Source organism: Gracilinanus agilis, chromosome 4, assembly GCF_016433145.1.
Source record: "Gracilinanus agilis isolate LMUSP501 chromosome 4, AgileGrace, whole genome shotgun sequence".
Taxonomy (NCBI): domain Eukaryota; kingdom Metazoa; phylum Chordata; class Mammalia; order Didelphimorphia; family Didelphidae; genus Gracilinanus; species Gracilinanus agilis.
The window spans coordinates 325,161,001-325,233,089 of record NC_058133.1 but is presented as its reverse complement, the minus strand read 5'-3'; positions in this window follow the sequence as shown (position 1 = coordinate 325,233,089).

The window sequence follows — 72,089 nt, the reverse complement described above, 5'->3', positions numbered from 1 at the left end:
GAGTTTGAATTACAGCTCTGCAATTTATTGCCTCTGTGATCTTACGAAAACCTGAGATCAAGAACAGGTCATGCCACACTAACCTTATTTCTTTCTTCATTAGGATTACTAAACTTGCGTGTAATTCAGGATAATATTGTAAATATAGTCCACCTAAATTTTAGTGAAATATTTGACAAAGGCTGTCATGCTATTCTTATTGAAAAGATGGGAGTATGGGCCAGACAGTATAATAGGTGGATTCAGAGCTTGTTTAATGGATGGATCCAAACAATCAACATTAGCAGTCTGATAGCATTTTGGAAGGATGTGCCCTATGGCACGTTGCAGAGATCCATGCTGTTCCATACTCTTATTAATAATAACTTACCTAAAGGTACATGTAGCTAGAGGAGAGGGATTGGTGAACAACTGAGGCAAACAGAGGTTAAGTGACTTGCCCAGGGTCACACATCCAATAAATATTTAAGTCAATATTTGAACTTGAGTCTCTGACTTCAAATTAAGTGCTCTATTCAATCTGCCAACTAATTGCCTCATTAAATCCCAGTGGTTCCTGTTACCTCCAAGATCAAATATCAAATAACAATCCTTTGTTTGGTGTTTAAAGGACTTGAAATATTGGCCCCTTAATACTCTAATTTTTCTTAATATTTTATTCTTCTTACACAATATATAATTTAGCCATACCTACTTAGTATTCCTTAAAGAAAATACTCTGTCTGCAATCTCTGTGTCTTTGCCCTGGATGTGACCTATACTAGCAATATTCTTCTCCCTCCAAACCTTTGACTGATGATATCTGACTTTCTCAAAGACTCAGACTTTACTTGGTCCTTCTATCTGTTTTGCCATTCTCTCCAATGGGATGCCTTCCATCTACTCTGTATGCATCATATATTTTTATTTATATGCATTGTCCATAATAATAAAAACTATTTGAAGGCAAGGATCATTTCTGCCTTTTCTTCATATTTTGAGATCCTAATTTAGTACCTGATACTCCAAAAGTGCTTAATAAATCCTTGATTCATTAATTACAGTTATAGAATATTGGATGTTGTCTCCAGAGTTACTAGCATGAGCTCATTCCAAGAATCCTGGAAGGGATCTTGGAATGTACAGGGAGCTGGAGGAAGATGGTTGAGTGAGTAACTGAGCTGGGAGAGGAAGGCTGCTTCTCTCTTCTGAGTGTTTCCTACCCCAACCTTTTGTGGAAGAAGGGAAATCTTTAAACTGCATTTGGAGGTTTCTTTTTCACTGGAGAGAACATCTTACTGAAGATCTATTTATACTTGCTATTTTATCACCACTGCCTGAGAGAAGGTTTACCTGGAGATCCTGTTTGTAGGGTTCTGAGGTTTCCACCTTAGAGCCATACTCAGCTCTGAGTGAACTCAGTCTTCTTGGGTTCATTCTTAGTAAATTTGGAGACAATTCCTGAGTTAAATAACTAAACCAACAACAGGATTGTAGTCAGGTAGATTAGAAAGGTTTTGGGGGGGAAATAGGTAGAACCAAAGAGAAAATAGAGTAGCTGGAAGATCTGAAGAGTCCATCTCGTGATGGGCATAGTTTTGGGGTTGGAGTATTTGGACTTAGAGCTAGGACATCCTTGTGTTTTAATCCTCATATTTTATCTGTGATTTTGCAATAAACATAGATACATTTTTATACAAATCAGTCTCCAAGGCTTGTGTGTGTTGGCCCAGTGAAGGAAGATTTACTTTGCCTTCCCTTCACAATAGGGAACTGAGATACTTACAGACAGCTAATTAAATATTTAACTCAGTTTCCTATAGTGGATATCACCAGTTATCCACATTATTTCTTCATAGTTAAGGGGCAAACAGATTTGAATCCACATTCTGTGAGTCCAAAGTTCAGAATCTTTGTACAATAGTTGGTCACCTCATTTTAGGGTTGAAAAATCAGCTTTGCAAATATAATATTGGGGAGGGAGAAGAGTTAGCAATTTACTTGAAGGAAAAAAAAGAATGGACTCAAGCTTAATATATCAGTGATGCTAAATGGTAGTCAAGAAAGCAAATACAAATGTAGGCGAAGCACTATGTCCAGGAATAAAGAGGAAGATAACTACACTGTTCTCTCTCCTACTTGGACTATATTTAGAGTATGGTACATCTTTCTGACCTTCACATTTTAGGAAGGATATTGAGAAGCAAGAGAGTATCTAGAGGAGGGGGGCCAGGATAGAAAAGGCCCTTGAAATTATGCTATAAGAAGATTAGTTTAAGGAACTTGGAAGGTTTAGCCTGGAGAAGAAAACAGTTATTGAGGATATGAGAGTTGGCTTTAAGTTCTTAAAGGACAGAGATATGTGACAATTAAAAATGTCAAGAAACTGTTTTCTGGGTAAGAATATCAATGTATTGATTAGTTTAGCATTAACCAATAAATTATTAATCTATGATCTTCTTGGTAATCAAAGACCAGAAAATCTCTTCATTCGGTTTTGTAAAGATAATTCGAGAGCTCATTATTCAGCACCTGGACATACCAAGATTTCTTTAATTGGTGAATATGAATAGTCAATGAGGAAGTGGTCCATCTAGACTCTCAACCCCTCTCAGCTCCCTGGGTGATGATGCTCAGTCATATAGACTGAGCAAGATGAGTTTCATTAAATACCCTTCCTTTTTACAAGACTCTAGGTGTGGGGAGGACATTCTTTGGAGTTTCTAAGAACAAAGGAATGTGTACAAAAGTTAAAGAACTCATTGGAGCCTCTAAATCAAAACCCAGATATAGAAATAATTCAGTATATTTTAAAACATACATACTCTCAGAGATTATACTTAATCTGTCCGGCCCCAGAGGGTAAAGAGATCTCATAAGAAATCAGATTAAAGTATGATATAAATAATAGATTCCTAAAATTTAGACAATTTGTAGTGGAAATGGGTTGTCTGAGGAGGGAGTAGATTCCCCTCATAAGGTAACTTCAAGCAAAGACTCGATGACCTTTGAGACTATGGATTCTTTTTTCAGGAGTGTGTTGGACTAGTTGACTTCTGAGCTCAGTCCTAATTCTGAGACTATAATTCCCTCATACTAAAAAGACTAAGAGAGAAGCAAATTTGGGTAACGTTTTAAAATATTATCAATGAGCTCCCCTTTCTCCTATATATCATGTGATATAATATAATGTAAACCTAAGGTCAGGCCATATTGGAATGAGTTTTTTCTTGTAAGCACCTGTAATAATAATATCTGGAAGCACAGTCAAGATATCTGTAGTATAGAGGCTGGTTTTAGGGATATTTGAAAGTTTTGGAAAAATTAAAAAAAATTTTCCATTCTATCTACTATTGACTTGAAATTCTTGGCATGTTAATTAGTCTAAAATAAGCAGGAAAGATATTATAAAGGCCACTTACAGAAAGCCAAGGCTCTTAGCCTGAAGGAATACAGTGAAGGATGGACCTCACACAAAATCTTCACAGTGTACCTCAGGAAGTGACAAAAGGTGATTAATTACACGTATGGAAACTAATTTGCAGTAGATGGTATTAACATTCTGCAGCGAGCCATTTCCTTCAATTTGCTGCTCTTCTAGTTATGAACTTATCTACTAGCTTTGTTCATTTTTTAAAGAGACAAGCCTTCATTTTTTTCTTCTTTTTAAAAAAAATGGCATTTTAAAACCTAAGACTATATAGAGATCCAAGTGTTCATGCACTTATTTGGCTAAGACTTACTCCATGAAAGAGCTTATTATGGAATTCAGGAAGAAAATTCAAATTAAACCTTTTAATTGAAGGCTCAATCAATTTTTTAAAATGTAAGGGAGGATTTATATCTCATCAATTTCTTTGATATGGAAAGTAGGCAACCTCTTTTGAATTATATTAATTTACTACTATTTGAATTCAATTTATTTTATATGTTTTCTCTCCCACTTAGAATATGAACTCCTTGAGAGCAGGGGCTGTTTTTCCTTTTTTAAAACATTATTGATACAATTTGAAAAATTGCTTTTCTTACATTTTGTGATCTAAGTTCTCTTTCTTCCTCCTATTCTGTGGGAAGCCAATAAGAGAATAGATAAAAATCTGAGACTCCTCTTTTGACCCCTTTTGTGATCCTTGTGATTTCTTGTTGAAAAGTATTGTGGCCTTATTGAAAAGCTTTAAGTTCCTAGCAAACCTGAATTTAAAGGGTTAACACTGTTCCCCTTTGCCCAGGAATGCAGCGAGAGCCAAGGCCAAAACTTTAGCAGGGGCAATTCAACTCTGAGAAAAATATTCCCTGACTTGGCTTTCTGTTAAGAACCTAGTCAAAATTCAGCCTTGGTCTTGGTCTATTCTGAAGCCAATGTTTTGTGTTTTGATGTGACATAATTTGTAACTTCTGCACATCTGCAAAGTTTCAGGGGGGTTCTTTTGTGTGAAATGAGTCTTGAAATATATATAATAAACTCCATGCTCCTAGGGCCAGAGCCGGAAGCATGAGGTAAAAGACAACTCCCTTGTCCAGTCCTTATTTCCTTATCAACTAAACTGTCCTTATCAGATCATCAGAGATGATAAAGAGATCATGACACTATTCCTCCTCTCCCCCAAAAGACATGTAGTATGACATATGTTTTACATGTGTCATCATACATTACATATTTCTGTGTTCATTCTATTGTGAAGAAAAACACATATTGCTTACACCAGAGAAAAATTCATGGAGGGAATAAAGTGAAGAATGATAACCTTCAATTTGCAGTCAGATTTAGTTCCTTCTATGTGGGGTTGATAGCTCTATTTGTCATTATTTCCTTAGAGTAGCTGGATTTTTGCATTGATGATAATAGTTAAATCATTCACAATTGATGATCATACTTTATTGCTGTTGCTGTGTACAACATTTTCCTGGTTCTGAGCAGGAGCTGTTTTGCTTTATCTTTTTTACATCCCCAACCTCTTACAGAATGCTTGGCACATAGTAAGTACTTAAGAAATATTTTTCCATCCATTCATTTGTTCTATAGCATGAATATCTATTTATTTGAAAACCATTAGTCCTGTACAACACAATACAATGGTTAATTGAAATTTCACAGCAATGCAAAACCACTTTTTGTTTCGTTTCTAAAAGCATTTCAAAAGCATAGGAATATCTGCTTATAATGGATGATAACCACATACTGGTTATCAGAAAATGTTCTATTCCTAGGGAAATTACATATTATACTGTTTACAAATGGTAGACGATCAAAATTTTGAAATCCTAATGCCTTTTGGAAAGTTCCTGTTCTGTGCTATAGTTGTCCATAATTTATTCACAAAGAAAATAAATTTAAAGATTAGAGAGATGTGGATAGAAGGTTGAACTTCAAGTCAAGAAGATCCAAGTATAATAATTTCCATCTCATATGCACACTAACTGTGTGGCCATGTACAACTGGCAACTCTCCAAGACCATAAGTTACAGGAGAGAAGAGAATTCCCGCATTCATATTTCCCTGTATCAAGGATATCTATCAAAGGATCAAAAAAAGAGAGGAGGTGCTAAATAGACTTGCCCATACTTTTGAAAAATCAAATAGTCCGGTAACATTTTTGAATCTAAATAAGCATTTTTAATCATCAGGGAGTCTAGCTGCCACTAGGCTAATTACATTGACAATAGAATCCAGGTATTGGGAGATACCACCACCTAGCATGGTAGGGTGTATGTGAAATATCTAGCCAGGGAGCTAGCTAGGTCTCTGTGTTGCCCAGGGAACCAGAAATATCTATTCTCCACCTGTGCTCCTTTTTGGGTAGCAGCTGCTTACCTTATTAGTCTAGGGATCATGGTCTAGTTCAAACCCTTACCCACTAGGGAAATTCTTTCCTTTTCCCTAGATTTCCTGTATTTCAACAGACATGAAAAGGTAGAATCAGACACATGCTAGCAGGCTTATTCTATTCAAATCCTTTACTTACAATCAAAGAAGTAAAAAAGGAACATAATCACAATATATTATTAAACTGCCAACTAGTTATGGGCACAGCTTCTCTCAGATAGAACAGTCCAATAAATGAAGGAATTAGTGGAAAACATTTATTAAGAAAGTTGCAGTCCATAACCATTCTGAAGGATAACTCTTAGGTTAAGAAATATACAACTTAGGTGCTTAGGCAACCTCCCTCCCAGGTTCCCAAATGCTCTTTCATATGGACTACAAGAGAGATAGGTCTCTCTCTCTCTCTCTCTCTCTCTCTCTCTCTCTCTCTCTCTCTCTCTCTCTCTCTCTCTCTCTCTCTCTCCCAGTTAGGTGAAGGGACTAATGATATCTCAGGCTCCTCTAGCCTCCATTAAGACACAGATTTTTCCTCTTCATCATCTTTTTTTTTCCATTGCAGGCTGATTGGCTCAGGCCATGCCTGCAGCCTCTTTCCATTTATTGTCTTATGGGAAATTAACTTCTGGACTAGAGCAGTCTCTCTCCATTCTAACTATTTTATTACCATCTTTTTTTCATTATTTTTCTCTTTTTTTGTGTCCCTGAAATTTCCTCCAGTCTTGCTCCTCTGTTCTTTCCCTTTTTTGAAGTGGTGATATAATCTGTGACTTTTCCTTTTATATTTTTTCATCTTCTCAGTCTTTGAAAGAATACATACTATAGTATATCTAGAGAGAACCAGCCTCAGAACCAGGAACAACTAGGTTCAAGGATTGCCATGGATGCATACTGTCTGTGTGACTGGGCAAGTGAGAAAACCATTCAGTGCTCCCAGACAACTCTCTAAGACTATAAGTTGCAGAAAAAGTATTGATCTATACTGGTAGAATGAGTTTCATTGTTCATAAATTCTCTGGGCTGATGAAATCTGTGTTAGATCTAGCCTGACAACACAAAATAAATGTTTTGGAAAGTAGAATCTTCTGGCATTCAAAATGTATATTTGTACAAGATAATATGGAAAAGTGTCACTTGTTGGGCCTTCTTTCACTTTCTACGAATATGTTTTTCTTCATTCCATGTCTACTTTTTGTTTTGGCTGTGTTTGATACATTATTAACATATCCTAAAACTGGATAGATTGAAAATCCCACTTTGGCTTCACACCAAGCTTGCTATAGTCCACCAAACTCCTAGGTCTGTGATGCACATTATTTTGTTGAGAACACTTACTTCTTTAGTGTTCTTTCATATAACAATCTTGGGCCATTATCTTTCCCAGGTTGACTCAGTGACTTTATTTTATTACCAAGACAATCTCTAAAGCTCTTTTCTTTTGAGCCCTGTAGTCTGGTAGCTAGTAACTTGGGGTTTAGGGTTTTGATTAGAATTAAAACCCTAAATAATGTGGCCAGACTAAGGATGGTGATATTGGAATCATGGCAATGAGTTGTGGTTCTTAAGGCACTACCCTAACCAATCCTGAATGGAATAAGAGTACTTAAGGAATCCTGACATACTGTTGTAATTTTGCTGCTCTAATTAAAGGAGGCTGTTTAAGGATGTGGGTGGTACAACATAATTTGACCATATGGTCTAAAATTAAATATCTCAATATATTTTAAATTCATTGATATAAATCAGTTTACATTAACAGATCAAACATCTGTGCATCTAATTCTGGGGGGGGGGTTATATGCTAATATGGTAGTATGGGAACTAGTGAACTGATGAAAGCAGTACCAACCATGTAAATGTGTCTTGAGTTGCCCTATAAAACTGGAATGCAAATTTTGTTCTTCTATAAAATATGCTTCCTTTGGGAAATTTTAGTCCTAAATATTGTTTGGTTACTTAAAAGGTTTCTTTTTAAATTATGCTATTTTGCTTAATAATAATAGCTGACATTTCTAAAGCATTTTAAGTTTATAAAGCACTTTCTAAGTATTGCCTCATTTTAGGCTCACAGTTATCCTGCAGTGTAGGTGCTAGAAGTAACATTGCTCCTTTTGCAAATGAAAGCTTATGTGATTTTCCCAAGATCACACAGTCAGCAAATGATAGAGATAGGATTAGAATCCAAATCTCCCTAATTCAATAGTTTCAATCTGTTATCTGCTATTTCAAACTCCTTTTCTATTTCACATTGCTGTACAAATGAGGCTTTATCCTCTGAGACTATTGAAGCTTAGAGTGAAGGATATTTTGGGAAGCAAATTTAAAAATGAGAACAGAAGTTTGATGCATACTGATATTAGCACATTAAAAGTGATTTGAATGCAGAGCAACCTTAATGTCTGGCCAGAGTCAAATTAATCTCTGGATTTTCTGAAAAATGCTAATGGGAACATATTATAAACAAGTTTCTCAAATCATCAATGCTGAGGCAACCAAGGTAATGATTATGCTTATTGAAAAGTCCTGGTGGGTCCTGAGTGGTTGTTTATTTTATTTTAACTTTTTGGTGGATGGAGGAGGAGAGAGCATTGACAGTCTTCTCTGCCTGAGTCCTGTTTATTAGTTTACAGCAGGGGTTGGCAACCTTTTTTGGCTGTGAGAGCCATAAATGTCACATTTTTTAAAATGTAATTTCCTGAGAGCCGTACAGTGCTCATAGTGCGCGCTCCTATAACAGTGCATGCTCCTGTAACAGCGCCTGAAAAAAATTGACTTAATGACTCCTGCAGAAAGAGTCATATCTGGCCCTCAGATATGGCTCGAGACCTATACGTTGCTGACCCCTGGTTTACAGTATCCTGGCAGGAGAATTGGGAAGCGATTCCAACTGCAGGAGAAGTTAAAGAATATTAGCAAATTGTACCATAAGGGCACTTTTGTAAAATAAAAAAAAGTTTGGAAGAGCAATGGGAAAGAAGAGGAATGATTACTATAATATATATTAAGTCTAAAATCTAGTGGTCTGATGACATAATATCTGAGGATGTGATGGCAACATATCTAAGAATTTCAGAGTTGGAAGAGGCCTCAGAAGCCACTGACTCTAACTAATACCATTAACCTCTCTCCTATACATTTGAAAGTAAGTAGCAGTCTTTGTTTAAAGACTTCTCATGAAGGAGTTTCCATTGACTACCAAGGCAAATCATTCCACTTTTGATTATCTCCAGTAGAAAAGTTAAAAAAAATTTTCATGTCAAATTAGCCTTGTTGTAACTTCTACTCTGTTGCTCCAAATTCTGACTTTTGGGGTCAAATAGAATGAATTTAATCCCTTAATTGTAATAATAATAAACAACTCTAATCCCTTAGTAATCACCTAACCATGACAGACCTTCAAATACTGGAAGGCAGCTATCATGCATTCCCTCTTATCCCTTCCCCCTCCACCAGTCTCTTTCTGAGGCCAAGTATCTCCAGCTCCTTCAATTTATCTTGATATGGCATAATCTCATATCCCTTCTCCATTCCAGAAGTACTTCAGACACATAGCATTGATAGAGCCAATAGAACTACAATTAGAATCAGGGATGCCCCAATATCTAGAAGACAATCATGTAATGGATTTTCTACTTTCAGCTTCACATGTCATTCATTGTTATTCAGGGGAGAATGGACTGGTGTAATTATATTGTTGTCTGAAAAATCAAATGTTTCAATCTTTGATTCCAGAGTCCCTTCTCCCCTCTTAAACCTTCATAAAGGTCCGTGTGCACCTTTCTGAGGTTCTTCTCATTGAAGAGGATTTACATTTTGGTTATTACATGGACGTACCCCATTTTGGATATATTGTAACGTATCATTTGTTTCATTTTGATTATTGGTTCTATCATTCCCATAATTTCCATAATCATTATTTCTAAAATTGTTTATGTTATTATTATTTCTAAAATAGTTATTGTTGCTAGAATAGTTATTCCTAAAGTTTCCACCATTATGTCTAAAATTTTTAAGTATTTGAGTCCAGCATCTGCAATTTAACATTAGGTGTCCCCTATTTCTGCATAAGTAACACATTGGTCTTTGTTTTGTAGATTCTTGCAAAGGAGCCATAGCTACCCCATAATTTGTATCTCTTTTTTAAAGTTTTCCCTTTAATACTTTTATCTCCTTTCTTAATGCCTCCACTAAATCACTATCATCTTCATCTTTACTTTCATGCCCATTCTACAATATACTGCCAGTCTTCTTAATTCATGAAGGTCTATATTTGTCCAGTTAGGACAACTGGTTTCGATATAGTCCTTTACCACCCTGCCATAATTTTTCACAAACTGCCTTCTCAGTTGTTTAACATCCCTTTCTGTGATCAAATCTAGGTCTATACATCTTCCTCTACATGTCTGTCCATGAACTATGAAGGATTTTCTCAGATCTCTTGTTTTAGTTTTTCAAATTTTGTCCAGGTACCCAGTCTGTCAGAACATGCTCTCATTGATTTGAGTATTGCCTCCCTAGCATGACACAATCTTGTGTAGTTGGATTTATCATTAAAATCCCATCTGGGGTCTGTCACTGGCCAGCAAACTGCTCGTCTTCCCTAAGCTTCATTAGTAAGCATGATAACCTTATCCTTTTCCCTTTTCATTAACAATTTGTCTAGCAACTGCTCAAAATCAGTCCAGGTTGGATCAAGTTGTTGACATATGTTTTCTAGCCTTTTGATAAAAGCTATGGGATCCTCCTCAAAAGAAGGAGTGCTCTGCTTAAATCCCTTGATATCCTGAGGGGTAAATGGTCTTCGATGTCTTGAATTATCTAGCTCTTTTTTGGAGGATTAAAGGTTGATACTTCTCTTAAGGGGAGTAGGCTTGTACCTTCTTTCTTTTGTGGTTTTTGCTTGAGCTGCCCTGGTATTGGTGGAAGAAGTAGGAACAATAGGAGAGACGGGTTGGTTAAAGTGAGAGATAGTTTCATTTAGCTGAGAAATAATTTTGGCAATTTGAGAGATACAATCTTCAAGGTATGCAACTCTAGTCTCCATTAAACTATCTTTCAGCTATTTCTTTTTCTTAGAGAGAATTAGACAAAATATTTGATAAAGTTGGTATCCTTGAAGTAATCCTGACAAAATGAATAATCCCAGAAATGATAATAACTGGAGACAATTTAAAATTTTGAAATATAATAGGTCAGTAAAGCTCCCCAGTATCAGGAGTTGTTTGAGATGGATTGGAACCCTCTCCTTCACTACATGTACCATGATATCTAGCACCATGATTTATTGCCTAAAAATTTCCTGCACTTCTATCTTTTTTGCCTATTGAAAAGTAGAGATAGTGAGAAATTAAGAACAGAAGATTAACAGTTTAATCAAACTCCTACCTGGCTCACTACACTTGTAAGGGTTAAATGATAGGTGTTTGACAAAAGTGAGGAGAGCAGTTTGATAAAACACTTAGTTTAATTTGAGAAGTACAGATAGAAAATAGAAAGGAGGAAAGAGAGATTATTAATCTAATACCCTATGGCTATACCTAGATTCCTAATACTATCTAAAATTTCTAAAAAAACCTACTCTGTCTTCAAGGACAGGTACTTCTTGCCCAGCTAGGCCAAGCCTATCTAACCTATGCTAACTAAAATTGATTCACTAACTACCTATCTTCCTACTTAAACAGACATTCATCACCCATGAACTCCTTAAATGTTTCTCTATCCCAGCTGTCAGTAGTCAAAACTGTCAGTAGTAGAGACAGAGAGACCAACCTCCTGCTCTTCTAGAGATCCAGAGGTAAAAGACTAACTGCCAACTGTACCTTTCTTAACTTCCTTGTCTTCTAGGTAACAGAATCTCTAGCCCTGGCCCAGAGACTCTGGTTCCTGTTCTGCTCTTACTTAGAAATCCTGCTCTTCCTGCCTCTTAAAGAGGCAAAAGGAGAGATTAAGAAAATCCCTTTAACACCAGTTGTCTTCATTTTTCCCACTGGTAATTGATCACAGTTCTCCATCTTGGCATGATTGGGGCAGAATACAAAAGGTTGATCACATCTCTAGTTACATATACTATGCCTCTTTTAATGTAGACTGAACAAGCCTTGTTACTTTATAGTCAGGGTTCATATATTATCTTGGACATGAAATGCACAAACATTCAATTGAAACCAATTCAGTTATTCCCATGTAGATTATTTACACTGGGACATTTTCCATGGCATTGCTTTACAGTTTATTTATGAGAGGCCACCATAATATCTTTGAATTCCTTGCTTTGTAGACACTTGATACTGTTGGCAGCATTTTTTCCAGTTAATAACTTGAATATACCATTGCTATCATACACTACTGTTATTCATTAATCTGTGGCTCAGAGTCACATCTCTTACAAATGTAAGAGGAATATTATCATCCCTCTTTCTTGAAGTTAGGGTTCAGTCTTTGAGAGCACCTCAATAATAGCTCTCAAAATTTGTCAGCCTCTAGCCAGGTCTCAGGATCTGATAACATTTGAATTTGCTTTATTCCTACCTTTCCATTAAGCATATTCAATTCTCTTGCAATCACAATCCAACAAGGCACAGAATATAGAACAGATTTATTAAGATACATGCCAAGAACAGAGGAAGGACTAATATCCCAGATCCCTTGGTAAAGCAGGAGTTATATAATACATTCAAGTGAGTATTGTTTTATTCCTCTCTTATCCCAGAAAGCCAGTCTCAATTCCTGGGGAAAAAATGGACAATACCAATAAGGGAAGTCAGAGTAATATTACTTGAATTAAGTATAATGAATTAAGGCCTCACTAAAAGACAAAATCTGCCTCTCTCTTTCGTCTTCTCTGTATGGAAATTGGTCTACTACTGGCTTTGGTGTTGGAATGGCCTCATTCCTGTGCCGATCTCTCAGTTGTAATCACCCAGCATACCCTACCATACTTTTATCAGAGCACTTGGTTTGGTATCACTCATCATTCAGGTTCCTACACCACATAGATGTACCTAAAGTCTCCTGTTCACATTGTCCACCTATCTCTCCCAATTCCTTTTGACCATCTTAATGTAGAATATTTCATGTCTGTGCTCCCTTGTGCTCTCTTCTGGTTGAGATAGCTGGGAATGGAAGAATATCAAATTCTTAAAAAAAACACATATTATTTTGGTACAAACCCATTTGAGGAAAAGATTGCTTTGATTCTCACTGCTCAGGCATTTGAGTGAACACTGGACTGGATGCCCTGAACACTGTATCTGATTTTATACTTGGCTATTAAATGGTTTTGTGACTTTGGTAAAACATTCTTAACTTGAATTTTCTCACCTTTAAAATGAGGACCTTGACCTTCAAAGTTCCTTCCTATTTTAGTGTTTGTAAAACCCCAAATTTTTTTTTTGATTTGAGAAAAAAGTAGCTCTACTTAGGATGGTTCTTTGGTATTTGCTTAAGAGAATCATCTATTTCCAGCATGACATGAATTAAGTAGAGAAGTTGAACAAGGGTCATGATGAGAAAAAGAGACAGTTTATTTTGTTGAAGTGAATTCTTTGAACCTCAAACATGCTCATATGTAATTTTCAGATTCTGTGCCAAAGTCAAACATAAATGATTTATGGATTATACAACCTCTGCTCCTCTCTGATGGTGAGGATAATCAAAAGTTGGCTGAATATGTAAAACGTTCACACTTACGTCCCTGTGAATGCAATGCATAGGCCTAGCAACTGTGGCTTGTTATTAGACTCACAAATACCAACTTGGGAAATCAATTTGAAAGTTAGATGTACTAATAGGGTCTTCAGGAGATTTTAATCAGGACCTAAAATTAATCATTTAAGACACATGGTCCATCTTTGTTCAAAGAGTATTTTTTTAGTTAGTCACATGCCAGGAGTTTGTCATCAGTGGGTGATTCCAAAAATAGAATTCAACCACTTATCCTTAGGACAGAATTCTCAGCCTTTCATGTCAAACTGTAGGCCACATGCCAAGAGAATGGTATTCTGAATGAACTTGTTATTACCAATTGAGGTTACTTTTTCAGGAAAAAGTATTCAATTAAAAAAAAGATTTTGGGGCTGGAGAAATTTATTCATTTAATTAAAAAAATAAACTTTTACTTAGAATTGATATTATTGGTTCTAAAGTAGAAGAGTGCAAAGGGCTAGGTAATTGGGGTTCAGTAACTTGCTTGGGGGGGTGACAAAGCTAGGAAGTATCTGAGGCCACATTGAACACAGACCTGTCCTCTCTAGTGTCAGGTTCTGAGCTAGGGCTACAAAAACAGAACAGTTCCTGTTTTCAAGTAGTTGACATTTTTGGGGGGAGATCCAAGTTCATAGAGGAGTAAATAAAATGGACACATACACACACAATAAGAGACGGTGTATTATAGTGGATAGAGAGAGGTAGTTTGGAAAATGATATCTCCATCCAAATCTTACCTCTCATACTGGCTATGTGACCCTAGGCAAGTCGTTTTAACCTCCTAATTCTCTAAGCATCTAAAATAGTAAATTGCAGAGAAGGTATAGAACAAACTGCTAGAGGGAGATCCTTATATCAATGAAATTACAGATTCAGTTTCTATCCCTATTATACAATAAATACAAAGTGATGAAGGTGGAAGAGTTAGGAAAGTTACCCTGAGATGCCACTTGGGCTGAACCTTGAAGGGGTTTGTCAGCCTCCATCACTAACATAGCCTGGTCTGCATTGAAGGAAAATGGCAGAATTAAGAATCTTCTCAGCTGTTGGTGAAGGGGTAAAGAATTTGGAAAGAGATCTATAACTACCTATAGAGTTCTGGTGTATCTAAAAATATTTTTTAAACAGATGATTTTGGCTTAATAGAAAAGGCAAATTTTTCAGTTTAGTTTTATTTTTATGCATCCAAGAATGTATTAGCAATGGAGAGAAAAAAGTCCTCATTATCACCTTTAGCAGATTCCCCTACTCTGGTCAGACTCATGGAAAGAGATAACCTAATCCTCATGTTGCTACTACCTGTCATTCTCTAAGCTATTCAGTAGTTTGGAAGTAATTAAACTGAAGTCATACTGACAGACAGGCAGCTAGGCGACACAGTAGATAGAATGCTGGGCAGACCTGAGTTCAAATCTGACCTCAGAACTATGACCCTGGATAAGTCACTTAATACTCTTTTTCTGAATATCTCATCTATAGAATGATCTGGAGGAGGAAATGGAAAACCATTTGAGTATCTTTGCTGAGAAAACCCCAAATAGGATCACGAAGAATCGGACACTAATGAAATGACTGGACAACAACAAAATGTTGGCAAATAGTGTGAAATACTTCTTCAATTTGAAACAAGAAGATCTACATTCAAATCCTGACTCTCAGCCTAGGCTGAGACCTTGGGGAAATTACTCTTTTTTTTTTAAAGAAATTATCTTTATTTTATTCCAGTAATAAATTTGCACATAAGTTTTTCATGATTACATGATTCATTTTGTCTCTGTCCCTTCTTCCCTCCTCCATCAGTTTCCCTGGGTAATACTTGTATTATCACTCAAAGCCTATTTCCATATTATTCATTTTTGTAAATCATTTTTGTAAGTGAATAATCTATAAAACCGAACTCCCAAATCATATGCCCAAATAAACATGTGAGAAAACATATTTTTCATCTTCGGTAAATTACTCTTTATCTCAGTTTTCCCCTTCCTATAGTATCATCATATGAGAAGTATCTATCTTACTGAGTTGTGAGAATCAGATAAATCTATGACAAGTGCTTTATAGACTTAAAACTTTGAATAAAGTCAGTTATTATTATTATTATTATTATTATTATTGTCATTAAATCTGAATACTTTTCTCAGAGTTGCTTCAAGGACTTCTCTTCAATTTTTCCCCTAGTATGAACCAATAGGCAGTCAAGTAATATCTCCAAGATGTTATTGGTCTTCTTTGAAAATGAAGGATGAACAACAACCAGTAGCCTCTCTTTTCCATGTTCCCCAACTGGGCTTAAATTTGAGGCTGGCGCCTTCATATAGTGGCATTGTGACAAAATAAGAATATCTCCACAATGGTCACATAGCTCAAGGACAAGATCTAAAATGGTTTACTTTGAAGAAGTCCATTCGTGGAGGACCTTATTAGTCTCATGGATGGATAAAAGTGAAAAAGAGACTAAAAGATGAGCTTCAAATGCACAAAACAAGTGTCCTAATAAAGGAGAAAATCCTCTCACCATATTATTGCTTTTGTTTTATTTTTAATTACAGCGAGTTACAAGGTTAGCTTTGCTCTTAGGGTGTACTCTCATTACCCTCTCAATGTTGACTTTCAGTGTTATGAGCTCTTTAACATACGGGAAGAAATAGACATTTAATTAACCAGATGTCACTCAATAAATCTTAAGTGTTATTTTCAGTATCAGGAAAGCAAATGCCAACCAGTATAAGAGGACCTGAGCTTTTCAATGATTAATCTGCCCTGGTTTGGGGTTTTAGATGATAATAGCATCTCTATTTCTAAAGGAAAAGGGAAGTATATTCTTTTAACCTTAGGGAAAGAGACCTTTAGGTGGGTTAGCGGAATATTCCTTTGACCCGAATGATTAGTTATGTTGCTGTCTCTATATATTTCAATATCTGCTAATCCATTCACAGGTCCTCCATGCCTTGAAGTAACTCCCCTTTGAAAGCACTCCTCTATCATCTTTGGGTCAAGGCACCAGAGAACCTTCTGGGAGTTGAAGGGGAATTTTTTTTTTTTTTTTTTTTTTGCTTTAAAATGTTTGGTAAGAAGGAACATACCAACACTTCTCTCTGGGCCTGCCTTCCATTCTGATGCTTCTGCACATATTTACTACCTTTATAAATTTATGAACTCCTTTAGGGCAAGGATCAGAACAGAGATAAACAGCCCTCTGGGGCACTATGAGCAGTGGGATGCATTGAGAGACAATTTTATTTTTTAAAGCACTTACAGGGTATTCCAAAAGTTTTAGTGCGCTTTTACAACAATGAAAGTTTAACACTCCACTAAGACTTTTGGGGCACATATTTTTAATGCCAGTAAAGTCTTCTTTCTTTAGGCTGATTTTGTTTAGTTTTGAGGTAGAAAGTGAAAATGTTACATGATAATGAAAGATCAAAAACCTTGGATGGACAATAATGTATGGAACAAAATTTTGCAATGTTCATATGTAAATTTCAGACCTTGCCAAGGAGTTGTATGAATTCCTTTTTCTAGAACTGTTAGACATCATTCTTCTTTGCATCTCCCCTGTTGCCTAGCAAATGATGAGTACTTAGTAAATGTTTGTTGAACTGAATGGAAAAGTCAACAGGACTTGATAACTGATTAGATATGGAGGGTGATTGAATCTGGCTACAATTGTCTTTAATGTCATTATCCTTCTTTTCTCTAGAAGAGTGATATCCAAGCTTTTTTTCTTTGTTCAATCACATCATTAAAAATATTCAGCATCCACCTCTAGAATGAATCTATTTATTTGCCTATAAACTATATGCTTGTGCTACTATTCTAATAATTTTCTGCATTATGACAGAAGTAAATACATTTTTGTGTAAGTTTGATGAATATGAAACAATATTTGATCTTAGAGTCACTAAAGAGCCATTGATGTTTACTGAATAGGAGAATGACATGATCAAATATGAGCTTTAGGACAATCATTTTAGGAGCTGTTTGGAGGATGGATTAGAGATGGGAGAGTGAAGGCAAGGAGATGAATTGGGAACTGATCGAAATTGTCCATGCAAAAGGTGATAAAGGTATAAACTGGAGTGGTAGCTATGTGAGGAAAGAGAGAGGGTCAGATGCAAGAAATATTTTGGTGGTAGAAATTATGTTTGGCAACTCATTAGATAGGTAAGGTGAGAGAGAGTGAGGAGTTGAGGATAATGCCAAGGATATAAGCCTGGGTGGTTAAAAGGATAATGGTTCCCTATGAAAATTAGGAAGTTTAGAAGAGGAAGAATTTTGGAGAGAAAGATAATGTTAGTATAATTCACCTATGCCTGCTGATTAAGCATCAGCTATGAGTCAGATATGATGGTAAATGTTGGAGATAAAAAAAAAGGCAAAAACAGTCCCTTCTATCACAGATCTTACAATCTAATGGGGGAGATAATATGCAAACAACTATATAAAATACACATATATAATATATGAGAAATATTAGATAATATAAGCATCTTATATTAGGCACTTAGGGGCCTGGGAAAGTCTCCTCATAATAAGTAGGATTTTAGCAATTTGAATAAAAAGCTGGAGAAGCCTGGAAGTGGACTTAAGGAGAGAAAATTCATGGCATGGAGGACAGCCAGGGAAACTGCCCTAGAACATGAAACTTTTTCTTCTACCAGGATGGTCTGTCTACTCACTGTTCTCCAAGTATGTGTTATATATTTCTATTTCCATGCTTTTACGATGTTTGTATTCTTTAATAAAGATGCTTTTTTCTTCCTCTCTGCCTCTCCAAATGCAATGCACCATTTCAAGGTTCAGCTCAAGTATCGATTTTTATTTTGTGTTATTTTGTGTTTTCTTTGACTGGGCTTAAGTGATTTCCTCTTTCCCTCCCTTCTCCACAACCCTTCTCTCTATCTCTGACTCTATTTCTTTTCTCTCCTCCCTCCTGCCCTCCTTTTTCCCTTTGGGTGAGGGAGATAGGAGGACTAAAAATGAATGTTTGATAAATTTAAAAAAATGTACAAAAATTTTCTTTCAATGATATTAGACAGCGATCTCCTCTGAATTCCTATGTCTGTGTATCATGTATCAGAGACATGAAGGGCTAGAGAATACTTTAGGAGGTGTCACTCTCTTGGCTTATAGCTCTCATTGAAGAAATCTGGGAAAATGTGTGAATGATTCTCCCTAATATACAAAGACTGATTTTTTTTTACTTGGGAGCATTCAGTTCACAAAATTATACGAAAGATTTTTTTTCACTAAAAAGTGGAGCCCAGTAGAATTTAGAGAATGAAAAACCAGTAGTCCTAAAGATGCATGTAAATCTATAGTCACAGTCCTGAGTAGAAGAAATTTTCTAGTAGAAGCCCTTTCCCCCAAATTTTGCTTTGGGCCACTGCCCCTTATTACCTGAAGGAGGCAAGTAGAAGTAATCTCTGTCTGTGTCTCAGTCTGTCTCTCTGTTTCTCTCTGTCTCTCTCTGTCTCTCTGTTTCTCTCTGTCTCTTTCTCTGTCTTTCCCCTTCCATATTCTTCTTTCTAGCATAGCCCAGTCCCCAATTTAACAAGCCAAGAATGATAATTCTTTTTTTTTAATTTTTAAAACCCTAATGTATTTTATATATATCCTTCTATATTAATTTTATTTGTTACAGAGCTAGGCAATGGGGGTTAAGTGACTTGCCCAGGGTCACATAGCTAGGAAGTGTCCGAGGCCAAATTTGAACCTAGGACATCCTGTCTCTAGGCCTGGCTCTCAATCCACTGAGCCATCCAGCTGCCCCAAGAATGATAATTCTTTATAGCATACTCCAATCTCTTTCCCCATTGTGATAAGAGAAAAAATACCTCCTAAGCCCATCTCTTCTGTCCTGCTTATCACTGCTGCTTCAATTAGTCAAGAAAAATACAGTACTCATTAGTCAGTAAACAAGTGTTTATTAATCATTTACTTTCATAGGATATTGTGGTAGACATTGGGGATACAAAGACAAAACTTATTTTCCAGCAGCTCCCTCCATTATTATTTGTATCTCTTGGGAGCAATGAACTTATCTTTTCTACTTTCTTAAATGAAAAGGGAAAATAGAAATGGAAACTATGCCAACCTTCATTTGGCATAACATAAACTGTTTTGTGTTGCAATTTTCCTTGTTTTCCTGGTGGCCATAGCTTATGTTTCTTCATCTCTCATGGTTCCTTGCATTTAGTAGACATTCAACAAATTTTCATTGAATGAATGAATAGAAAAGTCCAAATGCAATAGCAATTCAAATAAAGAAAAATTCATTTTTTTACAGACCTATTGAGAAGTAGAATTGGTGTGAGAGTTAGCTTAAAGCCAGGAAGTCCCAAGTTTACATCCTGTCTCTGACACATATTAGTGACATGGACACAAGAAAGTAATTTGATTTCTCTTTGTCTCAGACAATTCTATCAGACTTTAAATTACAGATGAGGTGCTTATTTGAATCAGTGAAGGGAGTTTCCACAATGTGAATTTCTTATACAGATAAAATCATAGATCTGGACCAAAACAAAACAATGAAAATAGTGATATTAAGCTCATAATGTGGATCTTTGGAATGCAAATTACTAAGGGGTTGAGGAATTCCTTGGTAGGTTAGCTATACTTTGGTGTAGCCCCATGATTGTAGTCAAGATCTGGTTCAAGAGTCTTGGTTTATTCAGGAAACTCAGATTGGTCCCCACTGTTATAAAAAACCAAATGGGATATTTAAGGGACTCTCGACCTGAGTCTATCAACCAAGATCTTCCCAAGACCCCACTGAATAAGTCCCACACTAGATTATAACAATTGGAATTGAAGTGGTTTGGATAGAATTAGACAGCTCTTTAAAATTCAGTGAGGATTTGATTTGATAAGAACTACTGGGAAAACTGGAAAGAATTTTGGCAAAAAATAGGTTTAGGTCAGTATTCATACCATATACCATAATAACTTCCAAATGGATGAATACTTGACCTGAATATTACAGGTTGTTCCAAAATAAAATTGGAAGAAATTGGCAACAGGAAAGAGATTATAAAAGATAAAGTTTTTAATTTCGATGGCATAAAATTAAAAGGCTTTTTGTGAACAAAATCAATTCAGGAAAAATAAAGAATAGAAATTGCCAATTAGGAAAAAAAACTTTAAATCAAATACCTTGGATAATTATCTAACTTCTAAGATAGTGAATTAAGACAAATATGTAAGACCAAGATTCATTGCCTGATTGACAAGTGGTCAAAACAAGGAAACAATAGTTTTCCAAAGAAGACTTACAGGTTATTAACCATTCGAAAGCATATTCCAAATCATGAGAGAAATGCAAATTAAAACATTTCTGAGATTGTATCTCATATGCAGCAAATTGGCCAAGAAGACAAAGATGGGAGAAGTCAATGTTGACATGGCTGCAGTAAGACAATTATACTACTACTTTATTTTGGAGTCCTGAATTGATCTAGCCATGTTGAAAAACTATTTGGGATTGTGAAAAAAAGTGACAAAACTTCATATTCTTTGATCCAGGAATTTTATTACTGAGTATATGCATCAAGCTATGTTAAAAACAGAAAGAAAGATTTCTAACAGTAAAATAACAGCACATTTTGTGGTAGCAGAGAACTGGAAACCAATTGAATGCCTGCTGACATAGGAAAGGCTAAACAAATTGTGACATATGAATGTTATATAATATTAATATTATGTATTATTGCAATACTACAGATGACACTGCTCATAATTGTCCACCATCATTCTTTGTTTTTTGCTTCTTTTAAAAATTACATTTTTATTTTTAAATTATCCAGAATTTATTTTTTTCCCTCCACTTCATCTTTCTTCACCAAAAGAGAAAATAAAACTCTTATGTCAAATAAGTACCGTCAAACAAAAAGAATTCCCATATTGGCCATGTCCAATAATATGTGTTTCATTCAACATTTTAGACCATCACCTCTCTGTCAGGAAATGAGTAGCATTTTTTCACCAGTGGTCTTTAGGAATCATGGTTGATGATTGCATTGACAAGTGTTTCTGAGTCTTTCAAAATTATTTATTTTTACAATGTTGATTTTATGATAGTAATTATTTTCCTGGTTCTGCTTACTTTGCTCGGTATCATTTCATACAATTCATCCCAGCCTTCTCTGAATTTCTCCCTTAATTTCTTAAAGTATACTAGCATTCTCTTATCATATAACATCATTTGTTCAACCATTTCCCAATAGGTAGATGTTACCACTACAAAAAACAAAAACAAAAACAAACAAACTACAATGAAGATAGGATCTCTTCAGTTTTCTTTGATTCTTTTTTGGAGGTACTTTACAAGATTTTATAAAGATCATATTTTAACCCATTGCTGCCTCTGGTAGTTATCTCCTTCTGGTGAGTAAACCAAATGTTTGCTAACTAAGGCACTTCATGTGTTCTTTTGTTGTCATTGTTGTAGCAATTAATTTATATCAGCTAAACTTCTGGATGTAATTTCTGCTTTTCACATACCTCAATGATATTGTCCCATTTGTACAAAATCTTTATCAGAGTCACCCATACAAGAATCTAGTGTATTTCCAATGATGATATTGGTAGGCAACAGAGAGGCTTTCCCAAGTGATATCTAATAATGCATCTATCTTTACCATTTTACAAATAGCTGAAACATAACAGAAGATAAGATCTCATTGTTTGCCATTTGTTGATTATGAAAAAAATGATTTGTTTAGGTAGAATGGAACCCTATATTATTGGTTCTCTTATGTGTGAAATAAAATACCCCCATTCCCAGGCACCCCAATGGTGGATGCCCCAGAGTAATGTCATATCTAATGGACTGACACTGGCATCCCCTGGCATCAGTGGGACTGTTAATGTGCAAGGTCACCAGGGAGGGAGGAGCTAGTGGGGTTTAAAAGGCAAGCGCAGGAAGGACAGTGGGCTTTTTACTTCTGCTTTTGAATGGGCTGACTCCCTGGGCACACCTTTGGGGATCTTGTTGGGCTGAAATCTGGGACCTGATCTTACCTTAAGTTAGAAGGGCTGAGACCTCTCTCTCACTCTCTCCATTTACTAAATGCTTATAAACCAGATCAGTTTTACTTATAACACTTATAGTAACCTAACTTCCATACATTCATATATCAAGATTATTTAGGACTTTTTGGAAGACGTAGTACCAAATATGAACCTATTCAGTGGCCCTCTGATAACAAATATCATGTGAGACAGTAAGCAAGGAAATACATGCTCACCAAAGTTATTTGTCACTATGATTAAGGAAATTCAGTGTAAGGGGATCAGATCAAAGAGTAATTCTCCATGGATGGTAAGGTCCTCCATATGCTTTTGTCCATGGATGATGTGCTGGTTTGCATCAACCCCTTTGAACACTACAGGATCCTTTGGAAGAAATCTAAAGGAAGTTTGGTCCATTTGCTCATGTAAGAGAGACAAAATGGATAAAGAATGTCTATTGCCCAAATTGGAGATCACACCCTATAATAAGGATAACAACAATAGCTAACATTTTAAGATTCATAATTATCTCATTTGAACCCCACAACAACTCTGAGAGGTAGGTACTCTTATTATATCAGGAAACTGAGAGAAATAGAGGTAAAACGAATCACTTAGAGTCAAATAATTATTAAGCATTTAGAATAAGATTTGAACTCATATCTTCTTGACTTAAAGTCCAGTAGTCTATCTACTGAACCACCGAGCTACCTATTGAATTTTTTGAACTACATGTACATTTGAGCAGACAACAGAGATGGACAGTGCTCTGAGCCTACAGGTGAGCAGGCTGGACAGAGTCAGGGAAATTGCAAAGCTCTATTAGTGAACCCAAGCTTCCCATGAAAGCAAAAGCCAACTCTTTTATTTTACTGGTGTTGCTGTACGTAAGTGCGGTGTTGAATTCCACTGCCTCTGGGTAACTTAACAGCAACAACCAAAAAACACAATGCAACAAGTTGTGTAGTTTGTATCAAATGTGGGATTTCCAGTGTTACCTAAAAACCAATGAGACAGTGATATGGAAGCGAACAATTGTTTTGTCTTCCGTCTTTTCTTTTGTCCTCAAAGCTTATTGTGATGTTACTAAATATTGGAGGTGAGTGGCTTGTGAGCCAGAAAAGCAAAACCAAGGGATATCAGTCTTTGATTTTATCCTCTATATCCTTTTATTCCCCTATTCCACTTTTGAACAGGGCAAATTGCCTTAGGGCCATCTTTTCCCCCTTTTAATTCTTCTATTTTTTCTTCTGTTTCCCTCTCATCTATTCACTTCTATCTAAAATCCAAACATAGTTTGGATGAGTGCGTGTTCATTAAAAGACAGCCTAGTGGTGATGTTGGGGTGTTCAGCACTTAGCGCGGTGTCTGGCACATAGTAGGGTAGGTGCTTAATAAATATTTATTGACTGATTGATGGGTGATTTTAACACCATTTTAGGATCATTCTCAAATTCTTTGGGTTCTTGTCGCAAGTCATAATAAAGGCAGTGGAAAGGGACATTAGAGACAGAGGACTAATTTAGAGACATTAGAGTGGAAAGGGACATTAGAGACAGAGGACTAATTGTCCAATCCTGATTTTGACATTGTGAGATCTGTGTGACCTTGGCTAAGTTGCTTCCCCTTTGTGGACCACATACACCTCCTCTGTACAATGAGGAAGTTTGACTGGCCATTCTCCAAGGCCTCTTCTCTAAATCCTTGTATAATTGGAACCCTGGAGTTTTTCATGTCCAAAATCAGAAGGTGAAAAGACTATCAATAGTCCTGTATTTAGTAAAAACATAAATCCTAGGTCAAATTGACCTGAAAGGCAAAGGGAGAGGATATTTGAGCAAAAAAGGTTTAGATATGTCCCTCTAAGAGCTTTTATGGGGGAGAAGGATTAGGTCTCTTTGTTTTGATCCCATGGGTCAGAATCAAGAACAATGTGTGGAAATGTCAAATTTAGACTTTATGTCAGAAAAAAATTCTAACAATTAAAATACTCAAATACATCTAAGAAGTCTGGGGTCCTTCTTTTTCAACATACTTATTCTTCTAGCCATTCCCATCTTTGTTTTTACTTTTTTACTTATTTTTTTCCTGCCACCTACTCCTTTTATGACCTTGGGCAAATCATTACATTTTTTGGTTCCAGTTTTCTGATCTTTAAAATGAAGGGTGGTATTAGGTGACCTCTAAGGTCTCTTCCAGGCCTAAAACTGATTCTAATTAAACTTTTCAAAAGTGCTGAGTTTTAATTCTCATTTGTTGTAACTTTAAAAATGGCAGATTTATTAGTGTCCTTGGAGCTTTACATTTAATTAGTTGGAATATCTTTGGGCTTCCTTATGATCAAATTTCAACTGCACCTCCAGTTTTGCCACAGGCTCCTTCCTTGCCTGTGTTGAACAGGAATCACTGAAATCCTTTAGCTGATATATGAAATAAGTAATGTCCATTAAAATTAATGGGAGTTGGGTATGTGCAACGAGGAAAGAATATACCTCAAAAAATCAATTTACACAATGTCCTTTCTTGCATTTTCTTCCTTGGATTTCTCTTTCAATTACTCTTAATGAATTGCATTAGATACAGATTCCTTTCAGGTTAGGAGCATCAAATGTGCTGATTATTCTACTTCATGTCTTGGCCTGTCCAAAGCAATCTTTTAACAGCAGAATTAACCTTGCTATCTGTCATGTTGGAAACATTTTAAATACTTCCTAAACCAGTCCAACAAAAACTCTGAGCTGCCAACTCAGACTGCTGTTAGAAAACTGATAAAGAAGAATTAGATTGCTTATAAGATTTGTGACTTTTAAGAGGCAATACACAATGTACAATTCATTCAAAGGGCATCTATTGGGGGTGATCCATTCCTGATCAGAAACTTCTCAGTTCTATATTCATCTCTTCTGTGAAGTTCTTGTCTTTCCTATGTTTAGCTCCCAAAGCTGCTTCCTAGTAAGGCTTATTTTCTTTCTCTTTTCTTCATTTCTTTTCCTATTTCTCTTCTTCCTTTCCTTCTATCTGACTCCTCTCAATATTCCCTGCCACTACTCTGGCCTCAGTCTCAGTTTTCTTAGTAGAATATCTTGATTCAGATATTTGGTCATCTTAAAACAAATATAAATCATGTAATATAATGCATTGACATCCTAGGGCTAAAGGTCAATGTTTCCACTAAGTAATATGTATTTCTCTGTGGGAATACAGTCTCCATTTGTGCACATTTAAAGGCGAACAGGGTTGGCCCTGGGCAAAATCATGAATCTTGACTTATATCCCCACTTTCCCCTTTGAAGTCCATTCCTCCTCTCATCAATAACAAATCTTGTTTTGTCTTTCAGACTTTTGGCACTTTCCTACTCTGTCAATTTACCCTCCCCCAAAGAAAGAAAGAAAAGGATTCCATATTTGTCATTTATATTCATTGATTAACTACTGAATTATACTTTCTTATAAATTTTCCTATAAACCTTCATATATCACCTCAACTAACTATTTGTGTAGAACCATTGGCTTATATAAATTAAATAAGTAAGGAAATTTGTAAGAAAGACCAGTCTATTACGGCATTTATCTCTAATTGAAGTATAAGGTCTCCCACTTCCTTCCCCCTCTCCTCCTCTACCTTATGATGATTTCAGGGACAAGTAAGTGAGTGGGGATAAGAGATATGGCCAATTCAGGAGCTCTGAATTCACGTTAGGCCCGTTAGGCACATTAGGCATGTTAGGTAGAAGATGAAAGTGTTTTAGATTTTTTAGATCAAATCATGCTGGTGTAGTAGTAGGGGTAAAGTAGGGTTGGGGATAATCAATGAGTTTTTCATCTACAGATGAAATTAAAACTATATGGGTTAAACTATAAATATCTTCTTTTCCTTTTCCCTTACTTTTCTCCTTCCCTTTCCTTTTCTTCAAAACATTGAGTATTTTAAAATTTTATTATTTTTAAAGTGATATTCATAACTTTTGTTTTTATGTAACAGGACTTTGGAGTTTGCCTAGATTACCTAACATGTAGACATCTTATATGCAATGTGGGATGGAAGTTGCCTACTATGTGGGTAGCCTCCTTTGATCGACTGAAAATTTGAGGCTATAATCTATAGGAAGTAAGCTATGCTACCACAGAAGTAAAGATTTATTTGTAAACACGAATGCAACTGTCAGTGGTCAAATGGAACTAGGGTTAAATGGATAAAAGGTTAAGAAGCTTGAATGGATTCAAAGGACTCAGTCCCTCCCTACTTTTGAGGGAATACCATCAGAGGGGACTTTAGCCATTGGCAGAGACCCTAAAGACCTCCAATCATTTTAAGGATAACAGAGAACCCTGAGAGAGGAATAAAATGTAACATACCTGGCCTTCAGGTAATGTGGGGGCAATATAGTCAATGTTACATTTATATTAGCCTTTTTCTTAATTTATTTCTCCTTGGCCCAACTCTGTATATAATATTTGTTTAAAAGTTAAAACTTATTTAAACGTTTCAAAAGCTCTTTTTAAAATCAAGAACCTTGTTTTCAAAGATTCTCTAATGCATCCCTCTGCCCACTACATAACTTCACCCTCTTTTAAACAAGCTTCTAACAGCAAAGTACATTAAAAGAACTTATTTTCTTTGTTAGTAGAATTATTACAATATCAAAAAAGGTGTTCAAACCATTTGGACCTAGTGCCTCTGGAGTGACAGTCACTGAAATATTATCAAAAGATCAAGGCCTTCATCACAATACTCAGAGGTATTTTGAGGGCAGATGCTACTTCTGGGATGACAAGCAAGATGATATAAGTAAATCTTGATAGTGGAAAGAATATTGGTGCTAGGGTCAGAGGATCTATGTCCAAATTACACCTTTCATATCTATTATCTGTATCACCCTGGATTAGTCATCTCACCTTTCTGGGGTTCAGTATTATCTGCAAAATGATGGCATTGGATCAAATAGCTTTTGAGATCTCTTTTAGCTCTGCATCCATGAGTCTATGATTTGGGCAGTAAGTGAGGAAAAATAATAAATTAGTTAATCTTTGGATAGTAACTGCCCACAGAATATTACCTGGAATGGATTTAAGGAGAGATGGAAAGACTCAAGCTAAAAAAATCAGTTCAGTCATCATATGTCTACTTTGTTTTGAAAGATGTTATAATGTTGTGGCCTGGACTTAATAGAAAACAAAGTGAAGGAAATAGAATGGAGAAAGATTGAGACAAAAAGGAAAGATGTGAGTAGAAGAAGAAAGAGAGGGAAAATATGTAAGTGACTTAGAGGAATCTGAACTGATGAAATAGGAGACAATTGAAATAGAGGATTTGAAATCTGGAAGAAATTTTGGAGAATTAGAGGGGGATCAAAGAGGACCAAGGAAGACTGGGGAATAGAATTTGAAGAAGCAGGCCCAGGAAAGGAAAACATGATAGGTGGCAAGACAAGGTAAGGAGGAATTAAGTAAGCATAGGTAAATGAAACAATAGAAGATAAAGCTCATTGGAAGAATCGATTCTATTCTTACCTTTTAGCACAGTGCTTGGCACTTAGTGAATGCTTAATAAATTTTTTATTGACTGATTAACCAACTGATAGGAAAATTGATGAAATGGTAGAAATTTGATGCAAGACTGAAGGGGAAGTTAGTCAGTGTGATTCTGCACTTGTTGAGACTAAGGAAAAATAGTTGAATAGGGTTATTAAGTCATTTAATTAAGAGGTGGTATTTGGCTACAAAGTTTTCTGTTTTCCCCAAATTGGGATCAGTTTTTCCTAAAAGATAACAAGATAACACACTGTTCCTGGGACTTGATTGGCTCTTGCCTCCCTTGACACAGCTTTCTGCTCACCAAGGGCATAAAAATTCTGCCCTTGTGAAGTCTTCCATGTGGTAGATGTCTCAAGACTATTTGAGTCACAATAATCCCACTCTATTGACCAAATAAGTCTCCATAAAATTTTTATACAAGCCACATCCCATTCTATCTTTGTTGTGTTAAGGCAAAGTAAATCTCGTTTTGTTAACTATTCAGTGTTGTATGAGTACCTCACTTTACCCCAGTGTTGAATGAGACTTCACAAATTCCTGGCTTTCGGACTTCACCTAACAACTTATAAATAGCTTTTTAAAAATTCAGAGTCATAACTACAATACAGAGTAAGGGTAATGGTGCAGTGATTTGCACCAAGTATGAGATATTTTTATTTCTGATATGGCTGTTATTGTCACCTGTAGTCTGATGTAGAGAAGGTAAAAGGATTTGGAGAGTACATTCCAAGTTGTTAGCAAGTAGGAAGGGTTCCTAAAGGAAACAAAAAAGATTCAATGGGAAAAAAATCTGAGTTGGAGGAAGGAAGAATTCCCTTCTGGCTTTTTGGAAAATAGGAGTGTTATACAGGAAAAGACAAGGAAATATTAAAAACTAAAGTGAGGATTTTCCTGAAGAGGAGGGAGCTAGATGCTCTGGAGAGGAAAAAGCTGCTTTGCTTTTCAAGGAATGATATACTAGAGACAAAGAAACTCTCAGGTGAGAGATCATCCAATAGATGTGACGAAAAAAAGAATACTAGTAGTCGTTAATTTCTTACAGTTGGGGTACTGAATCAACTATTTGTCAGCCTGGTAATAGTAGTAGAGAGGTCTAGGGTCTTCTTGGAAATGTATCTAAGGCATAAAAAAAGAGTCTTCCAAGACATTGAACGGGATGATAACTACTCATTACTAGTGATTCATGGGGGCTACAAAACACATTGCCAGAAGGAAACTAAAGAGTATTACCAATGACTATGAAGTGTTGGGCAAAAACCTGAAGATATTGGGGCACAAGTGTTTTTTTTTCCTCATTGCCTATTGAAGACAAGGGATACAGAAGAGGAAGATTTAATTGGGAAGTGAAAAACTGATTAAGAAGGTGGTGTCTGAGAACTGGATTTGGCCTTCTGGATCAGAGCTTGAAATATACCTGTCCAAAAACAGAATACTCCTAGTCAATTCTGGTAAGTATATATTTCTATGTATTTTGGAATGCCTAATAGAAATGCTTTAATCTAAAAAGGAGAGGAGAAGGAGAAGTTTTCACATATATTTATTATTTGTTGTGAATTTTTCTTCATAGTCTTTGATACTGGTAATTTGATTTTTCATATTACTTAAAAATTGAATTGGCTAATATTTAATCTATTTCAATACATTTTTTATGTCTTCTTTTTCTTTTGATTTTTAGAATTATTATATTGATATATTTTTTTAAATTTAATTTGTTGGTTTTCTGGTTATCATTGTTGCTTTTTTTATTGAATGATCATTTCATTAATCTGATCTTTCTTTTATTGATGCAAGTTTTTAAAGATAAACAAGTTCTTTCTCCTGAGAACTGTTTAATCTAAATTCATAATTTCATTTTTTAAATTTAAATTTTATTTTGAATATTTTCCCATAGTTACATATTTCACGTTCTTTCCCTCTTCCCCAAATCCCCTTACTCCCTGTAGTCGATGTAAATTCATATATTTTCTTATCATTATAATTTTCTTTAGAGAAATTGCCAATTGTTTCTATTATTTTTCTCTAACCTACCAATTATTTAGTGTTTACTGATTTAGTTTCTAATATTTAAACTTTTCTCCAAAGATTCTTTATTGAATGTAATATTTTATTGTATTGTTGCTTATAAAAGATATGTTTGAAATTTCTGCTTTTCTGTATTTGTTTGTGAGGTTTTTATTACATTATTTATTACATAACAATTTATGTAAGGTGCCAGTTAAGCTAAGGTTGTGGGTTCTTCCTTCTTTTACTATTCAGGAATCTCAGAGCTCTATTAAATCTAACTTTTCTAAATGTCTGATCAAATGTCTCTCTAAATGTCTGTTTGATTTCTTTAGATCTTGAAAGGGGAATAAGTTGAGGTTTCCAACTATTACACTTTTACTATTTCTGCTTACTATTTCTTTATGTAACTAGTTTAACTTTTCCTTAAATTATTTAGCTCCCATAATGTTTGCTATACATATTTAAATATAGATACAAATTCATTTTCTTTCCATTTTTTAAACCCTTACCTTCCATCTTAGAGAGGATACTGTGTACTGGTTCCAAGGTAGAAGAATGGTAAAGGCTAGGCAATGGAGGTTAAGCAGCTTGTCTAGGGTCACAAGCTAGGAATTGTTTGAGGCCAAATTTGAATCTAGAACATCCCAGCTTAGACCTGGCTCTCAATCTACTGAGCCACTTAGCTGCCCCCTGAATTCATTTTCTACTGTGCCTTTAACCATAAGATAGCCTCTCTATTTATCTCTTTTAATCAAGTCTATTATTCTTTTCTCAGAATCTGAGTCATAATTGCTACACCTTTATCTATCTAGCTACCAAGTCATTTAACTCTCATTGCCTAGCCCTTACCACTCTTCTACCTTGGAACCAGTACACAGTATCTCCTCTAAGATGGAAAGTAAGGGTTTATTTAAAAAAAGAAAAAAAACACTGATAAACCAAGGAGTGTCCAAAGGAGGGCAACCAGGATGGTACATGACATTTAGTCCATGACATATGAAAATCAGTTGAAATAACTGGGCATGTTGAGCTTGAGGAATAAAGGACAAAGGAGGAGACTAGATAATTATCTTCAAAGCTTTGAAGGACTGCTATGTTGAAGAAAGAAGACTTTTTTATCCTCAGGAGGCAAAATTAGGAACAACAGGTACACTTTGCAAAGAGACAAATTTAGTTGTGATGTCAGGAAAGAGTTCCTAATGATTCTAGTTTTTCAAGAATGGAATAGGCTCTGTCAGGAGATGATTGGTTTCCCCTCCTTGGATGTCTTCAAGCAGAAAGTGATGACCATTCAGTGGGTTTAGTATACTGAGGCTTCCTTTCATGTATGACTTGGACTAGGTGGCTGCTGAGGTTCCTTCTGATTCTCAGCTTTTGATTCTATGAATTTATGTGTGAAAATAAAGAGGATTCTGTGGACTTGAGTAACATGTCAAAAGAAGCTTACACTGAGGCAGCTAGATGGCTCAGTTGATAGAGCATTAAGCCTGAAGATGGAAGGTCCTGGGTTAAAATTTGGCCTCAGATACTTCCTAGCTTTGTGATCCTGGGCAAGTCACTTAACCCCCATTGCTTAGCCCTTACCACTCTTCTACCTTGGGAAAGGAAAATTATTTTATTGCCTTTATATTATTGATCATGAACCGAGTGATCACATATAATCCATTAGGCACAATTATAATTTTAGAAGAAGTTAGACCCAGTTATTACACTGTGTATAAGAGATCAATTATAATAATAGAATGTTAACCATAGTATTTGAAAGAATATAGTTTGGTACATTAGTCTATTATAGTAACTAGATAAGTTAGAGCTTCTGGTGTAGTTACCTAGAGAAGCTGAAACCCATGCAGAAGGAGCTGGATTCATTGGGAGTGGAGAGTGTACAGCTAGCTACATGATGAAATCATATGCAAACAACTCTGGCATGTTCAGGTGTGCTTTGATTCTTTGAAGATTTGTGCCAACTCTAGGCTCCCTGGAGTATTATGGTCAAGAAATTTACTTTGACCTAAGTAGTGCGATAGCTAACCTTATCCTAAACTTAGGACTTTGTATCAAATGTTCAAACTCTTGTTCCCAAACACCACTGCACATTTCTTAACATCCTCTGTACCTTCTTCTGGGCTATTAACTTAAGCTAATTAGCTTTTAAAAATCTATAAAACATACCAATTGTACATCTCTATGGGGTCTTATCATAAACTGGGTGTGGCAATATCTCCAAATTTAATTTAGGAATAACTTACCACAATTAAAGTTTGGTTCTTTAGCTCAGAATCATGATCCAGAAATTTCTTTATTTCTAACACTTGGAACCAATTACACAGTATTGATTCTAAGATGGAATGAAAGGGTTTTAAAAAAAGAAGCTTTACAGGAAAAAAATTGAGCAAGATTGGCTTAAGATATTTGTTTTTCTTTTTCTTTATCCCCTCTAACAAGTGCATTAAATTTATATTTGAGTAAATATAGTAAGGGTAGTTAGATGGTGCAGTGGGTAAAACAGTGGACTTGGATTCAGGGAGGCTCCTTGTCATAAATTCAAATCTGGCCTCAGACAAATATTTACTAACTCTGTGACCCTGGACAAGTAACTTAACCTTGTTTGCCTCAGTTCTTCATCTGTAAAATGAGTTAGAGGAGGAAATGGCAGACAGACCACTCCAGGATTTTTGCCAAGAAATACCCAAATGGGGTCACAAAGAGTCAGACATGACTGAACCGATTCAGTGGCAATAAAATATAGTAAACCTCCTTTGGGTAATTTTGTATTGAAAAGACAGAACTGAAAGAAAAATCCAGGGCTAAATGCTAAATGGCAAAATGATATGGTTTCTTTACAGCTCAGAAGATGCTCTTCAAAGATTGCCACCACAGGGGCTTGTCATTTTCAATAAGGTATTTCCTTTCTAGATTGAGGATTGAACTAATAAGTGTAGTTGGTGTTATTTTTGTTGGCATGTATTCAAAATATTGAATCCAACATCATTGTTACAATGTCCTGTCCAAAGTTAATACAGCAGAGCATTTTGTGATTCTAGGTATCTTATGTGCCTGCTTCTCTACTCCGGTGGAGATAATCATTCATTTTTAACTGTATCTTTTCAAACATTCCAAATATTTATATTTGAGAGCTATTGTTATGACAGAGATAAAGAATATAGCAAGGTTTGAAACTCAGTTTATTTATTATTCTGTTCCTCCTTATTATTATTATTTTAGGCTCTTATCCTGAAAGTCCTCCCACAATGCTAGAGACAGAACTAGACTTGTATCTTGGAAGAACTGAGTTTTAATACCACCTCAGATAGTTATTAGCTTTGTAACTTTGGAAAAATTTTAATTTACCTTTCTAAGTCTCAATTTCTATACCTATAAAAAGGAATAATTAGCTTTACATGGTTGTCCTGAGGATCAAATGAGATAATATATACATGCTTTATGTATTATGCATGCTTTTCAAACTTCAATATACTCTATAGAAGTGTTAGCAATTTTTTAAAACCCTTACTTCCATCTTAGAATAAATCCAAGGCAGAAGAATGATAGGAGCTAGGCAGCAAGAGTTAAGTGACCATCCCTAAGCAGCTAGGAAATGTCTGAGGTCATATTTGAACCCAGGACCTCCTGTCTCTAGGCAATTATTTTTAATAGTGAAAATAATAATCATGAATTCTACTAGAGGTAGCTTGTGTTCTGGGAGATGGTGCTAGTAAAATTAAGCTGTAGCAGGTTCTATCACGCTGGAAAGGCATTGAGTCTAGCTCAGTGATGGACTGACTGTATGTAAGTTGGTCCAGGACCAGCCTCATTTAATTCAAGAAGATCGTCATCAGATGGCTGGGGCCACCAGGTGATGGTTTTTTTCCCCAGTCTTATCAATTTATGATGACCTAATATGGAGATGTAAAAGGTTTGTGATACTTACTGGTAGAAAGAGTTCTCCTATGAAAGCAATCACAGTCCCCTTGGTTAGTACTTTCCCCTTAAAATTGTCTTGTGTATAGTTTGTGTTTATCTTTATAAACAACATTCAAGGATCTTTCCCAGAAGAATCACTGAATCAATCAACGCAGGGTTAGTAAGTACTATGTTGGGCTTTTAAGGATGTGGTAGGCACTGAGCTTGGCAGCGGGGATTGTTATTGTTCAGTTGTGTTCAACTCTTGTTGATCTTGTGGACCAAAGCATGCCAACACCATTTATGAGGTTTTCTTGGCAAAGATACTGGAGTGGTTTGCCATTTCCTTTTTCAGTGAATAAGGCAAACTGAGGTTGTGACTTGTCAAAGATCACACGGCTAATTTGAACTCAGGTCTTCTTGACTCCAAGCCTGATTCTCTATCCACTGAGCTATTTATCTGCCTCACATGAGGCACTAAAGATAAAAAAGCCAAAATAAAGCAGTTCCTGCCCTCAAAGGGGTTACATTACTCTATTATCCTTTGAGGTTTAGAACCTTGAAGGGCAAGGCTTGCTTTGTTTTGTCTTTGTATCCCCAGTAACTCATATAGTGCCTTGCTCAAAGCAGGCACTTAATAATTGTTATTTATTTATTCATTAATCTATTATAAAACTCTTCCAAATGAGAAACAATACTGTGTGTTGGTTCCAAGGCAGAAGAGTGGTAAGGGGGCTAAGTGTCTTGGCCAGGGTAACACTGCTAGGAAGTGTCTGAGGTCATATTTGAACCAAAGACCTCTTGTCTCTAGGATTGGCTCTCAATCTGGGCTCTCAAACCCTGCCCTGGGCAGCCAGGAAGCCCAGTGGAGCTCAGTCAGGCCTGGAGAAGGGAGATCCTGGGTTCAAATCTGACCTCAGACACTTCCTAACTAGGTGACCCTGGGAAAATTACTTAACATACATTGCCTAGCCCTTACTACTCTTCTGCCTTGGACCCAATACACAACATTGATTTTAAGATGGAAGGTAAGGATTTAAAAAAAATTGTTTGTTGAATTGAACTGAAACTGAAATAAATACTGAGGTAAATTTTTTTGTGTTGCTAATTTACCTCCTTAACAAAAAAAAAACTGATACATGGAACTTTGCTCTTATAGAATATAGGTTAATATAAAAAATATAGAAAATCCAGGAAGTTGATTTGTTGTTCATAGCTGGAGGATTTGCTCTTATGGATTTTTAGGTTTTTTCTCTGTATGTCAATGAGTTTGATGCTTCACTACATCATTTACAGTGGTGTATGTTCCAGGAAATCTGTTCCTTTCCTGCCCTTCCTCGTCCCCTTTTTGGATATTTAATCACGAGGCAGCTATGTTTGTGTCTCTTTTCCCCTTTAGGCAAGATCAATCTATTTGCTTTCAAGAAGCCTACAGATTGTTTGGGGGCAGGGCCAGAGCTTCGTGGAAGGGTTAGTTGCCATAATTTTGTCGAGGAGGGGTTGATGAGAAGCTGAGGGACTTGCTAGTTCAGTGTGTTCCATTCCATTTTAAGTTACCAATGCTGCTTTTCTCGTGGCCTTTGGCAAAACAAATTTCAGTATAAACAATGAGGGTAGCTTCTTTTCATTCATATTTCATGCCATATTTTGAGCAGTAGTAGTAGTGGCTTCATATTGTGAGAAAAAAACTCACCTCCATCTTTGAAATGCTCAGATCTCAACAATCTTCCTGATTTTTTTTAAACAGAATATTTTAGTGATGCCTTTTAGTTATTTCCAGACCTGTTCTTCATCTCCTAGCCATACCATACCATAACAATAAAAATCTAATGACTTCTTATTGTAACTAGGAATAAATAGAAATTTCTGCCTGGATTTTTAGAAATCTTTTTTATTTTTTATTAATCTGACAGATATTAACCAAAATGAATATTTTAATGTACAAAGAAGGAAAGAGACTTAAATACGAAACCACAGATCTGTATTATATATAGAAAATCAAACACATTTTTAATGCTACTTTACTTATCTGTCTCCCTCTGAACTTCATTCTGTTTTTTCTATGCATTTCATTTATTTATTTTAATTTTAATTTCCCCTATATTTTACACATTTTGTTTTAAAAATAATTTTTAATTTTTAATAAACATTTTCTAATATTTTACAATCCATGTTCTCTCTCTCCCTCCCACTCTTCCCCAGGAAGACTGGTGATATGATATAGGTTATATACCTTTTATCAGACAATACATATTTCCATGTTTATCATGTTGTGAAACAAGACACATTGCTTATTAGAAAAGAAAAATTCATGAAGGAAGTAAAGCAAAGAATAGTGTGCTTCAATCTGTGTTTGGACTCCTTCAGTTCTTTCTATGGTAGTGGACAGCATTCATCATCATGAGTCTCTTGGAATTGTTCTGGATCTTTGCCTTGTTGAAAATAGTTGTGATTCACAGTTGATCATCATACATTACTGTTTTTACTGTGTACATAGTTCTCCAAATTCTGTTCTCTTCACTTTGTATTATTTCATATAAGTCTTTCTACATTTATTTGTGATCATCTTGTTTGTACAATAGTATCCTATTGTATCTCATGGTACAATAGTATTCCATTGCAATCATATACCTCAACTCACTCAGTCATTCACTATTTGATGGACATCCCTTCAATTTCCAGTTTTTTGCCACCACAAAAAGAGCTGCTTTAAATATTTCTGTATAAGTAGGTCCTTTCCCACTATCTTTACTTTCTTTGGGATTTAGATCTAGTAGTGGGCTCTCTGATCAAGAGTCAATCCCTTTATATTGAAGAAACTATAAATGAAATAATAACCAATCATTCTCTGATGTCTTGTATATCTCAGAATATCACAGTTTCAGTCAGTCAAATTATTAGTCAATAGAAAAATTATAGAGGCAGTTACATAGCACAGTAGATAGCCAGGCTTGGAGATGGAAGGTCCTGGGTTCAAATTTGACTCCAGACACTTCCTAACTGTGTGACCCTGGGAAAGTCACTTAACCCCTATTGGCTAGCCCTTATACCTGTTCTGCCTTAGAACCTATATTTAACTATCAGCTCTAAGACAGAAGGTAAGTTATTTTTAAAAAAAGCATTTATTAAGCACTTACTATGTGTCAGGCACTATGCTAAGCACTGGGGATCAAAATAAATGTAAAAACTTGGTCCCTGGCCTCAAGGAAATCACATTCTCAAGGGTGAGACAATATGCAAAAAACTATATACATAAGACATTTGAAATATAGATAATTTCAGAAGGAAGACACTAGTATGATACAGAAGTAAGGAGAGAGGAGGACTCCTGTAAGATGTGGGAGTTGAGCTAAGTCTTGAAGGAAGCCAGGAAAACTATAAGCTGGAAATGAGGATGATCAGCTTTTTGGATTTGGAGCATAGCAACAAAAGCCAGAAAGTCAGGAGATGGAGTGTCACATATGAGGAACAGTGAGTAAGACAGTATATTAGAATATAGTGTAAAACACCTGGAAAGGGAGGAAGGGGCCTTTGGATTCTGGATTTATTTTATTTGCCTGGTTGTGATTATCTGCTGATTGTTTTCTCTTGATACCAATAGATTTTAATGGCTATTTGTTAATCTTTTTCTCAATGATAATGTTTACATTTTTTCAAGCCACAGTTATAATTCATTTTAAACTTTATTGTGATGTGACTTTATCTGAAAATGGCAATATAAGCATATGTAACTCTTGTTTTGACTTATTTTTATATTTTTTCTTCTGGTAAGACTACTATTTTCTGTTTAATGGAGCAGAAATACAATAATAAAATAAACATATTAAAAAGAAGTTAAGTTATGGACTTCTCACTAAAATAATAATAACAATCTGCATGTCAGAAGAATATCCAGTATATCCATTTCCCTGAGAACTGTACTGTTTTAGATAAAAATGATTGATTTTTTTAGAGTATTGCTCAGGAAGGATGATTGTAACTGAGAGTTACAAAAATGATAATACAAAATGCAGCAATAACTGACTCCACAGAATAAAACAAAACAGAGATTTGAGTATTAATTAGTTAATTTGGTAGATGTAGTCCTTCAAATCTTGGTAATTTAGGTCCCAAATGGACCAATATGTTATTCCAAGGCAGTTATAAGCCAAGTAATAAAACAGGTGAGCTTATATTTGCCATCTCCCCATCTCTTCTTTGTTGTCTTTTCCATGGCATCAAAAGTTACCATCTTGTATATAGGATAGAAAAAAATCTCGCTTAAAGGATTAATGGATGCTAATAGGTCATAGAATTTCCTCATTTTCTGGAAAAGGAAAAAGATCTATCTAAGACTTAACTTGGGCAAATTATGTGACTGGTCCAAGGTCACATAGATAAATAAGTAGTAAAACTGAATCAATTTTTTCCATTCCAAATTCCATGTTATTCTATTCCATGATATTACTTACTATTATACTGTTAAGTAAAATTTTTATAGGAATAAGACATTAACATTCTATACAGAAGCAGTTCTGAAAAACTGGTCTAGGGATGCATGGGGATCCTTGAAACTCTCAGTAGGTCCACAGGGTCAAAACTATTTTGATACTATTAAGAAGCTTGAATTTCTAATAGAGTTAAGTATTAATTGACATAACTCACATAAACAAAAGCTCTTTGGGGTCCTTTGTAATTTGGCCATAAAATACTAAATTATCTAAGCAAAAAAGATCTTTTAAACAATTCAGTCTTAGAATGGAGAACTGAACAAGACAACCAAAGAAAAAAACATTGCTTCACATAAATTTTTAAGTAAATTATTTTTATCAATAATTTAAAGAGTTATAATAATTAATAGTTATAATAATAGTTATTATAATAATTAATAGTTATAATAATAACTATTTTTCAGGATTTTTATGAGAATCAAATGAGGTAATAACTGTAAAAATGCTTAGGACAGTTTCTGGAATATGGTTAGTGATATATAAATGTTCACTCTGACTAATATTATTATTACTTATGTTATAAATAATTATTCTCAAGCACTCTACCAATAATTATTCTCAAAACACTCTACAAAATTCCTTTTATGAATCAAATCTGTTCTAACACCTAAACTAGGAAGGGATAAAGCCAGAAACCTTCAGAATAATCCTAGAAATGAATTTTGATGGAAAATTTAAAAATCAATCCTACTCAAATGACTATAATTATAAATCCAAAAATCATTTTCAATGAATAAGTTGGATTTATACTTGGAATGGAAGGATGCTTTAATATTATTAAAGCTACTAGCATAAATATTATATATATGCTTATATACAATGTGTTTAAAACAAAAACCACATGATTATATAAAGAAACAAAATCTATAAAAGAATATTAAAATCTGCAATTATCTTCTTCTCTGTTTAAAATTTTTTTTATTATGAACTATGGAGTCCTCAACAAATATAAATATTTCCAAGTACAAAGGCCATAAATTGGGCATTATACATGAAACTAGGAATCACTGACATACATTACATTTAAAAGAGCCACAATTCCATTGCCTTTTTATGTCTATTTGTGAAGTCCCTCTTCTCTGTATATTTAAAATATTATGTTGATGCACTCTTCTTCCTGTTATGAATAAAAATTAATCTTTAAGACTTTATGCTAAATTTATAAGTACTTATTAGTAAAGAGAAAGAAAGATAGAAAGAAAGTTTCCAGGTTTTTAAACTTAAAGTGAGTCCTCAGTTGAGTTAATTCTTCTGCATCAGGTCCCAGATTCTATCATGCCTGAGATGGCTACATAGATAAGCCAGATGGTTGAGAGAGAGAGAGGTCCTTTCACAAGACCAAAGGAATCCCTGTGAGAGGCTCTGGAGCTTCCTGCTCTGGCTTTTCAAACTCAGTCTAAGCCTTCTCCTATTCCTCAATTGGCCCAAAGTTTCACCTCAGTCCCTATATATCATATCCTCCAACTTCTCTTGGTTGGGAATCTCACCTAACACAATGGCAAATTAATAGACATGATTCTGTGACTCCTATGGCTACTTATTGTGGTATGTCTTCTGCAACTGGAGGGGTTGGAGATACCCCAGATATTTAATTTATACATTCCTTTCCTCCTTTTTGTTTCACTATTACTAACTCTTCACTCTCTCCTTCCAGTATCCCTTAGCATGAATTCTCCCTTTATATCAAAAGTACAGTCATTGAAAATAAATTTATGTTTTAATAACCACATGACTTTGTATTTATAGTTTATCACCTTTCTAATAAGAGGTGGGAGATATGCTTTAATATTGGTCCTCTGTTGTTGTTATTGGTCATTTTATTGACCATAGTTCTGAAGTCTTTCAAAGATATTTTTCTTTGCAATATTATGGAAGGTGTATAAATGATTCTCTTGGTTTTGCTCATTAAGCAAAAGAAAACATTTTTAGGAGAGGCAGATGTATAGAACAACCAGCAACTCAAATTTCAACAAATCTTTCCAGGTTTCTCTGAATCTATTCCCTTTTGCCATTTCTTATGGTGAAATCTTAATATGTCATAATTAATTCAGCCATTCTGCTACTAATGAATAGACTTTTATTTTGTTTCTAAATTCTTTGTCACAGAAGTGGTCCTATAGATAATTTATTTCCATGTGGGTCTTTTCTCTCTTTCTCTGACACTTTTGGAGCATATGGCTAGAAGTCATATTTTAGGTCAAGAAGTATACATACTTTAAAGTTTTTTTGATATTGTTCCAATCTGCTTTCCAGAATAAGTAGCCAGTTCACAGTTCTACCAACAGTGCAGTAGAGTGCCTGTTTTCTTATTCTCCTTCCAACAATTTTAATTTTCCTTATTTGTCATTTTTTTCCAATCTGTTGGTAGGGAGGTATTATTAGAAATTTTCAGCATTTTTTCCTATGTTGTTATTAACTTGAGTTTCTTCCTTTGAGAACTGCCTGTTCATATCCTTTCATGTATCCCTTTGGAGCTTATTGTGTTATGTTATATGAGGTGTCATCTAAGCCTAATTTCTCCCAGACTATTTTCCAATTTTCTTACTAGTTTTTCTTAGATGGCAAGTCCTTACTCAAATAGTTTGCATCCTTGGGTTCATAAGACTCTACTCCCCTGTGTTTCATTGCTACTAAAGTTTATTCTGTTCCATTAATCAATTTTCAATTTTTCTATTTTTGATAACTCTGGTTTTAATGTTAGAGAATTTGCTTAAGACTTTTTGTTGTTGAATTGACCAATAACTGACAATGTTAAGGAAGAAGATGACAGAAGAACTTGGAAGAGGAGAAATATTCTTTCCTACATCAAGAGAGGATGCATCTGTTTCTAGAGTTTCCTAGGTACTGACTATGGGAAAGGAGAGAGGAGAGAGAGACAGGTAGACAGAGAAAGACTGGGAGACAGAGACATATAGAGAGAGACAGAGACAGAGACACATACAGAGACAGACAGAGACAAAGAAAAGAAGGAAAGAAAGAAGGAAGGAAAAAGGAATGAAAGAAAAGACTTGAAAGAGGCAGACATAAAGAAAAGCCACCATCTCAACATGTTCCTAATTTCTAGCTTATTTCCTTAGAGATTGTGGGATATGTCTCCTTTGGATGAGATCTAGGACTCTCTTGGTTGAGTTGAAATATCTTGCTCCCAGTTGGAAAGCTCATTCCCTCTGTATATTTTCTGTTATATTCTAATTTATAGAATTTCTCTGATTTCTTTTATTATTTTCTGCTTTGATAAATTAGTTTATTTGCCATTCAGTATTTATCCTAGTGTTTTGTTTAACCCGTAGCTGTTGGGAAGGAGATAGGTCTGTGGATATAAATTTGGTACCCCTTCATATTTAAGGAATAATAACCAGAAAGCTAGCAGCTTGAATATAAAATAACAGTTCTCCTAGATCAGTAATTCCTAGAGCAGCAGTTAAATATAAATTTAATATGGTTGCTCTCCAGCCCTATCTCTAGGGAATAATAACTTGGATCCCTCCTAGGCCATACTCTACTTCCAGCCAGGCAGGACTCTACAATGGAAAGAGGTGAGCAAGGTTTCCAAGATATCTATCTGAGGATCTTTGTCAGCCACATTTAGACAAACTATAGTATATATAGGCAATACACTCAACCCATATTTAAGTCAAGTTATAATAAGTCAACAAGCATTACTGATGCTTACTATATACCAGCCACTGCACTAAGCTCTGAGAGACATGAAGGAAAGCAAAAAAAAGTCATTTCCCTCAAGGAGTTCTTAATCTGATGAAAGAAACAATATTCATTGAACTTGGTACAAACAAGATATACACAGGATAAATTGAAGATAGTCTTAGAAGGAAGGCACTAAAATCATTGAATGTGGAAAGGTTCTTGCAGAAGAATGGGATTTTTAAATTTAAAAATATTTTTAAAAACAAATTTCTACATCAGTTTTCCAAAGTCATATGATTCATATTTTCTCCCCCCCTTCTTCCCTCCCTTGTCCCAGAGTTGACAAGCAATTCAGTCTGAGTTATACATGTATTATCACACAGGGCATTCCATATTATTCATTTTTATAAGCAAATAATCTTATACAACCATAACCCCAAAACATATACCCAAATAGACAAGTGATACATCATATGTTTTCATTTGCATTTCTACTCCAACAGCTCTTTCTTTGGAGACAGATAGCATTCTTTTTCACAAGTCCCTCACAATTGTCCTGGATTGTTATATTGCTGATAGTAGCAAAGTCTATCACAGTTGATCATTCCATAATATTGCTGTTACTGTGTACCATGTTTTCCTGGTTCTGCCTATTTCACTCTGTATCATCAGTTCATGTAGGTCTTTCTAGCTCTTTTTGAAATCATACTATTCATCATTTCTCATAGCACAAAAGTATTCCATCACCATCATATACCACAATTTGTTCAGCCGTTCCTCAATTGAGAGATATCCCTTTAGTTTCCAATTGTTTGCCTCCACAAAAAAGAGCAGCTATAACTATTTTTGTACATACAGATCCTTTCTCATTTCTAAAAATCTCTTTGGGATGCAGATGCAGTAGTGGTATTACTGAATCAAAAGGTATGCAAGAAGGAGATTTTAACTGAAATATGAATGAATTTAGGCAAGACAGGAGATTGATGAGCAGGGATGAAATTCCAGGCATGGAGGATTACCAGTGAAAATACAGTCAGGAGATGAAATGTTTTGTGGGGAAAATAGCACAGAGGCACACCACGATTATATGGTATGGGAATAATGTTACAAGAATGTTGGAGGATAGGATAGTATAAAATGACTGGAAACATAGTAAGACGATTTAGTCCTTATGTTTTATATATTTTTTTTATTTTTAAATAATGCTCTGACTGATAAAGCTTGGTAATTTTCAAGCCTCTTTCCTCATTCCTTTGTTCTACAATTCTTGGAATGCTCCGTACCGCAGAGCAGCTTCTAAAATTGAGGTGATTGAGATTGAGATTGTGAATCTCATATTGTCCAGTAAATAAGAATTAATTTAAGCCAAGAATATCTGGGGTGGGGTAGACTAGCAAGGTTTTGGATCCCCCATTGGGGTGAATGGAGGAGATCACTCTTAATTAGGCACAATCTGATTTCTTCATAGACAGTGGAATCCTTGGATTGGACATATGATTTTATATCACCATAAAAGAATCAAGAAGGGATTGTAGAATATTAAGCCTACCTCCTCATTAGGTATCTACCAATTAGAGATCTCTTTGGGAAGGTTGAATGATGAACTTCTAAAATTGTATTTAATGTTTCAAGATGCTGAATGAATGTGTCTTTGATAACTGAGATCACTGACCAATTTATTTGTTGGCTATTGCTAGCCTGATCAATAATATTTCTTAACCAGAACAGTCTTTCAGAATTTCTAATCATCACACTAGAAGAAGACCAAGATACAGGGACCTTTAAAAGTTAAAAAGAGGATTCAATGTATGAGGTAATAGAGAACCACGGGCGATTATTGGTCTAGGTTTTAGGAAGATTGCTTTGATGCCTGAATGGAGGATAGACTAGAGTGGGGAGAGAAATGAAGTAGGGAGATCAAACAGCAGATTATTTCAATAGTCCAGATGAAAAATGATGAGCACCTGCACCAAGATGATGTCAGTGTCAAAGGAGAAAATTGAGTATGTGAGAGATAAATTGCAAAGGTAGAATTGTTAAGTCTTGGCAATAGATTGGATGTGGGAGGTAAGAGAATGTCAAAAATCAAGGATGATATCTAGATTGTAAAACTGAGTGGCAGGTAGATGGCATACTTCCTAGTTGTGTGACCTTGGGCAAATCACTGATCCTTTATTTATTTATATACTCAGGTTCCTCATCTATGAAATGAGGATAATAATAGCACCTACTGCCCAGGTCTATTATGAGGATCAAATGAGATAATGGTAAAGTGCTTAGCATAGTTCCCAGTATGTTGTAAGCACTATACACATCTTAGCCATTATTATAATAATCATAATAATTATAAATGGAAGTATGATGGTGTCTTGATGGTAATAATGGAAGTTAGGAAGTAGGGAGAGTTTTGGAGTATGGTAATGAGTTCACTTTTGTATTTAACTAGCAGAAATTTATTTTAACAAATAAAGTTGCAGTATAGTTTAAGATATAGCACTGCCAGATCCCACTTTCATTCTACTTTTTTCCATTATCTCTCATGAGATTCTTAATGTTTCTTTCCTCTAGATAATTTTTTTTTGTCTAGCTCTACACAGGACAGATTAAATGTGATGGACCAAGATTTTGGCTTTCTTAACCAGGAAAGTCTCAGCTCTAATCTTGCTGTGGGATACAAGGCAAATCATTTAGACTTTCTAAGCTTTAGTTTCTTCATAAGTAAAATTGGAGGGATAGCAGGTTGGACTAGATAGCCTCTAAGAATGTATTTCTTAATTTTAATTTGTAATTCATTTAGTTAGAATTATCATTTTTCTTACATTAGCATGGTCCAATAATTCCTCTTCAATTACTTTCCTTACTTAATTTTTGAAAAGAACATTTTATAGTTATAGTCCCAAAATATCAAATGTATGGCCAGCAGGCATGTAGCCCACAACATTTGCAACTGTGCTGGAACCAGATCAAAATGTTATTGGAGATATTTAATAAAATAAATAAAAATACACTAAAACATAAGATAATATTACACTTTAAAACAGCCAATATGAAGACCTCAAGGATCTTTATGTATGAATTAGTGGCCTTGGTTTCTATTGAATTTGATACCACTGGTGTAGGCAAATAATTCTTCTGTACTTTGGTCAGTAGGGTCTCAAATATTTTAAATATTCTATAATGATTTTGAATGGATTTTTTCCCATTGGGTTTTGTTGGTAAAGTACAGAAACACTGATGATTTTATGTGTTTGATTTATATCTTGCTATTTTATTGAAGTTAATTAAAAAAACTTTTATTTGATTCTCTAAGATTCTTCACGCAAACTGTCATATAATTTGAAAAAAGAATAATTGTATTTATTCTTTACCTGTGCTTATTCTTTCAATTTCCTTTTCATGTCTTATTGCTATAGCTACTACCTTTAGAATATCAATGAATAGCAGGGATAATAGCCATCCTGATTTAACTTTGATATTATTGGAAATCTAGCATTCAGAGAGACATCTTTCATTTCCACTTCTTTTGAGTTCTTTGAATTCTTTAAGATAAAACTCTAGTAATGTTATTGACGAATCCGAAGATATTCACATTTTAGTAACTCTTTAGACACAGTTCCAAAATCATTTTCAAAAATGGCTGGACCAATTCACAGAGACACCAACAGAACTCTTAAGTCACTATTTTCTGTTGTTTTCCCAGTCTGATAGATATGGCATGTAATTTACAAGGTTACTTTATTTTTCATTTCTCTATTAATAATATGGAACATTTTTCATATGATTGTTGCTAATTTGATATTTTTCTTTGATAACTAACTGCTCATCTCCTTTCACCATTTAGTCATCTATTGGAGAATGGTTCTTAGTTCCATAAATTGAATCAATTACTTCTATTTCTTGGAAATGAGACTTTTATCAGAGAAAGCTTTGCTGGAAAGATCCTCCATTCTAATTTTTACTACATTAGATTTGTGCAAAAATTTAAAAATTATATATAATCGATTTCTTCCTTACTACTCTAATTTGTTAATTATATGACCGTTCATACCTATACCCTATAATTTATTGATTCATTATAAGACTACTTAAACTACCAAACTGTAATAACACTCCATCTTAAGCTGTACTACAAAGCAGTAATCATTAAATAATTTGGTCTTTTTTTTTTTTTAACAAAATGAGAAGTTCAGCAGTGGAACAGGTTAGGAAAACAAAACCTTTCCTTAAATCTTCTAAACAATATGTATCTAAAAATAAAACCAAAGATTATCTGTAATGGAGATCATTTTGGTATGTAGTATGAGGTGTTAGTCTAAATCAGTGTCTGCCAGACTATGTTCCAGTTATCCCAGAAGAATTTGTAAAATATTGATTCCTTCATTTAGTAACTGGGATGAGTTTGTTAAGTTTAAAAGTACTTATTCATTACTGTTCCTTTGTTTGCTTTTGTATGACATGCAACTAATCTGTTCCACGTGTGCACTTCTGTTTTTGTTATAAAATACCAATCTTTTAAAAAACAATTAGTACTTTAGTGCAGTTTGAAATTTACTTATGAGGTACATCCTTCATTTCCACTTTTTTTTCATTATTAGACTTGAGATTTGTGACCATTTTCTTCCTCCATGTGATTTTTGTAATTATTTTTTCTGCCTCTTTAAAGTGGTCCTTTGGTAGTTTGATGAATATGGCATTGAATAAGTAAATTAATTTAGGAACCATTGCCATTTTTATTATGTTGGGTTGAACTGCTCATGAGAAATTAATATTTCCCAACCTTTTATTACTTTATTTATGCAGTTTTTAATAGCTGGATGTGGTAGGTCTTGGAAGATATATTTCCAAACAGTTAATAGTTTTTGATCCCATATTTTTTCTTTGGGAGTTCATTTGAGGCTTGTTAAATGTCTTTCTTCTGATATTGGCTTATTCAAAGACTCTCTTTTAAAAACTAGAGTACTGCATGTGCCCTACAGGTTTCCAGGGGTCTATTTTTCCCCTATTGGTTTATTTATTTTTTCAATTTTTAATTGTCATTTAAAACCCACTTCCAGATTGGTCATTGTTGTAAGAGCAAACTCATACATAACCAAAACCTCAAAATAAAACCAAAGATACACTAATGTGAGAGATGATTCCAAAAGTTCTTTCTCTGGAGGTGGGAGAGCATTCCGTGTCATAAATCTTTTAGGATTATTCCAGATCAGTGCATTGCTGAAGCCAGGTTTTCACAGATAATCATCATCCAATACTGCTGTTATTGTGTACAATGGTCTCCCAGTTCCTCTTATTTTGCTCTGCATCAGTTCCCTTAGATCTTTCCAGCTCTTTCTGAAATCATCTTGCTTATAATTTCTTATAACACAAGAATTCCATCATCAACATGTACCACAATTTCCATTTCCAATTGATGCACATCCCTTCAATTTCCAATTCTTTGCCACCACAAAAAGAGCATCTATAAATATTCCTTTCTAGGGGTTTATTAATTTTTTAAATTTAGTTTCCTTTAAAAATTGAATGGCATATGACCTCAGTATTGTAGCATGATTTTGGACACTTAAGGGATGGATGAAAAACCTGAGAAACAGTAAAAACCAAAGTGCTTGGTGTGGTAACAGCTAAGTTCATCAAAGAGGGAAACAGTGGTCATAAACACTGGAAATGAGAAGCCCAGGTACCTCAGGATGACTGACCTTAGAATTTACTGAGATGAAGCCAACCAAAAATGGATAACTTTTACAAGCTATGGATGTGTAATTACAACACATGATATAGTCTGTGCAGACTGATGAAATTTACAATACTGATGATAGTTTTAGGTGATGTTGTAGACCAATTTTAAAATAAAACAAAAACTTTTACCCCATCTTCTTAAAATTATTCCAAAATATTTTCTCTAAATATAGGCTTAAAAAAACTGGAGTATTTAATTTACTTTTTCTCTTTTGATTGTTAAAATGAAGAGACATAAATTTTACTCTAAGGATAACTTGGCTGCATTTGAATAATTTTGATATAATCATTATTATTAGCTTATTAATATTACATATCAATAATAAACCATCAAATAAATAATTAATAAAACTATATATATTATGTTCATACATATTCACAAACACATAAAATAAATATATAATAAAACAAAACAAAAATAATTAAATAATCAATAGAATTTTTAATATTTTTTCCTTAATGAAATTATTTCTATATTTTATCTTTACCCAACAAATCTTTACTTTTAGTTTCCATTTAACTTTGAATAATTTCTTCAATGATCCGTTAATCCTTATACTTTTTATTGCTTTGTAGTTAACAAGGGATATACCTAATATTTCTGATTTTCTGAAACTTTTTATTTATTTTATGCTCAAGCACATGGTTAATTAAAAGGTGCCATGCAGAGCTATGACACATGTATATTATTTTATTTTAATTTAGTCATTGCTAGATAGTTATCATATCTAAGTTCTCTAAAATTCTATTCTTTGGTTCTTTTCTTATTTATCTTTTTGTCAGGCTTGTCTGATGTCCCCAGATGTTATACTTTTGCTATCAATTTCTTTTTATAATTTTCTTCAAATAACTTGATGCCATTCTGCACACATGCACACACATATAGAGGTATTGACATTATGTCATTATTTATGGTTCCTTCAAACATAATATAGTTTCCCTGCTTATCTCTTTTAACTCTGTCAACTTTTACTATTACCTTGTTCCAGATTTTGATTGCTAATCCCTATTTTAAAAATTTACATGAAGGTAAAAGAATTTGCCTCTCTCATTTAAATTGTTTCAATATTTATACTTTAAGGGTGTTTCTGTAAACAATGTGTTTTAATATTCTGTTTCCTATTCCATTTTGCTATCACTTCCATTTCATGGTGAATTCATTACAATCGTGTTCACTCATTTATTTATAATAAATTTCCCCACAATAGCCAGTGTATTCCCTCCCAAACGACTTCATATTTAGCTACTTTGTAATTATTTTATTTATATTATTTATATCTATTATGTATAACAAATATATTAATGATATTTTATATAACATGAGAAATATTTGATACATATATCATGTATTTGATATATATGTATATTTATTACATGAATATATGTATATATGTATATATTTGTCTAAATTGGTACATGAACTTGTCATCTGCATTAGAGTGTAAGCTCTTTATGAATAGGGATTGTTTGATTCATTGTATTTGCATCTCCAGCAAGTAACACAGCATCTTCTAACATAGCTGATACTTAATAAATGCTTGTTGATTGATTGATCATATCCTTTTGTATTTTTCTCTCTTTCTCTCCTAGTCACATCTTTACAAAGAAAAGGGTGGGGGTTGGAATGAGGAGAAAAAAATAAAGAATCTGATAAGTCCTAGTGATCTATTATAGATTTGATCTATTTCTTGTTCTCAGCTTCTCCTTTCTCCAACTAGCACAGATTCTGACTCTAGTTTTGATGCTGGCTCTTTGTTTCCTCTTTACAATCAATTCTTTGAAGTTCATGTTTATTTGGCTTGTGATTATTTCTTCCTCAACTCTACCTCTTATATGTCCTTCTCTACCTCTTATATGTCCTTCTCTCTTCCCTGTACCTGCCTATACAACTGATGAATTGTGTATGTGTGAATCCAAACTTCCTTTGGCAATTTCAGATAAGAGTAAGGTCATGTTTTGGGATACCTGCTCCTCCTGCATACTAGCAGCTAGGTGGTGCAATCCAATGTTGGATTATGAACCAAGAAAACTTGAGTCTGAATCCTGCTTCAGACACTAACTAGATGTCTAACACTTAGCATGTTATTTAACATGTCTTACGTCTCATTTTCCTCATTCATAAAACAAGGATACCAAAAGCACCTCCCTCTTGTAAAGATGTAATCACATATGTAAAGCACTTTGAAAATCTTAAGAGTGCCATGTAAATGCCAGCTATAATTATACTCTTTTTCTTGTGCACTGCATTAATCTGTTTCTTTTTTCTTTACTTGTTTGTTGGCCAAGAACTATTTTAATATTTTAGTAGAATACATTAAATGTAACATCAACTACAAATTAATATTTATCTTTTACACTACAAAATTTAAGAGTTTAAGAGGTAGAATAGAACACTTAACTGAAAAGTGTGCATATACCTATGGCAATTTCCCATGAAGGAACTGGTAGGTTTTCTGTTATCAGATATAAGAAAAAGTATGAGCATTGAAAAGAAATTTCCAAATGATGACTTTCATATTTAAGTGTTAAAGTGAAATGGTCAAATACCTTTTAAATAATCAAAAGACGTCCTAGATATATTCCCCAATTTCTAATTTCACTACTCAGCTCCTGTCTAAATATTTATTATACTATATTTTCAACTTAACACATTCCAAAGTTGCTTTTAAAAAGATACTTCATAATCAACACCCTGTTCAAATCATTGTAACCGAGTTATGTTACTATCAAGTTATCTTGGAGATTATGGCTGAAACCTAACTTCTCAACAAAATAGGAGATTCATAGACATAAAGATTATGCCATATTTAAAATTATTTATTTAGGATCTTTTTCCATAGTTACATGACTCACGTTTTTTCCTCTCCTCTTCCCTCCCCTCTCCTGGAGCTGACAAGTAATTCCACTAGGTTATACATTGTAATGCAAGATTACTAGCAGAAGCCTTTTGCTTCTGCAACTTCAAACTTTCAGTTGGCAGTTGGAGGTTTTAGAATCTTCAGAAAGTCAGTTGGAGTGGCTTTTTGCTTTCTGGCTCTCGCTTTGCCTGGGGGCTTCTGCTTTTTGGGTTTGGGTTTAGCCCATTGGCTTTGGCTTTTTGGCTTGGCTTTGGCCTTTTGGCTTCGGCATTGGCCTGTGCTTATTTTGTCTTGGGGAAATTTGGACCTATCTGATTTCTCTGGACCTCTCCCTGATCTCTCCATTACATCCCTGCTATTTCCCTGAATTTCCCTTTGGGCCCTGGGAGGAAGGGTGGCTTAGTGATTGGATATTGTGGGTTTAGTTTCCTGTAGGCAAGTAGGGCATCCTAAAACTAGTTACCCCTAATTTAGTGATTTGATAAATACTTTACTTCAAAGGCAATCAAACCTTCCTGATTGGGAGAGCCAGACTCTCTCAGTCTAAACCTCTCTTGCAACCCATCCCCCACCAACCAGCCTACTCCCTAGCAGCAGTTAGAAAACCTAAAACCTCTTTCCCTCTGATTAACCTGACATTAATAAATCCCCTTTGTTACCTATACAAGTCTCTGGTGAAAGTATTGTATTGAAAATTAAGGCAAGGGCTGAAGAGGGAAGGAATTATTTTCCTTTTATTTCTTGAGGGAACCACAGGCATCCATCTTGGCAGGAAGTATCTACCCGAGACTTCCTGCAGTCATCAGTTCACTGGCAGGGAGGAGCCCTTTTGTCTCCTCCTGCAAGGGACTTAGAAATTAATAAGAGAAGTCCTCCAGCCAGATATAAAACATTTCTGACTGGCCCAATCCCCCTGTACCTTAGAGATACCTTCCCTGATTGAAGAACCTCAGCCTATCTCCCCAATATCCTCTGTCACTAGCCTCGAGGAATAAGCCTGTTTAAGCTGCCCTCCTGTATACTCCCTAGCATTCCCTTACCTTCCTATATACCACCTCATCCTTCCCTACACTCAACTATCTCCTTCATTCCCCTTCCAAATCATCTATATCCCTTTTATCTATCCTCACTACCCAAATTGCCTGAGATCTGCCTAGATTACCTACTTTTTTGATAACAATATGTATCATTGTTCAATTTGTCCATTTCCATGTTATTCATATTTGTAATAGAGTGATCTTTTAATGACCAAACCCCAATTATATCCCCATTGAACCATGTGATTGAACATATGTTTTTCTTTCATGTTTCTATTCCCAGAGTTCTTTCTCTGAATGTGCACAGCATTCTTTCTCATAAGTTCCTCAGTGTGGTCATGGATCATTGCATTGCTGCTAGTAGAAAAGTCTGTTACATTTGATTGTTTCATAATGTTTTGCTTTCTGTGTACAATGTTCTCCTGGTTCTGATCCTTTTGCTCTGTGTCAATTCCTGGAGGTCTTTCCAGTTCATTATTCCTTTCAGCACAATAGTATTCCATCACCATCAGATACCACAATTTGTTCAGTTTCCCCAATCAATGGACACCTCCTTATTTTCCAATTTTTTGCCACCACAAAGACCACACCTATAAATATTTTTTGTTCAAGTATTTTTCCTTATTATCTCTTTGTGATACAAACCCAGCATTGGTATGGCTGGATCAAAGAGCAGGCATTCTTTTAAAGCCCTTTGTCCAAGATGATGCTATTTTAATTTAAAAAGCATTAATCAACAAGCTGAAATTTTTCTCATTAGGGATAACTGTCTATACTACAAGCTAGTTTCCCCTCTAGATTCTAAACCAAGAACAGTAAAATTCAAAATCCCGGATAGGGCTTCACAGTAAGGTAAGATCCTAGATACTCCCTAAAATGTTACCTACAGAAGCTGGCAATTAAGAAATGATGAATTTTGCACTTCTTTTGATATAATAACTTTGTTGTGCATTGTATTTATACAAAATTGTGAGTTCCTCATTTTTCTCAGGTGTATTTATTTTTCTATTTTATCTTAAAACCAACCAAACAGAACAAAATCCAACCAAGAATTTGTTTTATTTAATTTTCCATGTAATCCTGAAGACATTAGTATTCTGAAGTGCCCTTTGTAATTTTTCCTCTTATTAGAACATAAACTCCTCATCCTATTTTAGATCCTTCTAATTTTTCAAATGCATTTACTAGTTTTATCCTGCTTCCTCTATTTGCATTTTAAAGGTCAAGTTTTTGCTTGGCTCTGGTCTTTCTATTAGTTATTCTGTATAGGACTATGCCCTGTAGATTTATACTCAGTTTTCAAATTAAGTTATTTTTGGTTGTAAGCCTTTATCATTTATCTATTCCAATATTTTCTTTCCTTTAATGTAACTGCTGCCAAGTCTTCTATTATGTTGACTATGGTTCCTTGCTACTTAAACTCTAGCTGCTTGGAGTAATTTTCTTTCTTTGAACTGGAAACTCTAGAGTTTGACTTTAACATTCTTGGCTATTTTCAGTTTGGAGTTTTTTTCAGGAGGTGATCAGTAGATTCTTTCTATTTCCACTCTGATCCCTAGATCTAATATGTCTGGAGAGATTTCTTATATAAACTCCATCTTTTATTTGGTCATTGTTTTCAGGGAGTCCAGTGATTCTTATATTCTCTATCTTTTAATTTTTTCAGATAACCTTTTCTAATAGATGATATATTTCATTTTTCTCTTTTTTTCCATTTCTTTTGACTAAGTTATAATATTCTAGGAGACATTGATATTGGTTTGTTCTGCTTTATTTTCTCAGGGAGTATATGAGTAGAGTAAGATTTTTAACTTCCTATTTCATTTGTTCTCCTTTAAATTTTCTTCCCAGATTCTCATTTTATTTTCTAATTTAACTTTTTTCTTTTACTTTTTGCTTCATTTTTTCATTCACTTTTGTACTTCTTGTGACCAAACTATTCCTTTTTGACTCTTCTTGAAGTTGTCGTGGGGTTTTCCTCTTCCTCTCAGTTTACTGCTTAGACTTTTCTTAACTTATAAAATTTATTACCTCTCTTCGGTGTTTTCTTTTGTTATCTCATATTCTCACCCTCACTACTCAGTTTGGAATTTTGTGGCTGAAACACTTGTTTTCAACCTTCTTGGATGGAGTGGATGGAGATAATGTTTCTGTGTCAGTGAGTTGTGGTTAGTTGTTTACTAAAGGATGCCCAGTCCAGGTTTCTTTCACTCCCTTTTTTAAACCTGTAATTGCCCTCTATCTTGGAAACAATAATAAGTATCATTTATAAGATAGAAAAGCCGTAAGGGCTACCAATTGAGGTTAAGCAACTTACCCAGAGTCACATAGCTAGGAAGTGTCTAAGTACAAATTTGAACCTAGGATTTCCCAACTTTAGGCCTGAGTCTCTATCCTCTGAGCCCCATAACTGCCCCTGGGTTTCTTTCTTTGAGTAAGTCTGACATTTCCTAAGTTGGTCAATGGGTCATTGGGAGTAAAGCATACCAAATCAATCATTCAATAAACATTTGTAACAAGCAATAAACATTTATTGTACCAAGCAATGTTAGTAATGGAGATAAGAGAAAGGTAAAAAACAAGTCCTGTTCTCGGAAAACTTTCAGTTTAATGGGGGGAGACAAGATGTAAACAATCATGGGCAAAAAACTACATACAAGATAAATGGAAAATAATTAATGAAGGGAATCTAGAATAAAAGATAATCACAAGAGACTTACTTCAAAAAGAAATTAGGGTCTCAGCTTGGCCTTAAAGGAAGCCAGGTAGGCCAGGACGTAGAGATGAGGAGGGAAAATTTTCCAGGAGACAGCCAGTGAAAATGCCTACAATTGGAAGATGATGAATTTTTTGTTTAAGGAACAGAAACTAGCATTACAAGATCACAGAGTATGTGGGAAAGGTGTGTGTGTGTGAAGAGTTAAGTTAAATAGATGATTTTCTATTTAATCTTTGATGTGATAGGGAGAATAGGAGTTTATTAAATGAAGGATGAGGTTTGCTAGTGAAATCTGCACCTTAAGGAAGATCACTTTGACTCCTGAGGAGAGGATATTCTATAGAGGGAGAGAGACTTGTGAGAGGTAGCCTAACCAGCAGCCTTTTACAATCATCCAGGTGCAAGGTGATGAGGACCTACATTAGGATAGTGGCAGTGTCAGAGAAAAGAAGAGACTATATGAAAGAGATGTTATAAAGGCAAAATCAACAGTTCTTGGTGCCAAATTCAATATGAGAAGAGAGAGAAAGAGAGAGACACACACAGAGAGAGACAGACAGAGACAGACAGAGAGGCAGAGACAGAGAGAGAATGGAGAGAGAGAGAGAGAGAGAGAGAGAGAGAGAGAGAGAGAGAGAGAGAGAACAGCAGNAGAGAGAGAGAGAGAGAGAGAGAGAGAGAGAGAGAGAGAGAGAGAGAATGAAGAGAGAGAGAGAGACAGAGAGAAAGACAGAGAGACAGAGAGACAGAGAGAGACAGAGACAGAGAGAGAAAGGGAGAGAGCCCAGTCTGAGGTACTGAGAAAAGGTCATTAGATTTGGCAGTTAAGAAATTTTTAGGAACTTTGGAGGGAGCAGTTTTGGTAGAATGATGAGGTCAGAAGGCAAATTGAAGAGAGTTAAGAAAAGAGTAAGAATAAAGGAAATGGCTATGCTTATTATAGAAACCACCTTCTTAGGTAATTGAGCCACAAAATAGGGGGAGAGAAATGGGACAATAGCTAACAGGAATAGATGGATCATGTGATGGTTTTTTGAGTATAGGGGAGACAATGCAATGCTTTGTAGGCAGGATAGAAAGGGCCAGTTGATAGGAAAATATAATGGGAAAACATTATGTGCAGAAAGACCACTGAACTTGGAGTTGGGAAACTTGTTTTAAAATTGTAGCTCTTTTGCTTCTTAACAATGTGACTCAGAACAGGATACTTCACTTCTCTCAGCTTCTATTTCCTATTCTGTCAAATGGGTTTCATAATACTTGTACGTATTCTGAAATGTCATGTGGTAATTGCTAATCTTAAAGTTCTCTAGAAATATTTTAGCATTATGAATATTAGATGGACTAAGAAATAGTTGAGGATTGGGGCAGCTTTTGGCTGAGAGCATGATTGAAGGTTAGTGAAAAGGTGAGTGCTAAGATTGCTAGTTCTTGAGTCAGAGTTCCTGGGTTTGAATCTCACATCTGACACTTACTTCCCTTAGGCAAATCACTTTGAGCCTCCTTCCTGATCTACAAATGAGAGGGATGACCTAGATGGTCCCTGAGGTTCATTTCAGATCTAGATATATTGATCTTTGATGACAGAAATTATCAAAGGAGACGTTTATCTCTTCCTCTTCTCTGTTTCAGTTTCCTCTGACACACTAGCAAAATTTGTGGCAAAGGTGGAGGCACAGAGTCAGAGTTGAGAGAGCATAGTCAGCGTGAGTGTGTTTGTTATAAATAAACTACACCCCCATCCCAAATTTCAAGCCTTTGGACTCAGAGAAGGATATAATGACTGGATTTATTCAATTCTGATCAAATTCCACTCGATTCTATTGTCCAATCCCTGGCTATTCTAATTCTCTGCATAGTTACTGGAGTTTTGATTATGGTTTTCATTTCCTTGGGCTAGAGGATGCTCTGAAACCTCGGTAGTCTAAGCCCAAGAGCCATATACAGGAACGTTTTGACTGAAGATGGCTGTAGGGATCATAACTGACTAGATATGCCATCTCAAAGATACATGTCAAGGAAATGACTTTAATTGCTGTTATTTCTGCCCCTTGCTGTGGATTTGTTGGCTACATGCTCCGTGGATGAGATTGAATTATCAGGCCTCATTCTGCATTGGAAAACTGAGTTATTTTAGGTAGCCTTAAACTTTAAATGAAAAGTAACTGACTTGTTTAACATTTCCTTTTTCAAAGCTCTAATAGCACCCCTCAGAGAACACTGTAAAATGAAGGCCTGACAAACATTTAAAATTTTAGGAGATAAAGTTATGACTACAACCCAGAAGTCTTATAAACTTCTTCTTTAAAGGGATTTATGAGGGTTTTTGGGGATGCATGGATACATATAGTAATGTTTCTAGAATATAAAATTAGCCTAACTCAGGGAATGGAAAGATAAATCTTTAGCTCAGGAGAATCACTGACGATATTGCAAGGTCTAGCAGAATTTTTCTTTCTAAAGAAAGTTACTAGATTGGACAACTATTGACAATTACTATTATAGGAATGGCAGAGTAGAAAGAAAAGAGAAAGAAAAGTATAGACCAATTTCAGTAATAAATATAGGTGCAAAAATACTGAATAAAATATTAGCCAGGTTACTACAACAATGTCAGAAAGAGTATACATTATGACCATACTGAATTTATACCAGAAATGCAGAGATGTATTTAATATAAGGAAAGCAATTAACATGATCACATCAACAACAAAAGTAATAAAAATCACAAGATTATAGCAAGAGATACAGACAAAGCTTTTGACAAAATACAACACACATTCCTATTAATAGTATATGCCTATACATGAAAGTATAGGCATAAATGGATTTTTTTTAGAATGACAAGAAGCAAATCACCATCTAAATCACCACTAAAACCATCACCAAATATTATCTATAATGGTGATAAATTAGAAGCCTTCCCTATAAGATCAGGAGTGAAACAAGGATACCCATTATCACCAATATTATTTAATATATTCTATTTTAAAATGTTAGTAATAGCAATAAGAGAAGAAAAAGAAATTGAAGGAGTCAGAATGGGCAAAGGATATTAAAATATCTCTTTTCACAGACAATATGATTGCATGTATGGAAAATCCATTTGAAACTATCAATAATTTTAGCAGGGTAGCAGGATACAAAATAAACCCATATAAATCATCAGTGTCTCTCTACATCATTAACAATGTCTTCATAGAATTTCTTTCTGACTTTGGTCTCAGCAACTGATGTCAACATATAAGCTATTTCTTCAGGAGCTGGATCATATTGATAGACATTCTTGCACAAACCAAAAGGAGAAAAAGCAAGTTGTAGTTAAAAGAAATGATGAAGAGTTCCGGGTTAAGATGGCAGCAGAGTAAGAAGCAGCTCTTAACCTCTCCTGACCAAAACACACAAGACTCCTCAAGGGGACATAAAAACAAGTCCAGACGAACGGAGGAACCCCACAACAGGGCACAGTGTGGACGGTACGTGGAATCGAGGCATTTCCATGCTATAAAGGGGTGAAACAGCTCTCACTAAATGGCAGGCTGAGCAACCACCCCACCCCCAACCCCTCCACATACACCACCTATAGCGCCGAAGCCAGCTAAAAAGAAATAGAGCAAGTTTGGGGCACCCATTGAGTCATTGGCAGCTCCAGGGCCTGTTCCTGAGAGCAGCAAGATTTAGGACCCCAAAAAGCTAAAGAATGCACACAAAATCTGAGTGAGGGAGCAGGATGCAGAGAACAGACGCAGGGCGCAGAGCACAGGCTCAGAGCGCAGGTGCGGTTGGAGGCGCAGGTGGAGGCAGACACAGCCATGAGCTAAAGCTCTGAAAACCTGAGTGGGGAACCAGTGCAGATGGGTATACGCCTGTGGAAGCAGCGACCTGAGACTTGTAAAGAAACCTCCGGCAGAGGATCAAGCAAGGGGGTCCACCAGGGGGCTTGACCTTGGAAAATACCAGAACTCAGACCTCAGGAGCCAAAAGACCATGGACAGACCCTGAGCTCGAGGATAAACCTGAGAAGCTGCTGGGCTAATGATGGCTACTCAGTCTCAGGAAGTTCAGAAGAGAAAGATTAACAACAAGAAAAAGAAGTCTTTAACACTCAACAACTTTTACACAGAGAAAATCCAGACAACCGAGCAAACAGAGGAGGAGAACAAACAAGCATCCGGACCCTCCTCAAATAAGGAAAACTCCTCACAAGCTATGGAAGAGTTCAAAACTGAGATTTTGAGGAAAATGGAAGAGATCTGGCAAGAAAATAACAGTTTAAAAGGTAGAATCTTGCAATTAGAAAGTGAGGCTCAGAAACCAAATGAACTGATAAGCAAATTGAACACCAGAAATGACCAGATTGAAAAGGAATACCAGAAGATTCTAACCGAAAACCGAAAGATTATGGCCGAAAACCAATCCCTAAAGGCTAGAATTGAGCAATTAGAAGCCAATGATCTCTCAAGACAACAAGAACAAATAAAACAAAGTCAAAAGACTGAAAAAATAGAAGGAAACATGAAATATCTCAATGAGAGAGTGACAGACCAAGAAAACTGGTCTAGAAGAGACAATTTGAGAATCATTGGTCTTCCAGAAAAACCAGAAATTAATAGAAACCTGGACTCTATACTAACAGAAATTATTCAGCAAAATTGCCCTGAAGTCCTACAACAAGAGGGCAATATAGACATTGAAAGGATTCATAGAACATCTGTGACATTCGATCCAGAAAAGAAAACACCCAGAAATATAATTGCCAAATTCAAGAGTTTCCAAGCAAAAGAAAAAATCTTACAAGAAGCCAGAAAGAGACAATTCAAATATCAAGGAGCACCAATCAGGATTACACAGGATCTGGCAGCCTCCACGCTAAAAGATCGCAAGGCTTGGAATACGATATTCAGAAAGGCAAGAGAGCTGGGCCTACAACCACGAATCAACTACCCATCAAAATTGACTATATATTTCCAGGGGAAAGTGTGGGCATTCAACAAAATTGAAGAATTCCAGGTATTTGCACAGAAAAGACCAGGGCTAAATGGAAAGTTTGATATCCAACCACAAAAATCGAGAGAAACCTGAAAAGGTAAATAAGATACAGAGGGGAAAGAAAGAAAACTTATAATTTTTAAATTTTCCTTTTTAAGGGCCTCAGTGAGATCTAATTATCTGTATTCCTATGTAGAGAAACGTTATGTATAATTCTCCGTAGTGAACTCTATTCACTATTATAGTATTCACTATTATAGTAATCAGAAGAATAATTCACAGGGTGAGGGTGTAACACTAAATAATCTAAGATGACATGGGGGATGGGAAAGAGGGGGTGAATAGCAGGGGACACCAAGAGAAACTTGAGTGAATAAGAAAAATAGGATATTCTATTACACACAAAGAGGGCATGGGAAGGAGAGGGGACAAATACTATTATAAGAAGGAGAGGAAGAGAGCATTAAGAGGTAATAATCAAACCTTACTCTCAGTGTAATCAACCCGGAGAGGGAAGAGTAGCTATACTATCCATTGGGACATAAAACTCTTATCTAACCCTTCTGAGAAAGTCAGAAGGGATAAACCAAGTGGAGCAGGAGAGTGGGGAGGTCAAAAAAAAGGGAGGGGAGAAGGAGGAGGGAATTCATAAGGACTTTAAAAACAAAAAGAGGGGGAAAATAAGGGAGGGGGTAGAAAGGGAAGTTAATCAAGGGAGGGGATAAGGGATAGTGGCTCAATAGCAAACCACTGGTTTAAAAGGAAATAGTATACGAAAAAGGGGTAGGAATAGGGGAGGATATGAAAATGTCAGCAAATGCACAACTGATGATTATAACTCTGAATGTGAATGGGATAAACTTGCTCATAAAACGGAAGCAAATAGCAGAGTGGATTAGAAACCAAAATCCTACCATATGTTGTCTACAAGAAACACATATGAGGCAGGTGGACACACACAAGTTTAAGGTTCAGGGCTTGAGCAAAATCTTTTGGGCGACAAATGAGAAAAAGAAGGCAGGAGTGGCTATTATGATTTCTGACAAAGCCAAAGTCAAAATAGATATGATTAAAAAAGACAGGGAAGGTCATTACATCCTGATTAAAGGCAGTATAAACAATGAGGAAATAACACTGCTCAATATGTATGCACCAAGTGGCATAGCACCCAAATTCATAAAGGAGAAACTGGCAGAGCTCAAGAAGGAAATAGATAGTAAAACCATACTAGTGGGAGATCTAAATATTCCTCTGTCAGATCTAGATAAATCAACCCGAAAAATAAATAAGAAAGAGGTAAGAGAGGTGAATGAAGTCCTAGAAAAACTAGATTTAATTGATATGTGGAGAAAAATAAATAGGGACAAAAAGGAATACACTTTCTTTTCAGCTGCACATGGTACATTCACAAAGATTGACCATGTTATAGGGCATAGAATCATTGCAAAGAAATGCAAAAGAGAAAAAATAATAAATGTAACCTTCTCAGATCATAATGCAATAAAAATAATAATTAGTAAGGGCACCTAGACAGGAAAATCAAAAACTAATTGGAAATTAAATAATATAATTCTCCAAAACCAATTTGTCAAAGAAGGAATCATAGAAACAATCAATAATTTCATTGAAGAAAATGTAACCATGTTAAAAATGAATATTAATAAATGTTTTTAAAAAAAGAAATGATGACTCACAAGTTCACCTTTGGAGTGGCAAAGAAAGAAGTTGACAGTATGAATTTTATTGACTGTCCTTAACTAACAAAAAACATTAATTCATGACATATTTGGTCAAAACATCTTGCAGTACTAATGATAGGTATCTGCAAAAAGACTACCATGAAAACAGTTGTAACTTATTCATTGATATCAGTTTCTGAGAGCAAAGTCATAGAGAAATTCTATGAATATTTTGCTCAAACCGTTCAAATCAAATGAACATACATTCTGATACTGTGTGACTTCAATGCACAGATGGAACAAGGTGATGATTGGAAGACATATGAAGGAAAAGAGCATTCAAAAAAAGAGGAATAAGTTTACACGGGAGCCTCATTTATAAAGGATGAACATTTTCTCTGAAAAAATAATGGGTAGTCACGGGGCTAGATGAGCACCAAAAAACATGATAAATAAATTATATCATACCAAATAATGAAGGACTTATCCTTGGTGTTCAACTGATTCTTAAGGTAGCTATCTGTGCACAGTTAGGCCATTGTTTCATCACAACTAAGATCAGAATTTATAAACAATTTAAAAATCCCAAAACAATAGGAAAAAATGATGAGAAATGATATACAATTTAAGCAACTTAACTCTTAACTAAACAATCAAAAATGCCAAATGGACAATAATAATGGAAGCACAGACTATAATACTTCTATTCAGAAGTTTAACCAATGTAAATTAATTGTCACAGCCAAGAGTCAAGAAAGTACCTTAGTAAGCAAACATATTACCTGCCAAATGGAGAGAAATAGCTGCCAAGGGCAACATCAGGTTAGCATATAAATTCATTTGTAAAATCTTACACAGAAGGATGATGGATAATTATGTGCAGTATCATTTCACAAAGCATAGAAAGGCAGTATAGGCTCAGTTTAAAGAAAGTTTGGCAACCAGCTGAGGACAATTATCCTAATACTTTCCTGGGATGAAAATGGAAGGAGTACTTCAAAGAGAAGAAAAGTGGAAAAGATTTACAAAAAATGTTTTAATACATTTTTTCCTCCCAAGGACAGTGGAAGCCCTACATTTGGATTCTAATATCACAGTCCTAGATATGTCTAATAGAGAAGGCAGAAATGACACTAAAGAGAACGAAGATAGGAAAAGCAGCTGGATTGGAGTATGTGGATATAGAAGAAATCTCTGTTAGAGGTAATATAGTTGTGAGGGCATAAAAGAACTGATAGACAAGACTGATGTTTGAAGGAGGTGAATATACCAAAAGCATGAGGAAAACCCAGACTTTACTAATATTGAAAAAAGTGACAGCAAATATTAATAGCTACTTCTTTGTGACCCCACTTGGGGTTTTCTTGGCAAAGATACTGGATTGGTTTGCTATGCCCATCTCTAGGCCATTTTACAGGTGAGGAAATTGAGGAAACAGGGTTAAGTGGCTTGCCCAGGACTACACAGCTAATAAGTTTCTGAGGCTAAATTTGAATTCATGTCTTTTTTAAAAATTAAATTTATTTTTAAAAGAATTTATTTTTTAGAATATTTTTCCATGGTTACATGATTCATGTCTTTACTTCCGCCCCCAGCCCCACCTCTCCCTGTAGCTAATGTGCAACTCTACTGGGTTTTACATGTATCATTGATCAAGACCTATTTCCATATTTTTGACAGTTGCACTGGAGTCATTGTTTAGAGTTTACATCCCAAATCATATCCCCATCATCCCATGTGTTCAAGCAGTTGTTTTTCTTCTTTTTCTACTTCCACAGTTCTTCCTCTGAATGTGAATAGCATTCTTTTTCATAGGTCCCTCAGAATTGTTCTGGTCATTGCATTGCTGCTAGTAGAGAAGACCATTACATTCGATTGTGCCACAGTGTACCTGTCTCTGTGTATAAGGTTCTCCTGGTTCTGCTCTTTTCACTCTGCATCACTTCCTGGAGGTCATTCCAGTTCACATGGAATTCCTCCAGTTTATTATTCCTTTTAGCACAATAGTATTCCATCACCAACAGAGACCGCAATTTGTTCAGTCATTCCTCACTTGAAGGATATCCCCATATTTTCCAATTTTTTGCCACCACAATGAGTGTGGCTATAAATATTTTTGTACAGGTCTTTTCCCCTACAATCTCTTTGGGGTTGGATTCATGTCTTTCTGACTATAGGCAAGATGCTCTCTATCAACTGTGTCACTTGACTGCCCTAATGTCTATTTTTTATGAGTTATCTATACATGAATCGAGAGTATCTATAATGAAGGTATGAGTAGGAGCAAGTAGGCTTTCCTAAGTGATTTTCAGTAATGAACCAAATCTTTATCATTTCACAATTAATTGAAATATGTGGAGAAATAGAGTATCTTATTGTGCTTTTTTTGGTGTTGTTAATTACAAAACTGCTTGATTATGAATGCTAATTTATTAAGACAAAACAGTTTCTACTAGAATCTTTTAATAATCTTTTCAATCCTGTCTATCCATGAATATTTTTCAAGAGTCCTTATAAAATGAGATATAAAACAAAGGGAAATATACTTGCCAAAGGTATTTGCTGCAGTGATGGAAGAGATCCAGTGTAGTCTGGGTTAAAGAGAGCTTCCCCTAGATAGGGAGGTCCTCTTGATATTTTTGTATGATATCATGTATTTGCATAAGCCCCAAAATATAGAATAGTCTCCTAGGAGAGATCTGTAATTACATTTAAAAAAATTGTCCTACTCAGGCACATAGGAGAAATCAAGTGGATAAAGCACCCATCACCTAGATTACAACAAACATTTAGGAATCATCTTCTTCTTATGTTTTTTTTTCAGTCATTTTCAGTCATGTCTGACTGTTTGCAACCCCATTTGTGGTTTTCTTGGCAAATATACGTCAGTGGTTTGCCATTTCCTTCTCCAACTCATTTTATAGATGAGGAAACTGAGACAAACAGGGTTAAGTGACTTGCCCAGGGTTAATATATTTGAGATCACATTTGAACTCATGATCATCTATCACTATATAAACCTGGGTCAAATAGTACAGAAGACAAAGTGTTGAATGCTGATTTGAGCAGATGACTAGGCTGTGTTGTCTTTGGGAAATCAGAGAACTCCTTTATTGATCTCAAGCTTCCCATTAAAGCTAAGGATCATTAAAAAAAGCTAACATTCTACCAGTATTGTTATGCAGAAGACAGACATAAAAAACAACTACAATCAAAGAATAAAAATTGAAATACGTAGTGAGGGGCAATGGACAGTTGTATGATGAGTGTGAATAAGTTGCAACATATAACCAATGAGGAATTCTGGAAAACAGGAATAAAAAATGTCATCAAGGAATTGTGTGACAGAAGAGAAAAATGGGCAAGTCCTATTGCAAGAATCGGGCAACAGATATAATCATATAGTCAAAATGTTTTACTGATACCCTTACAGTTTCTGGAGAAATCAAGGGAGGCTACAGCATTTTGGATAGATTCTCTTTGGTGAACTTATGGGAGGACATGTGCAAAAGCCACACAAAATGGATAGGGAAGAGATGAGCCGTAATCTGCATTATTGGAAGAAATTTCGAAATCAAAGAGATCACCAATCCTTAACTATATTATAAGGTTGTTGGAATATCCAGTGAGATTAACGTATATAAATCACTAAACAAAGTAAAATACTCTTCTCTGACTTGGAGTGTAATATGATTCTCACACCTTTTTTTTTTCAGTACACATAGAATGCAAACATCAGAAGGACCTTCAGAGCCCTAACTTCTACTTTATTCCCATCATTTTACATAGGAAGAAACTGTAGTCCAGAGAGAATAAATGACCCGCCCAACATCAAATAGGCAGTTAGCCACTTTTATCCCATATTGGAAGGTGGGTGGTACAATGGATAGAGTGCTGGCTATGGAGTTAGGAGGACCTGAGTTCAAATTTGACCTCAGACATTTACTAGCTACATGACCCTAAGCAAGTAACTTCACCTTGTTTAATTCAGTTTCCTCATGTTTAAAATGAACTGGAGAAAGAAATGGCAAGCCACTCCAGGATCTTTGCCAAGAAAACTCCAAATGGGGTCACAGAGACTCAAACGTGATACAACGATATTTTTACATATTTTGTTAAATATTTCCCAGCATTTCAATCTGGTTTGGATACTCTGGAGTGTTGTGGGCTACATGTAGTAGTGTGTTTGATATTGCTGCTCAAGATAGTTCTCTAAAACTATAAATATCAGGGAAGGTATCAACCTACGATGATAAAAGTAATTTTCTTACCTGGCAATTGAGGCAGCACTGTAGCATAGTGGATAGATTGCCAGAGTTGGAATCAATAAGATCAGAACTCTTATTATACCTCAGACACTAACAGCTTTGTGACCATCACTTAATTATTCTTTGCCTCACTTTTCTAGTCTGGAAAATGGAGCTGATAATAGCATATACCTTTCAGAGTTGTTCTAAGGATAAAGTGATTATAAAGTGCTATATAAATGCTAGTTATTACAATACCAATGAAATCAGAGGTCCAGGTGCTTATGATAAAGTAGTAGAAGAATTAGTTTCATTATTTCCACTGAATTAGGGAGTGGACTTTTGGGTCAAGGGAAGAAGCATCTGGATTGAAGTATGATTCCTTTTTTAAAAGATCTTGAATGACACAGTGGACAATATTTTCAAGGAAGCTCTGACACCCCTCCTATCCCTTCCCTTCCTAATCCAGGAGCACTATTCTCTGATGCTTGAATCCCCCAGAGGACAAAAGCGAATATCCTGGGCAATATAACACATTACTTAAGAGGCAAGCAATAGGAACTAGCTTATCTGTAATTTGTCATCATGCTAATTAGATATTGAGTCCATCAGTCTGTCAAAGAAGGTAAGAATTCCCTGGGCAGAGGACATGCACTTGATCTTAACTAGAAGGGTATACGAGTCATTTCCATCATAAATCGATCTTGACAGGTAATGTCAGAATGCTGAATTCAATAAGTCATTGTCACTTACAAAGCAGTAACCTGGCCATTATATAATTACTCCTGGGTCTTTCCTCTTGAGTGCCCCCAGTGTCTTTTTATTTGACAAGGTATTAATTATCAAACCTGGGATGTTCAACTTGTCTGATTTTACTCAATCGTTCAACCTCATGTCCATCTTTACAAATGTTATAATTAGGAATGGGAAAGATGGCTTGTAAAAAATTAGAAACTAACAAAAAAGTTATCCATTCCTCAAGCAAATCCGAAGCAAACTTTTCACTCTTAAGGTTCAGAGAAGTATTTAATTATTAATGCTTTTCTTCCCTTTAATTTTAATTTTGTGAATTGTAGATGACACAAGAAGTGCTTTAATATAGTGGAAAATGCTATATCTTGAGATCCTCAGCCATGTCATCTTTGAATAAAAAAAATGCAAGTAGTTTCCAAAATATTTATTTCTGGTTGTTTTATATGAAATTTTATGTACCGAATTTTTTTATCCATTGATTTAAATTATAAACTGAAGATATATTCTCAATAGAGAATTTTTTTATCCATTGATTTAAATTATAAACTGAAGATATATTCTCAATAGAGAAAAATCCTCCAAATGAATGAGTTGAAAACCTTTGATGAAGCAGGGTTTAGATGGTCTGCAAACCCTTGATATGCTGAATAGTATCACATATAACAATATCACAGCTATTCTAGAAATTATAGCTTCACTAGCAGTTTATTTAGGGAGTCTCCATTTAGCTATGCAGCTGCCTTAAAAGAAAATCCGTATCACATTTTAGGGACCCCTGGGGTCATTGTCAGTCATTGTAGAGGCTGGTGTTGGGGGTCAAGATTTGTTGTTGTTTTTTTTACTTGAAGAGGACCAAAATGGCATCACTGAAAGATGTCTCAATTTGTGTATAAATTGATTTAAGTGAGGCAGAGTTTCATAAAGTTGTTGTCCTCACTCTTATTTCCAGAGTCATCAAAAGTCCAATGGCAAGACAAAATTCAGGACAACTGATGATGACTTAGGATGTAGCGGATGATCTTGATCTTTCTTCAATGTCTTATCAAGCTTGAAGCACTCCAAATTCCTGCTTTTACTATCTTCATGGCCATTGGAACAAATTATTCTCATCCACCCCCTTGGGTAGACACCCTCCTAATTCAACAACTGATTTGAGACCTGTTAGTTACCTGACCTGGTTTAAACTGTTGAACCAAACCTGATTTAGCTGCCAGCCAAGATGGTTTAACCTGGGTGTAGCTGTTTATGCTATAGCTTTTTGGAATCACTGAGTGGCAGGTGGAAATCGAAGGAGGAAAACAGTCCTAAAAAGGGCTTGGTAAGCCCGCCTAGAAGTGGTACTCATCTTCACTGTACATCTTATACACTTGCCAGTGGTACTAGTAAGGTTATGGCCTCTAAGGGCTATTCAGAGGACTATTCTTTTAAAAAAAAGCAGGACTGGTGGGATAGAAGTATTAGAAGAAACATATGCTAGAGAGAATGGATAGGGGAAATAGGGTAGAGATGATGGAAGCAAGGTGTTGCTATGGAGAATACATTGGGAAAATTAGGGAAAATTATAATGAATTGCACTTAATTAAAAATTCAGTGTAGTAATTTTCTTGTTATTATTTATAGCAATAGTAGTAGAATGTAAACTCCTTGAGGGCAGGGGTTTTATTGGTATTGTATTTGTACCCAAAGTGTCTTGCGTGTTTATTTGGTACTATATCTGTGATTTTATTGGTGATTCCATTCTCAGTGATGAAATTGTCATTATCAGTGAAGATTGGCAACTACTTTACAATCTATAGTTTTAAAGAACTGCCTGGGATACAGAGGAATTCTGTGACTTGCCTAGGTCAAACAACCAGCATGTCAGAAGCCTTGCATATTGGAATGGTTTAATAACTTATTTTATTAATTCATCTAATTAATTTATTAAATTATTTTAGAATCAACTTATTTTTAATTATATTATTTGTTTAACTAAACCTAATTAAATTATTTTTTATTATATATCTGTTATACCATAGTTAAAGTCTAAATGTCTATATCAGGATAAAACAATTATTATAGCCTATTTCTAAATTATAGTTTTAATGTTCTCAGGATAGAGACTAATTTTTAACAAAAGTAGGGAAGACCTCAGAGGATATTTGAAGCTAAGTGCCTATTCCTGCTTAGAGAGGGAGCCTGACAGCTCTTTGGCAGCTACCAATGGGAAGAAATTGAAGGGAAGGAAGAAAGATATGTTCTGACCTTCTCTTCTGTCTCTCTCTTTTCAATAGCGGCTTCTACGTTTAGCAAAAGCCTTCTTTCTTCCTGAATTCAGCAATAGAATATTAGCAGCTTTTGGTTCAGTGGTTTATAGCAATGTTGCTGAAATTTGCTTCTTTTATCCAGTTTTAAAAAACTTTATCTTCTACAATAGAATTAAACATTAATTAGCAGAAAAGGAAGTACTGATTTTCTTCAAATTAATTTAAAGAACTTTGCCTTTTATTTAAAACCTCTTTACCAGGTCTCTCTGAACTGACTCATTTCCAGTTCTTTTTCTATTACTTAGACTACGATTGGACTTTCTATTACTTGAACTTTGTTTCTTCTTAGGCAAGTTTTGTTTATGCTCTACTTTGTCCAGTATTCTATTCTCAGCTCGAAGCTTTAACCCAAATCTCTTTCTGTACTTGCAATGTCTTCATAGTCCTGGCATTTCAATATTCTTATTACCTCCCATGACTCAAATAAGTCTTGAAACCAAGCTTTTTATTTGCATGGATGAGAAAGTATGAGAAAGACAGCAGCAGATTCTACATTTGTCATTCAAGGACCAGCGCATTCTCCATTCAAATGGGCTCATCTTGAGAAGACTGGTCACAAATGGTAATGGGATAAGTGAGTGAGCATAGCAACTCCTGCAGACCATTTTTCCAAGTCATAGAGGGGATGCAATCTGTAATGACAGAAGCTGAATACATAACAGATCTTTGGAAGTGATGACGCATTTCATTGGTTATGTTTGCTCAATGCTTTTTTATTGGCCTTCATGTTCTGAATTAATGAAGTTGTCATCAGTATTGTCTGTCTTAGATCATACATTCTTAGGGATCAGGAGCCTATTTGTTTCTTTAGCCCAAGTCTGCACAAGATGAACTTAGGAGAACATAAACTTTTTGAAGACTTGAAGACTATTCTCAGTGTCTAATATGGAACCTGACATAATGTTTGCTGGATAAATGCTTGGTGAAAATTTAAAAAAAAACAACTGATCTCCATCATTTGGGGAATGGTTGAACAAGTTGTGATTATATGCTTACAATGGAAGATGAAATAATTACAGAAAAACTTGGAAAGACATATGAAGTGATGCAAAGTGAAGTGATCAGAATCAGGAGAATGTTGTACATGGTAACAGCAATAATGCATGAATATCATCTGTGAATGACTGAACTATTGTAAACAAGGCAAGGATCCAGGACAACACTAAGAGACTCAGGACAAAAAAGACTATCCACTGCCATAGAAGGAGCAGACTGAGTCCAAATGAAGATTGAAGCACCCTAGTCTTTCCTTTATTTTTTCTGTGAATTTTTCTCCAATGTAAGCAACATGTCTTGTTTCATAACACGATGAACAGAGAAATATGTATTATATGATAATATATGAAAATGCATGGTGTTTTTATTTGAATTCAGTGAGTAAGTGTCTTGAATGATAATGTGGTATTTTAAAAGAAGGAAGGGGCTTTGACTTGTGCAATATTAAGACATATTTGAACTAAAGCTTTCTGGATTGCTTTTTTCAGTGAAGAGTGCCAGGAGTAAGCACACAGGAATGAGCTTAGAAAAAGCCAACGAAGTTGACTCTTAAGCCAGATTGCTTCAGGAAGGAAGAGATGTTTAAGATATTATTATTAAGCACATATTAGGCACATATATGGACTGGCACTGGGCTAAGCACTAGAAATATAAATGTGAATAGAAAAAAAAAGATGAAGGCAGCTAGGTAGCTTAGTGGGATAGATTACTGTTCCTTAAGTCAGGAAGACTTTAGTTAAACTCCAACCTGAAACACTAGCTGTGTGACCCTGGACAAGTCACTTAATTTCAATTTGCCTTAATCTACTTCAGAAAGAAATAATAAACCACTGCAGCATCTTTGCCAAGAAAACCTCATGGTCAGTACTGCCCTTTATGGTCCAGGAGTCACAAAAAGTCGGGCAGGACTGAAGGACAACAAGAAATAGAGACAGTCCCTGCCCTCAAAGAACTTACATTTTTTTTATTTTTATTTTTAAGATCCAAGGATTTAATGTCATCAGCAGAGAAAGCAAGTAGTAGTCAGAAAATAGATTCTCAGAGAAATGTCCTTTGTCATAAAGAACTTACCTTTTAATGGAAGAAGGTAATATATATATATAAAGAAGCTGAAAAAGTTTAGACAGGAGACAAATTTGACCTTCTCTTCCTCCTCCTATTGTCCCCTTCTCCACAGATATATGACAGAAAAATGAATGTAACCAGCAGAAGAATGACTGATTTGGGCACGCTACTTAAATGAAGTTTCTGGAGGAACCATCTAATCAGAGAGTCTTCTGGGGGTGGGTCTAAGGATACGTACAATGTGTGAATTCTAAGATGGTAGTGAAGCTACAGGATGAACAATGGTGGACAAAGCCAGAGAAGAAGTAGTACAGTATAGCAACCAAGTACCTACTCTCCCTCAGTTTTCCCATCTATAAAATGAGGAACTGGAAGCTCTGTAAAACCCTTACCAACTCTAAATCCTGTGATCTTATGATCCTCCATTTCCTAAGAATATATGCACAAATATATCCTAGTGTACATAGTGGGAGAAGCAAGATGGCAGCAGATTAATGGTGTAGTAGATAGAGTGCTGGACCTGGAGTTAGAAAGACCTGAGTTCCATTCTAGCCTTAGACATTTACTAGCTAGGTGACTCTGAACAAGACACTTAGTCCTATTTGCCTCCATTTCCTCATCTGCAAAATGAACCAGAGAAGGAAATGACAAACCACTCCAGTAGGCATCCCAAGAAAATCCCAAAAGGGGTCATGAAGAGTTGGATATGACTAAAAATGACCAAACTAGTATACAGAGATGAAATATGTGTGTTCTACTGGCTAAATATGGGACTGAGGAATGTATGACTCCATTGTGTTCTGGGGTGTAGCTTCAGCTTCCCTCAGTCTATATATAACCCTGTTTCCCTCCCCAAGACACATAGAATATGTACATGGCAAGAAAATGATTATTTGCTACCCATTCGCCCCTTATCTTGGTTACTGCAAGTGAGGCAAAGGGAAGAGTGAAGGAAGCAGGTGGTCAGAAGAGGTGACCCACTGCCCTTTGCAGCTCAGGACAGGGATCATCAAACCCCCCAAAGGAGAGGCAGGGCTGGTGGCAAAGAATGAATGCATTTTTTCAAAGTCACCCAGAGTAAGAATAGCAATTATCACCAGCAACCCAAGCGCCTCTCAGCAATGCTTGCTCTTTGTAGGCTCCGTGTCCTTGAAATGTAAGAGCTCACAAAGAGGACTTCAGCCATGACAGGGAGCTTGAGAGATAGCTGGATGGGAGAAGAGGTGACCATTGTTATGGTCTTGGGGTATATTTGCGGCATTTGGTTTGAAGAACTGAGAGCCCTCCATGCTGATGAGGTCAGTGGTCCAGGATTCAAACAAATTCTCCAAAGGAGCCTCGAAATGTCAGCCTGTAATAGCTTGGGAGAAACTGTCACAACCTGTCATGTCCACATTCCCTATTTCAATAAGCTCTTTGTGGGTCCAGCCCTCTTGCTGTTACACATTTGAAGAACTTCCTTGACAGCTATTTGCTGGTTCTGACAGCTGGTAATAGCTCCAAACAGACTTATTAAAGTCACCTAATAGAGACTTTGGACTAAGGCTTGGAGAGGAAAGAGGATCAGTGTTAGAGATGAGTTAGAGATAAATTGAATCTAATCTGATT